The 57,372-nt window shown below is 35.3% G+C and overlaps 1 protein-coding gene across 4 annotated transcripts; it reads right to left on the bottom strand.

Annotated features, from left to right (window-relative positions):
* Nucleotides 1-6,649: 6,649 nt before the first annotated feature.
* LOC110128571 (platelet glycoprotein 4-like) lies at nt 6,650-56,633 on the bottom strand. Of its 4 annotated transcripts, none has more exons than XM_070469882.1 (15): nt 56,540-56,633; nt 48,429-48,490; nt 46,645-46,808; nt 39,706-39,866; nt 36,614-36,761; nt 35,866-36,045; nt 32,765-32,856; nt 30,693-30,739; nt 26,990-27,059; nt 24,098-24,285; nt 22,981-23,099; nt 21,667-21,740; nt 21,014-21,068; nt 20,022-20,186; nt 6,650-8,072 (listed from the first exon to the last, which is right to left on the bottom strand). In XM_070469882.1, the coding sequence occupies exons 3-14, from the start codon at nt 46,768-46,770 to the stop codon at nt 20,022-20,024; spliced, it is 1,425 nt and encodes a 474-aa protein (XP_070325983.1). In that variant the 5' UTR covers nt 46,771-46,808; nt 48,429-48,490; nt 56,540-56,633; the 3' UTR covers nt 6,650-8,072. The 4 variants fall into 4 exon arrangements, with proteins under 4 accessions (XP_070325983.1, XP_070325976.1, XP_070325996.1 ...); XM_070469875.1 differs by lacking the exon at nt 6,650-8,072 and adding an exon at nt 16,969-17,596; XM_070469895.1 differs by lacking the exon at nt 6,650-8,072 and adding an exon at nt 16,969-17,596 and having other exon boundaries at nt 46,651-46,808.
* Between the last annotated feature and the right edge of the window lie 739 nt (nt 56,634-57,372).

Below are 57,372 nucleotides of genomic sequence, written 5' to 3'. Positions count from 1 at the left end.
TCAGTTACATCATTTGCAGATATATTCTCCCACTCATAGGTTGTCTTTTTGCTTTGTTTATGGTTTCTTTCACTGTGCAAAAGCTTTACATTAAATAAGATCCCACTTGTTATTTTTGTTTTTATTTCCATAACTAGGAAATGTATCTAGAAGGTGTTGCTGTGATTTATGTCACAATAATATGCCTATGTTTTCCTGTAGGAGTTCCATAGAATCCAGTATTATATGTAGGTCTTAAGCCATTTTGACTTTATTTTTGTATATGATGTTAAAAACTGTTCTAATTTCATTATTTTATACATAGCTGTCCAGTTTTCCCAGTACCATTTGTTATAGAGATTATCTTTTCTTCATTGTGTATTCTTACTGCCTTTTTTGTAGATTAATTTGTCATTAATTGGATGGGTTTCTTACTGGACTTTCTGTTCTATTTCGTCGATTTCAGTATCTGTTTTTGTGCTGGTACCATATGGTTTTGATAACTGTAGCTTTTTACTATCATCTCAATCAGGGAGTCTGACTGTTCCATCTCTAATCTTCTTTCTCAAGAGTGCTTTTGCTATTTTAGGGTCTTTTTGTATTTCCATACAGTTTTTTTTTTAATTACTTTTTTTGTGGAAATTACCATTGATAATTTGATAGGGGTTGTACTGAATCTCTAGACTCGCTTGGATAGTACAGTCATTTTAACAATTTTAATTCTTCCAATTTAAGAACAAGGTATATCTTTCTGGTTGTGTCATCTTCAGTTTGTTTCATCAGAGTCGTATTGTTTTCCAAGTGCAGGTCTTTTGCCTCTTTAGCTACATTTGTTTGTAGATTTTGTTCTTTGTGATCTTATGGTAAATAGGACTATTTCCTTAATTTACCTTTCTGTTATTTTGTGGTTACTGTAGAGAAATGCAACAAATTTCTGTATATTAATTTTGTAAACTGTAATTTTACCAAATTCATTGATTCAGATGGACATGATACTGTAGATAGAAAATCCTAAAGTTGCCACGAGAAAAATACTAGACCAAGGGATATTATATTCATGGGTAGATTAAGTGTATTACAGTGATTTTTGTTAAAAGGCCAGTAAACAGAGACAAGCAAAATAGCAGCAGCCAACAGTCCTTTTGAAAAACTGCAATTGGTATTTTTAAGTAAAAGAAACTCATGGTCATACAACTTAGGGAAATACTGAACAGTAAATTTTTCTTCTTGAAGGTTTATAGCACATTAAGAACCTGAAAAACATTCCAAGAAGAAATCAGTTTAATATCATTAACCAGAAGTTTATCAAATTTTTTATCATAGAGCTAAAAAGAGTAAAAATAATAATAACCTGTCACACACGGCTGGGTAGGGTATACAGCTAAAGGAAATAGTTGTTGTTGGGCTTAGGTCTGCTGCATATTCTGCTGGTGTGCCAAAAGGAAAGGCCCTCATTGCTCATACATGGGCCTTTTCTTGGGCTTATGTTTCCAGTGGTGAACCTGCAAGAATGAGATGATGTCTTACTCCTGCCCCCAAACCATGGGAGGCATTGCTTACTGCTTGCTGTGAAAGTGCTGCGTCCTTCAAAGTTAGGTTTCATGAGCTGCAGTGCAGTCTCACTATGTGCACTGCATCCGTTTGACCTTGTTGTGTCTCCCCTGTGACACATAAGGTCCAAGGATATGACAGCAAGTAGGCTGATACTTATGGTTTTTACAGCAGTAAGAAAACTTTTTGTCTTTGTCCCAGGAGTATCATGTTTGTCAACATCCATATACAGTTTAGACCAATTTATTAGCTTGTAACTAGGATAACTTCAAATCCAGGAAGTAATATATATAAGAATAAGGCAGTAATAATAAACTTTCAACTCTTTGCATAAGTCAGTTAATTTGAGTCATTTTTCCAGGGCTAAAATTTTGACAGAAGAGAAATATGAGTTACCTGACAATCAGCTCACATTTACTACCTACCAATGTTACAGCTTTCCAGGGTGTGCAGTGGTAAAGAATCTGCCTGCCAGTGCATGAGATGCAATAGACACAGGTTTGATCCCTGGGTTGGGAAGATCCCCGGGAGTAGGAAATGGCAACCCACTCCAGTATTCTTGCCTGGTCAAATTCCATGGACAGTGGAGCCCGGCAGCTACAGTCCATGGGGTCACAAAGAGTCAAACACGACTGAGCAAGTAGGCACCAAAGTTACAGGGTCTTAATTAACATTTCTTACTCTGTTTCATTCACTTTGGAAAACACTCGACATACATTATTTATTAAATTAATCAAAGATACTCCATGCTTTAGGTATCAGTATTTTCATTTTACATGTAAGGGGACTAGCACACAGGGCTTAATTTTCATGAGGTCATGAAAGTGGTAGGCCTTACCTCCCAAAGTAAATGGTAGGCCTTGAATTCAAATCCCAGGCACCAAAACCAAATTTCTATCCATCACATTTAGAGAAAGAAGGTTATAGGAGTTTTAAATTTATTCACAATAGAAAAAAATGTTTTCACAAAAATAATAAAAACTAAATTGAAGATTTTTTTAAATATTAAAAGCCCAAGTTTGAAGATATTTGCCATAAAAAGAAAAGCAAAATAAAATGCTATTGTCCAATAAATATAAATAATATCTGAGAAGAGAGCAAAGGAGTTTTGAAGTCACTTTAGTCATGTCTGACTCTTTACAACCCTACAGACTATACGGGATTCTCCAGGCAGGAATACTGGAGTGAGTTACCATTTCCTCCTCCAGAGGATCTTCCCAACCCAGGGATCAAACCCACGCCTCTTACACCTCCTGCATTGACAGGCGGGTTCGTAACTAGTAGCACCACCTGGGAGGTCCTAACAAGTGCTCTACCTGATATCTAATGAGTCACTTTAACTTCCACACTTGGTTTCATATGTCCTTGTTATTTATTCTATATTAGCTGAGGTAATGGAGAAGGAAATGGCAACCCACTCCAGTGTTCTTGCCTGGAGGATCCCAGGGACAGAGGAGCCTGGTGGGCTGCCGTCTATGGGGTCGCACAGAGTTGGACACGACTAGAGTGACTTGGCAGCAGCGGCTGAGGTAAATACACTTAATATTGTGTAGTTGACCCATAGCCGTGTCTTCATATCCTTGGGTTCCCTAACCGCAGGTTTTACCAGACTTGGAATTCAGTTTGTGCTTGGTTGAATCTGGAGATAGCAAGGGCAGATGCTTGGTTGAATCTGAGGATATGAATGGCAGATATGGAGGGTCCATTGCACTATGCCACTTTATGTAAGGAACCTGAGCCTCCCTGGATCTTGGTATTCATGGAGGTCCTGGACCAATCCTTTGCAGATACCTAGGGCTGACAGTGTAACATTACCTTAGTTTCAGATGTACAGCAAAGATTTGGTTTATATGCACTGTGAAATAATCACTAAAATAAGTCTAGGTACCAACTATCACTGTAAATAGTTACAGTTCTTTATTCTTGTGATAAACACTTAAGGTTTACTGTCTTAGCAGCTTTCTAATGTGCAATACAAGATTATTTACTGAGTTGTCATATTGTACAATATATCCCAAGGATTTAATTACTAGAAGTTTGTATCATTTTGACACATTTTGCTGACTCATCTACCCCCACTCCTTGCCTCTGGCAACCACCAATTTGTTTTCTGTATCTGAGCTTGACTTTTTTTTCTTTTTTCTTTTGGATTCCACATATAAATGAAATCATACTGGGTTTGTCTTTTTCTGTTTGACTTATTTTACTTAATATAATGCCCTCAAGGACCATCCATGGTGTCACGAAGGTCAAGATTTTACTTTTATGGTTGCGTGATGGTCTATTCTGCTGCTGCTGCTGGGAAGTCGCCTGAGTCGTGTCCAACTCTGTGTGACCCCATAGATGGCAGCCCACCAGGCTCCAGTGGGCTCCAGCTCTTCAGGCAAGAACACTGGAGTGAGTTGCCGTTTCCTTCTCCAATGCATGAAAGTGAAAGTGAAGTCTCTCAGAAGCCATTGCCTTCTCCGAGTCTATTCTAGATAGACAGAAAAATCAATCGATCAATTGATTGATTGATCTTGGTTATTGTTAGTAATGCTGCAGCCATATCGGGAATGTAGAAATCTTTCAAAATCAGTGTTTTTGTTTTCTTCTAATAAATACCCAGGGATGGAATTGCTTGATCGTATAGCATTTTTAATTTTTTGAGAAACTTCCACCTGTTTTCCATGATGGCTGTTGTTCAGTTGCTCATTCATGTCCAACTCTTTGTGACCACATGGACTGTAGCATGTCAGGCTTCCCTGTCTTTCACTATCTCCTGGAGTTTGCTCAAACTTAAGTCCATTGAGTTATGATACCATTCAGTCATTTCATCCTCTGTTGCCCCCTTCTCCTCCTGCCATCAATCTTTCCCAGTATCAGGTCCTTTTCCAGTGAGTCAGCTCTTCATGTCAGGTGGCCAAAAAAACTGGAACTTCAGCTTCAGCATCAGTCCTTCCAATGATTATTCACAGTTAATTTCTTTTAGGATCGACTGGTTTGATCTCCTTGCTGTCCAAGGGACTCTCAAGAGTCTTTTCTAGCACCACAGTTCAAAAGCATCAATTCTTGGGTGCTCAGCCATCCTTATGGTCCAACTCTCACATTCATACACAACTCCTGAAAAGCCATAGCTTTGACTATACAGACCTTTATTGACAAAGTGAGTTCTCTGCTGTCTAGGTTTGTCATAACTTTTCAACCAAGAAGCAAGTGCCTTTTAAATTCGTGGCTGCAGTCACTGTCCACAGTGATTTTGGAGCCCAAGAAAATAAAATCTGTCACTGCTTGTGTTTTCTCCCCCTCTGTTTGCCATGAAGTGATGGGACCATATGTCATGATCTTAATTTTTTGACTGTTGAGTTTTAAGCTAGCTTTTTCACTCCTCTTTTCACCTCCATCAAGAGGCCCTTTAGTTCCTCTTTGCTTTCTGCCATTAGGGTGGTGTCATCTGCATATTTGAGGTATTGATATTTCTCCAGGAAGTCTTGATTCCAGCTTGAGCTTCATCTAGCCCGGCGTTTCACATGATGTAGTCTGCATGTAATTTAAATAAGCAGGGTGAAAATATACAGCCTTGACATACTCCTTTCCCAATTTTGAACCAGGCTGTTATTCCATGTTGTTCCATGGTAGGTATGCCAACATATATTCTCAACAACAGTACATGAGAGTTTCCTTTTCTCCATGTCTTTGCCAGAAGTTGTTATTACTTTACTTTTGATGACAGTCATTCTAACAAAGTGTGCAGCAGTGAGATCCCATTGTGGTTTTGATTTACTTTCACCTGATGATTAGTGATATTGAATATCTTTGCACGTACCTGGTAGGCCATTCATATGTCTTCTTTGAAAATGTTTGTTCAGATCTGTGAAAATTTTAATCAGATTTTTTAAGCTATTCAGTTTGAGTTCTATATTCTTTATATATTTTTCATATTAATCCCTTGCATATATGATTTACATGTATTTTCTTCTATGTTGCATTTTGCCTTTTTATTGTTTTCTTTTGCTCTTCAGAAGCTTTCAAATTTAATGCAGTTCTATATATTTGTTTTTGCTTTTGTTGTAAAACTTAAAAAATTATCACCAAGGTTAATATCAAGAAACTTACTGAATATGTTTTATTCCAAAAGTTGTATGTTTTGAAGCTTAATGTTCAAGGCTTTAATGCCTTTTGAGTTAATTTTTGTGTATAGTGTAAGATTGTGGTCTGGTTTTATTCATTTGCATGTGACTCTTCAGTTTTTGCAGCAACATTTATTGAAGAGACTGTTCTTTTGCTGTTATATATTCTCCACTACTTTGTTGTAATTTAATTGGTCATATACACATAGGTTTATTGCTCCTGTCTCTATTCTTTTCCATTAATATGTGTCTTTTTATGCTAATAACATCCTGTTTTGTTTACGGTATAATACAGTTTGGAATCAGTGAGTATGATGCCTCCAGCATTATTCTGCCTCCTCAAAATTCCTTTAGCTATTTCAGAGTCTTTTATAGTTTGGTAGAGGTTTTAGGATGATTTGCTCTATTTATGTGAAAAATGCCTTTGGAATTTTGATAGAGACTGCATTGAATCTGTAGTTTGCTGAGTAGTATGAACATTTTAACAATATTAATTCTTTCAATTCATGATCATGGAAGATATTTGTGACTTACTTATTTCATCAATGTTTCATATTTTTTAGTGTGCAGAATTTAGGAGAAAGAATTTCTTTCACCACCTCAGTTAAGTTATTCCTATGTACATGGTTCATCTTGAACCAATTGCAAATGGGATTGTTTTCTTAGTTTTTGTGTCTGAGAGTTTATTATTAGTGTATAGAAAGGCAATATTTTTGTACTTTGGTTTTGTATCATGCTACTTGATGAATTTGTTTACTAGTTCTATTTTTTTTTTTCTTTTTTGGTAGAATCTTTAGGACTTTTTGCATATAATATCAAGTCATTTGCAGAGACAGTTTTACCTCTTCCTTTCCATTTTAGATATCTTTCATTTCTTTTTCTTATCTGATGGATGCAGACTTCCAGTACCATGTGGAATAAAAATTGTGAGTGGTTAGCCTTGTCTTGTTACTGATCTTAGAAGAAAGTTTTTCAGCTTTTCACCATGGAAAATGATGTTAGGCTGTGGGTTTGTCATAAATGGCCTTTATTATGTTGAGGTACATTTCCTATAATTCTGTTGGAAGCTTTTATCATAAATAAGTGTTGAATTTTGTCAAATGCTTTTTGTGTATCTATTGAGATAATCATTATTTTTATTTTTCATTTTGTTAATGTGGTGTATACCATGGAATGATTTGTACATGTTGAACCATCCTTGTGTCCTTGGAATAAGTTCCACATGATCACAGTGTATAATCATTTTAACATGTTGTTGAATTTGCCTTGTTAATATTTTGTTGAGAATTTTGCATCTGTGTCTACCAGGGATATTGATCTGTAATTTTCTTGTGCCTTTCTTATGTGGTGTTGGTACGATGATTTTGCTGGGCTTGTAATATGAGTTTGGCGTGTTTCCTCTTCTGTTTTTGGGAAGAGTTGAGAAGAATTTATATTAATTCTTGTTTCTTAGAAATCTCCAATGAAGTTGTCAGATCCTGAACTTTTGTTTGGTGAAAGGTTTTAGATTTCTTAATTCAAGCTGTTTAATAGTAATTGGTGTATTCAGTTTTTCTGTTTCTTTATGATTCAGTCTTGGTAGGTTGTATGTTCTAGGAATTTATCTCATTTCTTTTAGGTGATCAAATATATTGACATATAATTATCAATATTAGTATCTAATTAACCTTTGTTTTTCTATGGTATCAGTTGTATTATTTCCTTTTTCACTTGTGATTTTATCTGAATTCTTTCATATTTGAATTTGTTTTGGTGCGTGTAGCCAAGGTTTTTTGTTTTGTTTATATTTTCATAGAATCAGCTTTCAGTTTTGTTGATCTTATCTACTGTCTTTTAGTCCCCATTTATTTCTGCTCTATTTTTATTTCTTTCCTTCTGCTAACTTTGCACCTCATTTTTTTCATTTTCTAGTTCCTCGTGGATGACAGAAACATTGACTTTCAGATCTAGTTGTATTGTGTGCTCATCTCTCAAGTGCAGTTACTAGATGTGGAGTTTAGACTTTTTCCTCCTTAGGGGGATGCTCCAGGTTAAATTTACTCTTGACCATTTCTTGACAATGGCAGGATTGTTTTGCAGCCTCTCCTACCTGCCCTGATGTGTAGTTTTTCTCACTCGTTCTATTGTGTCAGAAAACTTGCTCAGCTAGTTTTTAGTTTTTTCGGAGAAAATTGTTCTTTACATTGCTGTAGATTTGAAGTGTCTGTGGGAGAAGGTGAGTTCAGGAATTTCCTGAATTGCCAGCTTCAGCTGGAACCAGAGTTAAATATTCTGATAACATAAATAACGAAGCAAAATGACAGATTTTGGCAAGAAATTATTTGTAGAAAAATTTCTGAACCCTTGTCACTCAGCTGTCCATTCAGTTGATTACTCCACTGGTTCCCCTCCTTGTACGTCTCTAAACATGCTGCTCATGTGCTGGTGGCAGGGCTAGGGTGGGAAGGAAATGGGGATAAACAAAAGAAAGTTAACTGCTAATACAGATAGGTTTCATAATCTTATGGAGCCTTTAATTTAAAAGGGTTGTTAAGATATCTGTGGAAAAATATACAACACAACAGGTGTTAATATTTCAAAAAAGTTTCAGAAATAAAAGTTTTAGAATCCTGCTCCCTAGTCTCTATCAGAAAGTGAAATATTTAATAATTTATCACAATCCAAATTTCCATTTTAAGAAGTCTTCTTAAAAGAAGATTCCTATGAAGGTTCCTATGAACCTTCCATAGAAGGTTCTATGAAGTCTCCAGCAATTAAATTCTCCTCTTTAATACTTAGGAAGTGGAGTTTATACCAACCACTTATTTCCAATCGTTCACATAGGCCTGTCTTTCCGTAACAAACGTAGTCCTCAGCTGTGTAGAATGAATGTAGTATTAGCAGTAGAACAGTAGCTGTAACCATGAGTCTGTGAGCCTAGGTAGGTCCAATCTCAGCTCTCTCCCCTGCACTGGCCTTATTGATGCTTCTGTTACTCTATAGATGCTCATTCTTCCCTAGAAATAAGCCCTTGTCTTTGTATTCTCCTCTCTTGCCCTTTATGTTTCTCCCTCTCTAGACGTCTTCCAGGCAGGCAATCCAGCCTATTGTTTTGCCCAGAGTAAAGCTCTGTTCAGTTCAGTTCAGTCACTCAGTAGTGTCTGACTCTTTGCGACCCCATGGACTGCAGCACGGCATGCCTCCCTGTCCATCGCCAACTCCTGGAGTTGACTCAGGCTCATGTCCATTGAGTCGGTGATGCAATCCAACCATCTCATCCCCTGTTGTCCCCTTCTCCTCCTGCCTTCAATGTTTCTGAGCATCAGAGTCTTTCCCAATGAGTCAATTCTTTGCATCAGGTGGCCTAAGTACTGGAGTTTCAGCTTCAGCATCAGTCCTTTCAATGAATATTTAGGATTAATTTCTTTTAGGATGGACTGGTTGGATCACCTTGCTGTCCAGGGAACTCTCAAGAGTCTTCTCCAATACCACAGTTCAAAAGCATCAATTCTTCAGCTCTCAGCTTTCTTTATAGTCCAACTCTCAGCTTTCTTTATAGTCCAACTCTCACAGCCATACATGACTACTGGAAAAACTGTAGCTTTGACTAGATGGACCTTTGTTGGCAAAGTGATGTCTCTACATTTTAATATGCTGGCTAGGTTGGTCATAACTTTCCTTCCAAGGGGTAAGCATCTTTTAATTTCATGACTGCACTTACCATCTGCAGTAATTTTGGAGCCCCCCAAAATAAAGTCTGTCACTGTCTCCACTGTTTCCCCATCTATTTGCCATGAAGTGATGGGACCAGGTGCCATGATCTTAGTTTTCTGAATGTTAAGCTTTAAGCCAACTTTTTCACTCTCCTCTTTCACTTTCATCAAGAGGCTGTTTAGTTCTTCACTTTCTGTCATTAGGGTGGTGTCATCTGTATATCTGAGGTCATTGCTATTTCTCTCGGCAATCTTGATTCCAGCTTGTGCCTGATCCAGCCTGACATTTTGCATGATGTACTCTGTGTATAATTTAAATAAGCAGGGTGACAATATACAGCCTTGACGTAATGCACTCCTTTCCCTATTTGGAACCAGTCCACTGTTCCATATCCAGTTCTAACTGTTGCTTCCTGACCTGCATACAGATTTCTTAAGAGGCAGAAAAGGTGGTCTGGTATTCCCATCTCTTGAAGAATTTTCCACAGTTTGTTGTGATCCACATAGTCAAAGGCTTTGGTGTAGTCAATAAAGCAGATGTTTTTCTGGAATTGTTTTACTTTTTCAATTATCCAACGGATGTTGGCAATTTGATCTTTGGTTCCTCTGCCTTTTCTAAATCGAGCTTGAACATCTGGAAGTTCATGGTTCACGTACTGTTGAAGCCTGGCTTGGAGAATTTTGAGCATTACTTTACTAGTGTGTGAGATGAGTGCAGTTGTGTGGTAGTTTGAGCATTCTTTGGCATTGCCTTTTTTTGGGACTGTAATGAAAACTGACCTTTTCCAGTTCTGTGGCCGCTGCTGAGTTTTCTAAATTTGCCGGCATATTGGGTGCAGCACTTTAACAGCATCATCTTTTAGGATTTGAAATAGCTCAACTGGAATTCCATCACCTGCAATAGCTTTGTTTGCAGAGATGCTTCCTAAGGCTCTCTTGACTTCACATTCCATGATGTCTGGCTCTGGGTGAGTGATCGTATGGTTGTGAAGATCTTTTTTGTAGATTTCTACTGTGTATTCTCTTTACCTCTTCTTAATATCTTTTGCTTCTGTTACTTTGCTTCTGTTAGATTTCTACTGTGTATTCTCTCTACCTCTTCTTAATATCTTTTGCTTCTGTTAGGTGAGTGATCATATGGTTGTGAAGATCTTTTTTGTAGATTTCTACTGTGTATTCTCTCCACCTCTTCTTAATATCTTTTGCTTCTGTTAGTACAATTTCTGTCCTTTATTGTGCCCATCTTTGCATGAAATATTCCCTTGGTATCTCTAATTTTCTTGAAGAAACCTCTAGTCTTTCCCATCCTATTGTTTTCCTCTATTTCTTTGTATTGATCCCTGAGGAAGGCTTTCTTATCTCTCCTTGCTATTCTTTGGAACTCTGCATTCAAATGGGTATATCTTTCCTTTTCTCCTTTGCCTTTCACTTCTCTTCTTTTCACAGCTATTTGTAAGCCTTCCTCAGACAACCATTTTGCCTTTTTGCACTTCTTTTCCTTGGGGATGGTCTTGATCCCTGCCTCCTGTACAGTGTCATAAACCTCCATCCATAGTTCTTCAGGCACTCTGTCTATCAGATCTAATCCACTGAATCTATTTCTCACTTCCGCTGTATAATTGTAAAGGATTCCGATTTAGGTCATACCTGAATGTTCTAGTGGTTTTCCCTACTTTCTTCAATTTAAGCCTGAATTTGGCAATCAGGAGTTCATGATCTGAGCCACAGTCACCTCCTGGTCTTGTTTTTGCTGGCTGTATAGAACTTCTCTATATTTGGCTGCAAAGAATATAATCACTCTAATTGCAGCATTGACTATCTGGTGATGTCCATGTTATAGAGTCATCTCTTGTGTTGTTGGAAGAGGATGTTTGTTATGACCAGTGCATTCTCTTGGAAAAATTCTATTAGCCTTTGCCCTGCTTCGTTCTGTACTCCAAGGCAAATTTTGCCTATTACTCAAGGTATTTCTTGACTTTATATTTTTGCATTCCAGGCCCCTATAATGAAAAGGACATCTTTTTTTGGTGTTAGTTCTAGAAGGTCTTGTAGGTCTTCATAGAGCCATTCAATTTCAGCTTCTTAAGCATTACTGGTCAGGGCATAGACTTGGATTACTATGATATTGAATGGTTTGCCTTGGAAGCAGACAAATCATTCTGTTGTTTTTGAAATTGCATCCAAGTACTGCATTTCAGACTCTTTTGTTGACTATGATGGCTAATCCATTTCTTCTAAAGGATTTTTGCCTACAGTAGTAGATATAATGGTCAAGGAGCTAAATTCACCCATTCCTGTCCATTTTAGTTCACTGATCCTAAGATGTTGACGTTCACTCCTGCCATCTCCTGTTTGACCACTTCCAATTTGCCTTGATTCATGGACCCAACATTCCAGGTTCCTATGCAATATTTCTCTTTACAGCATTGGAGTTTACTTCCATCACCAGTCATATCCACAACTGGCTGTTCTTTTTGCTTTGGCTCCATCTCTTCATTCTTTCTGGAGTTATTTGTCTTCTCTTCTCTAGTAGCATGTTGGGCACCTACTGACCTGTGGAGTTCATCTTTCAGTGTCCTATATTTTTGCCTTTTCCTACTTTTCATGGGTTCTCAAGGCAAGAATACTGAAGTGGTTTGCCAGTCCCTTCTCCAGTGGACCACATTTTTTCATAACTCTCCACTATGACCCGTCCATCTTGGGTGGCCCTACACAGCATGGCTTGTAGTTTCATTGAGTTAGACAAGTTGTGGTCCATGTGATCAGATTGGTTAGTTTTCTGTGATTGTGGTTTTCATTCTTTCTGCCCTCCAGTGGACAAGGATAAGAGGCTTATGGAAGCTTCCTGATGGGAGAAACTGACTGAGGGGGAAACTGGTTCTTGTTCCTATAGGGGGAACCATGCTCGGTAGATCTTTAATCCAATTTTCCTTTGATGGGTGTGCCTGCTTTCCCTCCCTGTTATTTATGGGGCCAAACTATGGTGGAGGTAATGAAGATAATGGGGACCTCCTTCGAAAGATCCCATGCATGCACTGCTACACTCAGTGCCCGCAACCGTGCAGCAGGCCACCGCCAACCCACACCTCCATCGGAGATTCCTGGACACTCACGGGCAAGTCTAGGTCAGGCTCTTGTGGGGTCACTGCTCCTTTCTCCTGGGTCCTGGTGTATGCAAGGTTCTGTTTGAGCCCTCCAAGAGTCTATTTCTCAGGTCTGTGTAAGTTCTGGCAGCTTTAGGGTGGGGCTAAAGCTCTGTAGCTGGAGAAGGAGCTGGCAACCCACTCCAGTATTGCCTGGAGAATCCCAGGGATGGGGGAGCCTGGTGGGCCACTGTCTATGGGGCTGCACGGAGTCGGAGATGACTGAAGCGACTTAGCAGCAGCAGCAGCAAAGCTCTGTGGCTGTTAATATATTTCTTATAGTTTATGTGATATATAAAACTCCAGGGCCCTGAAGAGTGCCTTTATTCCAATGCATAATTTCCATCTCAGATAAATTCTGGTGAGTATCTCCAGAGTTTAGTATTTCTTCCCTACCCGTGACCTATCTCCTACTTTACATACAGTAAACATGAATATTTGTCATGTATATTGTAAAGCAAAGCAAATAACACATTTCAAAAATCTTGAGAGTATAACACCCTCCTCTACCATATAGAACCTACAGATGCCTGTCACCATCTGAATATGCTCAAAGATTGCTCAAGCTACTGCACAATTGCACTCATCTCACATGCTAGTAAAGTAATGCTCAAAATTCTCCAAGCCAGGCTTCAGCAATACGTGAACCATGAACTTCCCCAGGTTCAAGCTGGTTTTAGAAAAGGAAGAGGAACTAGCGATCAAATTGCCAACATTTGCAGAATCATCAAAAAAGCAAGAGAGTTGCAGAAAAACATCTATTTCTGTTTTATTAACTGTGCCAAAGCCATTGACTATGTGGATCGCAATAAACTGTGGAAAATTCTTTAAGAGATAGGAATACCAGACCACATAACCTGCCTCTGAGAAATCTATGCAGGTCAGGAAGTAACAGAGCTGAACATGGAACAACAGGCAGGTTCCAAATAGGAAAAGGAGTACATTAAGACTGTATTTTGTCACCCTGCTTATTTAACTTATATGCAGAGTACATCATGAAAAATGCTGAGCTGGAGGAAGCACAAGCTGGAATCAAGAGTGCCGGGAGAAATATCAATAACCTCAGATATGCAGATGACACCACCCTTATGGCAGAAAGTGAAGAAGAACTAAAGAGCCTCTTAATGAAATTCAAAGAGGAGAGTGAAAAATTTGGCTTAATGCTCAACATTCAGAAAACTAAGGTCATGGCATCTGGTCCCATCACTTCATGGCAAGTAGATGGGAAAACAGTGGAGACAGTGACAGACATTATTTTTGGGGGCTCCAAAATCACTGCAGATGGTGACTGCAGCCATGAAATTAAAAGATGTTTACTCCTTGGAAGGAAAGTTATGACCACCCTAGCCAGCATATTAAAAAGCAGAGACGTTACTTTGCCAACAAAGGTCCGTCTCATCAAGGCTATGGTTCTTTCAGTAGTCATGTATAGATGTGAGAGTTGGACTATAAAGAAAGCTGAGCATCGAAGAATTGATGCTTTTGAACTGTGGTGTTGGAGAAGACTCTTGAGAGTTCCTTGAACTGCAAGGAGATCCAGCCAGTCCATACTAAAGGAGATCAGTCCTGAGTGTTCATTGGAAGGACTGATGCTGAATCTGCAGCTCCAATACTTTGAGCACCTGATGCAAAGAGCTGACTCATATGAAAAGACCCTAATGCTGGGAAGACTGAAGGCGGGAGGAGAAGGGGACGACAGAGGATGAGATGGTTGGAGGGCATCACTGACTCGATGGACATGAGTTTGGGTAAACTCCAGGAGTTGGTGACAGACAGGGAGGCGTGTTGTGTTGCAGTCCATGGGGTCGCAAAGAGTCAGACACAACTGAGCGACTGAACTGAACTGAACTGAGCCATCTGAAAATAGTGTTTACAAGCTCAACAGGCAATGAGCAAAACTTAGTGAAATATTTATAGCAAATTTTAAAGTCTGCTGGATTTCCACTCATCTTATACTTCTGTAGTTTTGCTCTCTTTATCTTTTTAGATAAGGTTTGAAACTACAGGTTCCTTTGAAACTACAGGTTCTGTTTCAGTGTGGTCTGAGTTGGCAACTGAGATTTTGCATTTTTAGCAAGTTTATAGGTGATGCTAATACACCTGACTCAGATTTCACACAGTTAAAGAAACAAGACTTTAAAACATTTATGTCTGTCCTAACTATGTCACAGTTCTCTTCTTGAGAGTGTAGAATGGAGCATTTCTGAAATTTGTGCACATAAACTTACTAGCATCTGAGAACAGTTGGGAAAAGAAAATAGGAGTTAGTATGTCAAAACTGATACATAGACAGAAAAGCAAATATACAATTATAGTAGCATATCAAACAGTATTGAAGTAAAGCACATTTAAAATTATGAGTGGAAAGAAAGTCACTTCCTAATAAAGGGAGTTTTTTATTTTCACAAATATTTGAAACTGCAGCTGCCTTTGAAACAGGAAAGGAAAAAGCAGAGTATGCCTATATGTTGATACCAGTATTCAACACCAACTCCTTATTAGTTCTTTAGCTAAGCTTGCTGCAAATAATTCAGAAAAGCAGTCATAGGTAATCCCATTTATATATGCAGAAATATGTAGTGGACAATGATTATTGAAGTGGAGTGGTTAGAGTTGCAGATGGACCTGAAGAGGCAGACAAAGAGAAAGCAGCCACAGTGTATCTGATACACTGAACATCAACCAGAAACGCTGAACTGACAGTTGAAACACATCTGCAACAAACTCCAGCTGTAAATATGGTCAGTGTGTAGTTCAGATGTTGATAATGGGTTAAGGTAGACAGATTATTGCATGTGTAAAATTCCAAATGCAAATATCCAGCATGTTCACAAGAACAAATTTTCATGGATAACCAGTTTTCCTTATTACTACACCTTTTTTTCCCCTGAAATTATACTTCTTTTCCTGAAAACTGTAAGTTGTAAAGATTGTTCTCTTTCTTCACATTATTTTCAGCACAAATCCATTTTAAGATGCTATAGATTCCTAACTTAGTTTAACTCCTTTGCACATGCTATTCATTTTCAAACTTCAGTTTTGAACAACTGTAGTCTAATAGAGATTAAGCATACTTTAGAATGAAAATGTGCCACTTTACCAAATAATACAGATTTTCTATGGAACAGAGAATTAAGATCCATCCATGTGTACGATTACACTTTGCCTTGGTCAAACAAGTCACATGCTTAATACGTTTTCAAAAATGCCACTCCCGACTCAGCACATGCACATTCACACAGAAACATATACACATCCAAATCCATTCTTCATGTAAAATGACTATGTCTCATGTATTAAAGGAAGTATATTTTCTATTGGGTATTTTTTTTTCTTTTTTTTCCATTTATTTTTAATTAGTTGGAGGCTAATTACAACATTGCAGTGGTTTTTGTCATACATTGAAATGAATTAGCCATGGATTTACATGTATCTATTGGGTATTTTTTATGTATTTTACTAATGTTTGAGTATGAGTTGTTGTTCCTTTTATAAATAATATATAGAATTTAGAAAAAACATGGTGAGAAATGATAGAATTTAGAATATGCATGTATTTACCTATAGACACGTAAGTCAAAATCATTTTCCTGATACCTACGTACAATGGGATACATTTCTGTATGAAAATTTAAAAGTGAATCGTTGATTGGTTATGCAGTTCTGCCATGAGGTAGATATGTAATTTTCATACACTTCTTTTGAGGAGTTTCTACTTTACAGCATCCAGTCCTACTTAGTTTAAGAAGTAAAGTTTCCTTTGTATTTCTCTTAGACTAGGATGTCCACAGATATCCTAATGCAAAGAGAGTAGACCTTTTTTTCCCACTTATTTTTATTAGAGTAGACATTTAAGTATCTGAAGAGAATGTCTCAGATCGTACATTTCCATACATTGGGAGGTTACTTTTTCCTTCCCAATTAAATGCAAGGACATTACATCAATATGTTTTGAGTATCTTTAGATTTTCAAAATATCATTCTGAATTGGTGGTAACTCAGTGTGAGGTTTTCAGGATTTAGCCTGGCAGCTAACATGAGTGAACTAAATTATTCTGGATCTTATTATCCAAGTGAACTAGTTACCAACAGTTTATGCTATAAACCTGTGTGTAAAACACAGAGAAGAATGTGGTCTATCTTCCTTTCTATGGGGAGCCTTTTTAGGAGGACTAGTGGTGTCAACCAGTAGTGAGCCCCTGCTGAGGAAAGCAGGGTTTCCTATCAACATGTCATCTAATGAAAAGGAAAGATCCTTCATAATCTAGATTTTAAGTCCTGCAACTCTAAAGCATGGCCAAGTATCTTTTTATTTCCTTTTCCCCCAACTGGCTCAAAATTAGCTAAGGAAAAATCTTGATAAGGTAGAATTTAGAAATAATGTTTCAGAAGGAAATAGAGATTCATAAAGAGATAAAAATTCAGATAGAATAATCAGATAGAAAACTAGAGTAAATGTTTTGTGACACAACAAGAATTGGATAAAGCACAGGATTTTGAGGACAGCATGTTTTAATGTTTGAAACCAGTCTTTCTGAGGTGACTATGAAAGCAAGAAATACTGCAACAAATAACTATGGATGCACATTATATACTTGATGATCTCCCACATGATAATATGTGCGTTATCATTTACACCTCTTAGTGCTAACGCAGCATTCTGAAGTTTCCAAGCATAAGTTGTATGCAACTGAGTAGAAAGATGAAAATTAGCTCAGATTTCCAGAAGAGCTGGTTTTTCCTGGTGGCTCAGCTTGTAAAGAATCCACCTGCAATGCAGGAGACCTGAGTTTGATCCCTGGGTTGGGAAGATCCCATGGAGAAATAAAAATACTGGATCGTACCGAAGCCACATCTGCAGAAACTGAAATCCATTCCCTTGTGAACATGTTCAATTTTAAAAGGTGCTTTTATTGTTGTTCAAAGTTTGGATTTTAATGGCATTTTAATAATCCTTTGAAATGTGCTACTGCTCAGTGCAAAAAAAAAAAAAAAGTGAGTGATACCAGTTCTTCAACTATAAGGTGTATTTTGCAAAAATAAGACATATTATATCTTCATTTTGTAGGTCGATATTAATAATGGTCCTGATGTAACTGGTGCATAAAGACTCATTTGCTTCCTGGAAAGGAAAAGAAAAGTAAGTACTTACCAGAAAGCCATGGAAAAATGAAACAGGTAATGTTTAAATTCTGTATACTGAAGGTGTCATTTTTTCTAGTAATTAGCCCAATTTTTCAAGCTGGAGAGAAAAATTCCGTGATGTACTTCATGGATAAAGCAATTATTTTCCCATTCCAGGGAACATGGAAGGTTCCTTTCCAGCTCTTAAGAGCTGCACACAATCAGATAAGGCGGGTCACTCATTAAGTCCACTCTGCATGAGCGTTTCCACTCCTTGCTGTCTCTTCAGAGCATCCTCCGTTTAGTGTGTATGTACTACTGCTTTAGAATAGACTGTTGGCTTATTCTGTTTGTGATCCATTGAGTAAAACCACACCTTCACTCTGCCATCTTTGCTCTATTCCCTCTAGTACATCTATCTCCTTATTTTTCAATTCTCTATAAATCTTCCAAAAGGCATAATTATTGTGATATTCAAAACTGAGCCTTGTTTAAGAAAATCTATTATCTGTGATTCTTCTAAATCTAGTAAATAAATTAATCTACATAGAAAAATTTTCTTCTCTATCTGTAAAGAAAAAAATATGTTATTGTGTAAAGAGCAGTAATTTTTCCTTGTTACAATCAGATGTTAAGGGAAACCAGTATATTAATACATGTTGAGAAAGGAACTCTGGGAAGTTTTCAGCCTTCCTTCATATAGCCAGGTACAGACCATGATAACTGATGTTCAGGGCTAAGCACTGATGTAATTGCTCATGTAATTTCAATAGAGAACAATATAGAAAAAAATTGGCCACTATTGCACTATATTTTGAAAAGCATGTTTTTCCACTTGAACAAACTTTTATTATGTTTTAATTTTTCAGTGGATGATGTTTTTGTTTATTATATAAATTTTCTGGGTTACTTTGTTTAATCATAACTCATTTGTTATTAGACTGATGACAGGTCTTAAAGGTGATGCAATATATCCTTTATGTGTTATGATGTGAGTGTATTAGTTTAGCATTTTGAATACATTCTTATCAAATGGATTGTAGGCAGAATTGTTCCATCTTCTTACTACTTCAGTAAGTAGTGACAGAAATCAGAAGAAAGATTGAGGTGCCTTCTTAGGCTCAAACTCAAAATCTCAATCCCCCAAAAAAATATTGGTCCAAATTTTCCACTTCATTTTTTTTTGACATTCACTTTGACTGATATCACACTTTGAAAATGGAAAGTTTTGCTCTGTTTAAATTTCTGACTTTCTGAAATGACTCCATAATTTACAATGGATGCTAATGAATCCTTGCTTATTGGAAACTCATAAAATATTATTAGGGAATAGCTGTGATAATTTGTGTAAAATAGTTACCATGACTTTGGCACATACTAAAAGCTCAGTAATTATCAGTAGCAGCTACAGAATTTCTACATAAGACAGCTTAAAATCCACAGTTGGATTGGAAGCATATAGCAAGAAGACTTGTTTTAAGTTATAGTTTTTTATAGCAAGTATATTGCTTTAACTTTGATTGTATATATTTTTTGATGTTCCTGGAAAGATGGCAGATAGAAACTATGGGTCATACCTATGCCATGTACGATTATTAAAGAAAGGTTTAGGGAAGATACATTCAGGCATTTATTCCTCTATGTACAAGAGGGCATGTGCAGTAGTATCTAACACACAGAAGCTTAAAACACCTCTACAGTTTTTGCCAAAACTCAAATCTGTCTGTATTTATCTGATTTTTCTTGTAAACTCTGAGTAACTTAATTTTACTGTGTCAAACATTGTTTGTCTTTTGTTTACTTGTACTGTTATATTCAATTTAAGCTCATGTATTGTAATCATTCATTAGGGCTTCCACATTACATATTTGTGTTGCACATTGTGATTTTGGATAGCATGTATATATGCAACAATCCTGTTTATATTAATATGCTATTTTCATTTTAAAGTGGCATATTTTATCTTATTTTATCTCTATCATTTATTGAGTTTTCATTTCTCATTAATTTTTAGCTTATTTACTTTTCCTTTTTATTTTCTTTTCCATTATAAATACCAGTCTCCCCAAATATCTACCATTTTCAATTTTACATAAATTTCCTTAGTTATCTGTTAATTAGCTGTAATTTTAATATAATCAACTAGCTAGAAATAAGAAAAAGTACATATATAGCTTTTGTGCAGTATTCTTTGTCACACATCGTGTGACAATTTCCTATTTTAGCCCATTCCCCCCAGATTCATTGATGTTTTAATTTTCATTAAGCATCAAAACTTCAAGAATGTATCAGAAATGATAGTTGGCCAGATATGTGCAATAATATTTACAACCTAACTTGTAACCCATTTTTGATGAAATAGCGAGTAATATATAAATGAATGTTACTAAAGCCATATATATATTGTTATATATTTTACTTACTTATTTTGCAGTCTTCAATCTACATGCACAGTATGATATTGTAAAAGTGATAAACATCACTGCACCAACACTCATTAAGATCATTTCTACCAGGCCAAGGAGGTTTATTTTTCCAGTCACTTGATTTCTGAACTTTTCTGCCTTCTCATCACCAATAGTGGCAGTCTGCAATCAAGATAACTATTAGCATTATTTCATTTCATTAGCTTATTAACAAGTTACTCAAAACTCTCCACTTTTATATCAGTCCTTTTTCAAAATACTGTGTTAGTTATCTATAAGACAAGCCAATGAAAGTCCTTTGCATATCAAAGAAGGCAATAAATGTCAAGATTGAATATTTAGAAAGAGAAATACAATTTTCCTCCCTTGAACTTGTTATATGCACTGACTTTATTGATCTATACAACAGTCTCATGGAAATATCTTTGTTTTCCAAAGGATGTTTGCTAGTGACAGAGGGAAATGGCAAAGGTCAACAATTTCTTTCCTCTAAAGATTTCTGCAGTGCTTTTCCTAATTCTGTGATTAATGGACTCCATGATTTGTACTAAAAATATCTTGTCAGGCACTTGGATAGACTGCTGACTATCTACTCTTACTTGGTCATTATAAGCTTGACTTGCTTTTATTAGCACCGCAGGATTCACAGTGAGTTCTTGGAGTTGCATATATCTGTGCCTCTTTCCTAGCACAAGCAGTATACAAGAAAAATGTTTTCTAGTCATATTATGAAAATAATATAAAATTATAGGAAGTACTTCATTTTTCCAGAAATAAAAGCACTGGAAATTAATGTAAACCTTGATATTTCTGTGTAGCCTGGTTCCTGAAAATATTTATATTTAATAATATATAAACTCTCTCATATAAGTCATGGAAGCATATACAACTTCAAATTCTATACATGTATATTCTGTTTTCAAACATTGAAAGCTTTTTCTATGTAGGAAGTTTATCATTTTTGGTGACTAATAGATAAAAATACTAACCTCATTAAGCCAAAGAATAGGCACCAAATAGTTGTGCTTCAGACCCTTTAATGCTCTGTAATAAACATTGAAAATAATTATGAAAATATATACTAATATAATAAAAATATTTAATACAAATGTTAGTAACTGCTAGTGTAAATAAGTGTTCAGAAATTTCTGAACATTTTTAAAAATTCTAAAAAATTGCATTCTAAAAAATTACAAATTACTAAGTTTCTTGACTTTTTGTTCCCTGTAATGAATCATTTAAATTTTAATATGTCTGTTTCTCAGATATCTTTCATTCTTATAAATCTTTCTAATACAGGTTTCTAACTAGATTGACTTTTTGTAAGTGTATATTTTCCCTTTTGACAATTTATACCCAGTAAACTTGAATTGTAAAAACAATTGTTATGGAAATATTTGGACAGCTAGCAAGATGAGCAGTGTCACCAAATACTAATTCCAGAATATGTATAAATGCCATTTCAATATGTACTAGATATAATTCTAAATTACAGATAAAAATTATAAGCATTTAGTAATGATTTCATGATACTAAGCCAAGGAGAAGTTTTAATTTTATACTATTTCCATTTAATTTCATACATGTACTCACTTTCTGACAAGAAAATTCTAAAAATTGAATGAACCTGTTTGAGACTCACACAATATTTTTTGCTGGCTTAACTAGTATGTTGATCTGCAGCCGTTGTGCAAATTGTAAAGTGAATCCAGTTATCTAAAAAAAGAGAAACTAAAATAATCACCAACTTCTTTTAAGTAATTCATTTATAATATGCAAAACTTTGTTACAGAAACTAAGGTGAAACTGTAGTACTTAAAACTTATGAAATTAATTAATTAAGGGAACATATTAAATATTATGTACATAAACGTTTATAATTGCATTTTATGTATATATGCATGAGTATATATACACACATGTGTATATATGCACGCACGCACACACACACACACACACACAATTTCTTTGCCCAGAGTACTGTCAAGGTTTTAGTTAGATTCGTGATATTTATCTGAGTTGGTTTTGGGAAATTAACAATAGTAGTGAAATCTAGAACTCATATAGTCAGTTTAAATCCTGAACTATATATGGTCTAAAATATATTCAGTCAGAACCCATGTATCATCAGTATAATTACAGCATTACTTCTAGTATTATTTAAAATGAAATGTGGCTATTAAAATTCTGGCATACCATTTAACTTTTGAAAAGGAGAGTATTTGAAATAAATTAAAAATTGAAACTGTTACAGTATAGGAAACTTAATAGATTTTTCTTAATGCTAAGTATAACATATCTTGCTTTAAATGCACATATACCCAAGAAATCTTTTGGTTCCTTGTAATCTGCAGTGCCCTTCATATAAGTAATATTCACAGTTAAGTATAAAATGAGCATGAAATTGTAATTTATACTAAATTGTTTTAATTCAGTTAGAATCATATCTATCATTTCTATTCATGCATTATGAACAATTAAAAATGCTTATAAAACTTTATATGTTGCAAAACTAAAATAGAATTACTTTGGCATTTCATAAGCAACAATAGGAAAACAACCAACATTATTTTCCTTGAAGCAAAAGTTAAGTAAATATACACATGTCACTCTATGTAGAATAGATAACCAATAAGAGCCTACTATATACCACAGGGAATTACACTCAGTATTTTTTAATAAGGGAAAAGAATCTGAAATATATATCTATATATATATATGTAATATATATATATAAGTATATATACATATATGTATAAATATGACTAAACCACTTTGCTATACACCTGCAATTATATGGCATTGTAAATCAACTATAATTCACTAAAAAATCAATTTATCTAGATTGTGATGTAATAAATATGATCAATAAATGTGATTAACAGAAAGAAGAGAATTTAATTTTTCTTTCAGTAAAATGTAATAAACCAATCAGATCAATAATATATTTGCTTACAGGTTCAACATCTAAGTATGTGCTATGTTCCTCTTCATTTGGACTTAAGCCTTCAATAGGTTCTGCAATTTCAGGACTTGCATGTAGAAAATGAGGACGTGAAATGTACACAGGTTTTCCTGAAAACAGTGTTCAAGAAACATTTGGGATAAGTTGTTTTCCTCATTTCACATAGCACTCAGAAAAGATTTCCTTGAAAATAAAGCTTTTTAACTTAAAAAGAAAAAGAGAAAAAAACACAGAGTTGCTTTGAATAGAAATTGAGGGATAAGAGTGAGGGAAAAGTATCACATCTGATCACTTTTGATCAAAAATAAAACATAAACTTCTGTTGTTCATCCCTTAAGTGTTTATTTTCAATATATAAAGCTTAGCTACTGAACACAAAGTTATTAATACAACCATATACCTTCATGTTTCAGACAGTAGTATGTCTTTGAGAATTTATTTAAGAGGCTTTCTTTATTATCACCTACTCGCTTTTCTTTTATTCTCACCTACTCCGACATGAAGAAGGTGAGCAAAATGAGAGAGACTCCCAATTTATTGATTGAATAAACTTTTGTTTCAGAGACATCTTGAAATATGCTTACTTTTATTTACCATTTCCTAGGGTAAATAAAGTTAGAAAAATGTCAGATAAATTAGGATGCTCAGAGTATTCTGGGAATTATTTTAATTTTGCTCTATATCTGAAAGGAGCAGAGATTCTGCACAGAAAAGGAAACCATCAAAAATGAAAGGCTGCCTATGGAATGGGAGAAAATATTTGCAAAACACATGATTAACATCCAAAATACACAAGGAATTCACACAACTGAAAAAATAACACAATTAAAAAATGAGCATAGGACCTAAAGAGACATTTTCCAAAGTAGTTCAGGGAAGTATCAGTGTGGTTTTATCTAAACAAAGTTTTGCAACATGGAAACAACTGGGACCTTGAAAGTGGGACAAAATTAAAAGAAAAAAAAAAACCCTACTATTATACTTACTTTCTGCCCTTACTCCTTTCTCACTTTAGATTTCTGGTAGAAAAGGAATCCTGAGTGAAGTTTACATTTTAAAGAATATTGCAGATTAGGCCATGAATTGTGACATGAGAACTTTTGCATACCTTCTTTGCATTTGCTAATATCTAGCACACCATATAAGGTGCAATCCTTGGAGATAATTTTTTCTGTGCAGAAACAATGGTTGTCTGGATTTTGAAGTGGAGATGCAAAAACCCTGGATGGAAGAACAAATCTATACACAGGGATTCCTTTTAGATTAATTTCGGCTCCAAACACAGCATAAAATGACCTAAACACAGATAAGAAAGAGCTTCATTTGGGGAACCTCAACTTCATTCTGGAGATTCTTCTTTTTTTTTTTTTCCTTATTTTAAAATTTATATTATTGCTTTAAATTAGAAAAACTGGATATAATCTTGTTAGAATTCTTGCTTAATTCCCTAGAAAAAAAGTTCTTGTGATCCTCTGTCCATGGAATTCTTTCAGGCAAGAATACTGTGGTGGGTAGCCCTTCCTTTCTCCAGGGCATCTTCCCACCCCAGGGATCAAACCCAAGTCTCCTGCATCGCAGGCAGATTCGTCACTGTCTGAGCCACAGGGAAGCCCATTGTAAGACACACCAGGGCTCACTACCTGAGTATGAACTATTTTTACCTTTGTTTTCAGACTCTCCTGAGAATAATTGTTGTTTCAGAATTACTATGGAGTAGTTATATTGAAGGTATTTTCAGAGCTAGTTTCTAATATTTATGTGACTGGGCTTCCCTTGTGGCTCAGATGGTAAAAAGTCTGCCTGCAGTGCAGGAGACCTGGGTTTGATCCCTGGGTGGGGAAGATCCCCTGGAGGAAGAAATGGTGATCTACTCCAGTTTTCTTGCCTGAAGAATTCCCTGGACAGAGGGCGACAATCCATGAGGTTGCAAAAAAGTTTCACATTCTTTTTCAGATTCTTTTCCATTATAGGTTATTACAAGATATTGAGTATCGTTGCCTGTGGTTTACACTAGGACCTTGTTGTTTATTTTATATAGAATAGTATGTCTATGTTAACTCCAGACTCCTAGTTTATCCCTCTTCCACTTTCACCTTTGGCAACTGTCAGTTGATTTTAAATGTTTGTGAAACTATTTCCGTTTTGTAAATGAGTTTATTTGTACCATTTTTTAAGATTCCACATATAAGTGAAATAATATTTGTCTTTCTCTGACTTACTTCACTTACTATGGTAATCTGTAGATTCATCCATGTTCTTGTAAATGGCATTGTTTCATTCTTTTTATGACTTGAGTAATGATCCATTGTATATATATACCAGGTCTTCTTTATCCATTCATCTGTTAATAGGCATTTAGGTTGCTTGCATATCTCGCCTGTTATAAATAGTGCTGCTAAGAAATTGGGGTGCATATACCTTTTCTAATTAGAGTTTTTGTCTTTCTGGGTATATGTTCAGGAGTAAGATTGCTGGCAACTCTATTTTTTTTTTTTTTTTCAGGAACCTCCATTCTGTTTTCCGTGATTGCTGCACCAGTTAACAGTCTCATCAACAGTATAGAAGGGTTCCTTTTCCTCCACATCCTCTCCAGAATTTATTATTTATAGATGCTTTGATGATGGTCATTCTGACTGGTGTGAAGTGATACCTCACTGCAGTTTTGATTTGCATTTCTCCGATAATTAGCAATGTAGAATATTTTTTTCACATGCCTGTTAGTCATCTGTATGTCTTCTTTGGAGAAATGTCTATTTAGGTCTTCGGCCCATTTTTTGATTGGGTGGTGGTTGTTTTGATATTGAGCTGTGTCAGCTGTTTGTATCTCTTGGAGACTAAGCCCTTTTGAGTTTGTTTCTGAATAATTTTTCCCAGTCTGTAAGTCCTTTTTAGATTTTGTTTATGGTTTCCTTTGCTATGCAAAAGCTTGTGAGTTTTATTAGGTCCTATCTGTTTGTTTTTGCTTTTACTTCTATTGCCCTGGGACAGTAACCTGAGAAAACATTGCTACTATTTATGTCTGAGAATATTTTGCCTCGGTCCTTTTCTAGGAGTTTTACAGTGTTGTTTCTTATATTTAGGTTTTTAGGCCATTTTGCATTTATTTTTGTGTATATTGTGTGTGTGTGTGTGTTCTAGATAAGTTAGTTTGTTTCAGATTTTTCTTATTTTTGAGGAAGATCTGTATTGCTATAAACATCCCTCTTATGACTGCAGTTGCTGCGTCTCATAGATTTTGTTTGGTTATATTTTCATTGTCATTAGTCTCAAGGTATTTCTAATTTCCTCTTTGATTTTGTCATAGATTTTTTTTTCTTTTTTTATTAGCATATTGTTTAGTCTCCATGTAATCATTTTTTCTCATTTCTCTTTTTGTGGTTGATTTCTAGTTTTATGCCATTGTGGTCATAAAAGATACTTAAAGTAATTTCTAAGCATCTTAGAAATTGTTACATTTGTTTGGGCTTATTATATGTCTTAGTATGTGGTCTAACTTTAGAATGTTCCATGTGCACTTGAAAGGAATACACAGTAGTCTGGTTATCTTAGGATGTAATGTTCTAAAAATATCAATTAAGTCTAATTGCACTGTTGTGTCATTTAGTATCTCTGTTGCCTTATTGATTTTCTGTAAGATCAGTCTGTTTCTTGATGTCTATAAGGATGCTGTGAACACACTGAGAATGAGGCTGCTCTGGTGGAGCCATGCCCTACCTTTTACTAGTTTAGCAAAAGAAAGAGAATGCCTTGCTTAGAAATGAAAAAGTAGAAAATGATTTGCATTATGCAAAATATTCTTCTACAACTTTCAATTTTTTAAAAAGCTTAATAACATATTATGAATTCTATATTTATTTTTTAATACATCAAGAAAAACTTCCTAGAGAATGTATTTTATTTTTCTCCAATACTATGATTATTAAATATGAACTGGGTCTGTGTTTTGTAATTTGTTGAAGGAATTCTGACTTACAGAACTATATCAGTGACTTTGTCTTACCTGCAAATGTCAGAGGAAAAGAATTGTAGTACCCGATTCTTCTCAATGAAAGGTGGAAATGTGGCTCCGTCTATTTAGAAATCAAGCCAATTGCAAGGGATTAGGTGGAGTATGTGTCCTAGAAAAATCTAGAAATCTTGATTTCAGCTTGGTTAAGAGAAATATAATGCAAACTGTACATATAACATTGATATTCTCCAGTAGTCACATTTTAAAAATAAAGCAAGTATCAGGTATATTTTATCTCACCCACCATATCCAAAATATAATTTTAACTTGTAATCAACATAATAATTAACAAAACTCCAGATCTAATATTTACTTACAGCCTATCTCCATTTGTAATGGCTGCTTAAGTGTGAATATGGCTAGTAGCTACCATATTCAGCAAGTCTGTATACTATACACATTCACTGGTATCCATTCATATTAACTTTTCCTACTCCTTAAAAATAAAGTTTAAAATGTGTACAATGGCAAAACCGCATGTTGCTAAAACTGTGAATGTGTTTATTTTTTGAAATCCCCACCATATATGTAGAGTAGCACTTTTCTTACCTTGAGGTTCATTTGGAACCCCTGTTTGGTAAATGTTGTTCTTACTTTAGTGATTCATTCATCTGCCCTAACAGCAGATTAATATTTTTAAGTCATGTATTGAATTCTCTCACTAAATAGAATTTCCTGAATGTGGTTGAGGAAAGCACACATGAAACTAAAAAGGACATTTGCTGAGTTTATTGTATCTCTGCTGTGGTTTTGAGGACTTCCCAGGTGGCTCAGTGGTAAAGAATCTGTCTGCCAACTAAGATATGTGAATCCAATCCCTAAGTCAGGAAGACCCCGTGGAGAAGGAAATGGTAACCCACTCCTGGGAAATCCCATGGACAGAGGAGCCTGGCAGGCTACAGTTCATAGGATTGCAAAGAGTTGGACACAACTTAGCAAGTGAACACTATAGTTATAATCCATGGCATACAGTGGATATAAGAAGAAATAGCTAGATAATTCCTCCATTTATTCCACAAATGCATATCAGCAAAATGAGCCACCACTGAATGTGTTTGTTCAAAACAGCAGAACCAATCCTTCAGTTATGAATACATGCTCTTTTTTGGCACCTGTGCTAACCTTGTGATCTTATTTCATTACCCTTACACTCTTATGATAAGTGAAATACAACAGATGATCACAGTGAATTAGATCATGGTATTGAGAGAATGAAATATTGAAAATTAGCTTAAATTCCCAAGATTGTTCCTGAATGGGCATTGTCTATGACTGCCTTCCTAACACCTTAGTCATAAAAGGAAAGAATGCATTGAAAATCTTTTAAAAAATCATATGAAATATCATTGAAGATTATGTCATAGAGACCAGCAGTTACAGGTGGGTCATGATCATAAGATGACTGATGTTAGCCCGGCTCTCTTTCTTTAATACATGTAAATCAGATGTAAATCAATATAATCAGTTTATGTCTCTTTAAGTTTGTTAAAGAAGGTCGAGGAAGTACTTTAAAATCATGATTAAAACTCCTTAGAGCCTTTTCATTTGTCTCTTTTCCTAGTGCTATAACCAAGAATCTCTTTCACAGGGTTTCATCAAAGACCCTGGCCTGTACAATCAACCTTTGCTACTAGTTTATTTTACTGCTATTTTCTTCTTACTTTTTAACTTTGTGCCTGGTGCTCATGTATTTATGTTATTATCATTAATAAGTCCTCTACCTCCTTTTTAAAAAAATGTCTTTGTTTCTTAGTTTTGGACAAAAAATGTTTTAATATTTTTTTTTAAATCCATGAAGACCCCTTTGCTATTTAAGAGAAGCACAGTATATTTCAACTTCCCAGGTGGCTCAGTGGTAAAGAATCTGCCTGCAATCCAGGAGATACAGGTTTGATCCCTGGGTCAGGAAGATACCCTGGAGAAGGAAATGGCAACCCACTCCAGTATTCTAGCCTGGGAAATCCCATAGACTGAACCTGGTGGGCTACAGTCCATGGGGTCATAAGAGAGTCAGATAGAATTTAATGACTAAACAACAGTATATTTCTGTCTGTACCTGAGGGTACAGTATGAAGTTTGTGCTTATGAAATTATTAGAGTTAGTGGTATTGGTACACTTGACAATTTATTGGCAGAAAGAACTACTTAGAAAGGAATTCTTCATATACTTCCTGACTCAAAGTGCACTACAAAGCAAAGTTAATAATGGTTTGCTGTTTTTTTTTTATGAAAGTTAAAAATTAAGGAAAGTAGAAAATTAAGTAAACATGCAAAACTCATCAGCACATTTGGAAAAGTAAACATTTCCCATGTTTGCTTTTTATTCCCTACCTTCTATCTAATTTTGTATTTAACATTTTTCATCTTTATTATATTACTTTCCTATAAAGTATTGCCTAACTGACTTTATAAACATTATATTGTTCTTCGGGTCTTCCCTAATAGCTCAGTTGGTAAAGAATCCGCCTGCAATGCCGGAGACCCCCGTTCGATTCTTGGGTTGGGAGAATCCCCCAGAGAAGGGATAGGCTACCCACTGCAGTAGTCTTGGGCTTGCCTGGTGACTCAGCTGGCAAAGAATGTGCCTGCAATACGGGAGACCTGGGTTCAATCCCTGGGTTGGGAAGATCCCCTGGAGAAGGGAACAGCTACCCATTCCAGTATTCCGGCCTGGAGAATTCCATGGACTGTATAGTCCATGGGGTCACAAAGAGTCAGGCTTGACTGACTCTCACTTTCTACTTCTTAGCAACTGAAAGTTCACTTCATGGCATATGATTCACCTAGCTTTTTATAATTGTACTTCTTCAACTAGTAGGCATATATTTGCTTTACTTCAAGGAGAATAATAAACTGGATCTAACCATACTCTAATCTAAGTACATAGTACTTTTCCTAACTCTAATTCCGAATCTTCATTTTTGCATACATTTCTCATGGTCAGGGTACAGGTAACCTTATTTTTGTTGCCGTTGTCCTTTTCTCTGTCTTTCTGACCATCTTATTCAAAATAGAGCTCTGCTTGAAAGGTCACTGATTCTACTTCAGCTTGAAGGCTTTGGAGGCATAACTTACCTTTTGTAATTATGTTGAGATTTTAATTCTTTCCATTTTAAATGATTATCTATACAGTATTTACAAGAGGTGTAACCACTACTCTAAACTTCTCTAATGTTTTATTTCTGTGGTCAGGAAGGAGTTTATTACATGTGTACAAAGCAAATGTTTCCCCAGAATGAAGTAAAGGCTCATCCTTGATGGCTAATTTTGAGAAATTTCATCACATTACACATGCATTTACTAAGCCTACTGAAAAATAGAGACTGAATTACGTTGTAGGGATACAGAGATATGTAAACGCATAACCTCAACTCCCAGAACATTGTAGATATGGAAGTGGATTTTTGGGAGAAAGTGGTTGGTTTCACTGTGAGTATTACCACAAACCATATGCTCTTTTGGGCTTCCCTGGTGGCTAAAGAATCTGTAAAGACGGTAAAGAATCTGCCTGCGATGTAGGTGACTCGGATTCGATCCCTGAGTCAGGGAAATCCCCTGTAGAAGGGAATGGTTACCCATTCCAGTATTCTTGCCTGGACAGTTCTTTGGACAGAGGTTGCTGTCCATGGGGTTGCAAAGAGTTGGACCGGACTAAGTGACTAACACTTTCTTTTTCACTTTCATATACTCTTACCTGTACCATTAATCATGCCGCAATAACTTGGCCAATAGGAGAGATGCCTTAGGAATAAAAAGAAAAAAAGAAAATGATCATTTGAAGACCACCTTTCTCACACCACTTTTTCTATTATGATTCAGTAAGTCTGATAAAATAATAACTATTGATTAGCCTAGATGTGACAAATTTTAAGTTTAAGAAATGTTTTAAGCCATTTCGCCTATGTTTTGCTTGAAGTCTGCATCTTGTTGAGATAAAGGAAGTGCCTGAAACCACTAAGTGACCAGATTATAAAAGAAAAACTGCCAAATGTTGTTAATTAGAAACAACATGGAACAGAAACAGTTCTGCAAAAAGAAACTTGAGAAATATTTGTCCGAAATTTTGACCTTTCAGGAGAAAGTTCCCCACCTAGGGAGAAATGGATTATTTGATAGTATGTTTTATTCACACTGAATAGGATGAAGATATTAAATGGTTAACTGATATAAACTCAGTATGAAGGATAAGAAGGGAGTTTGGAGGAGGAAAGAAAGAGAAGCATATGTTGGATCAATAGAAATTAGAAACATGGATAATCAATTTATACGTTCCACTTCTTTTAACTCTTGTGTGTACTGGCATTTAAATAGGACAAAGTTTATTAATTTATACTCTGGTACCTACATAAATTTTATGTGTGTGTGTGTGTGTGTATATATATATATATATATTTATATATGGAAACAATGAAAACAATAGTGGTGATAGTTTCTCTGCACACTCAGACACTTTTTGGTGATGGAAAATGAGTTTTTCACACTCCTAACATATCATCCAGTAAGATACCAAGGCACGTTGTTGCTTCTTTTTTAAACAGAATAAGCTGCTCAGCCTGCCATGTTTAGTCTTGCCATAGTCAGTTAAATTAACTTGTCCTAATCTCAAACTCTTGTGAAATTCTTACTCTAATTAGGAGCACTTAGTAATTCTCCTCAAAACTTCTCTCTAATATTGAAATGGAAGCAATGCTCACTGTCCTCCATATGCAAACACCGATGTGATTCCCCTAAAATGAGCATTTAGAAGTGTTTCTTTTTTTCTCCATTAGACTTTTCTATTAAAAAAAAATGTGATTATGGTCTCTGTAGAAGAAAAAGGATTACATAAGTATTTAACTGTTTTATGCAATTTTTTAGATAAGAACTCAGTGTCACATAATGGTTAATCTATAAAAATATTTCATCTCTTTTGATTTTGATTACTTTATTCTTTGTCAGGAAATCACTGATCTAAAACTCATTTTAACTTTGAAAAGAAAATTCTGTCTCCCTTGATGTTTATTGAAGTTCTTCCTATTTTAGACATATGATGAATTAGGTGTACTCCAGATAAATAGGCAGGAGTTAGGGAAAAGTAGGAAATCATGGCTGTATGAACATCTCATTGTAGTACTGCTTCGCAGGAGGTGTGCTTTTTATTTTTCAAGTTTAATATGTCAGTTTTAGAACAGGAAATAATAATTCCATTTTGTGTTGATAAATATTTTAAAAAACTAAGTTATCAATAAAATCATTTCAAGAAAATTTTGAAAGGGAAAGTCATGAAAGCATTGGCATGGATTCATTAAGCTGCCATATTTATAGACATACTTTGTCATGTCCTGGGAATGAGCAGTTTTTATATTTCATGCTCAGTAAAAAATAAAACATCAGTAAGATATACTGGATGCTAAAATGATGAGTTGACATATTGAGTTTCTTCCTTTTCATTTGCAGTTATGTAATTTTAGGGTGTATGATAATACCAGTTATGCAGCAGAGATGGAAGTAGTCCCTTTAGATTTCTTTATGTAAGAAAACTTATTCATCAAGATCAATCCTCCAGTGGGGCTGATTCTCAGCAGCTATGCACTAGTGTGATGAGTTGTCACAACTAAAGGGTTAGTGCCTGATAGACCAGGAGTTTCTAGGACTGAGATACAGGCAGCTCTGTTCCATAGGTTCATGCCTGTGCCTTACCAGTTAGTAAATAAGTTTCTTGTCTGCCTTAGAGTAGCCTAGTCACACACACACACACAGACACACACACATTGCTTGAATACTTACTTTTTGCCTTTGTATGTGTCAATTCTGGCAACTTTGCTTATGTCGTCTTTTCCACTGAAAACTTTATAAACTCCATCTGCAGTGTTGTTGTACTGAAGAGATTCATACAAGAAAAAATTACTTCTAAAACAAGTCATGCTTTCCAAATTATAAAATATGTAATTGACTCACTTTTGCATTTCTCAGACACTGGTTGTTCACAACTATTTAATGTGATTTGAAATATATAAGCAAATAAATTTTTACAATTACTGATTTTTAGTATTTTTATAAAAACAAGATATAAAAGGTGCCTAGAAACAAGTGCTAGATGCTGAGCCAAAGGAAGAAAACATATCAGAAGCTGACATGATCCAACTCCACTACTCTTTGTTGTAATTAAGCCAGAAGGTCATTTTGATTACTAGTCCTGTTATATTGAGGTGAGAGGATAGGGAACAAATCCTATGAGACCATGTCATATTTCTAGAAATTTTCTCTATGTTATGATCTTTAAAAGTGGTTACTAAAGATTAGATGGGCTTCCCAGGTGGTACTAGTGGTAAAGAACCTGCCTGCCAATGCAGGAGATGTAAGGAGAGGCAGGTTTGATCCCTGGGTCAGGAAGATCCCCTGGAGAAGGGAATGGCAACCCACTCCAGTAGTCTTGTCTGGAGAATCCCATGAACAGAGGAGCCTGGTGGGCTACAGTCCATGGGTCACAGTCAAACATGACAGAAGTGACTTAGCACGCATGCAAGCACACAAAGATAAAATTGTTGTTGTTGTTCAGTCACCCAGTTGTGTCCAACCCTTTGTGACACCATGGACTACAGCACACCAGGCCTCCTTGTCACTCACTCATCTCCCGAAGTTTGCCCAAGTTCATGTCCATTGCATTGGTCATGCCATCCAGCCATCTCATCCTCTAATACCCTCTTCTCCACCTGCCCTCAACTGTTCCCAGCATCAGGGACTTTTCCAGTGAGTCAGCTGTTTGCATCAGATGACCAAAATATTGGAGTTTCAGCTTTAGCATCCATCCTTCTAAAGAGTATTCAGGGTTGATTTCCCTTAAGGTTGACTAGTTTGATCTCTTTGCTGTTCAAAGGACTTACAGGAGTCTTCTCCAGCACCATAGTTCAAAGGTATCAATTCTTCGGCATTCTGCCTTCTTTACAATCCAGCTCTCACAACTGTACATGACTACTGGGAAGATCATAGCCTTGACTATACAGACTCTCGTAGCAGAGTAATGTCTCTGCTTTTCTACACACTATGTTTGTCATAGCGTTCCTGCCAGGAAGCAATCACCTTCTGATTTCATGGTTGCAGTCACTGTCTGCCTTGATTTTAGAGTCCAAGAAGAGGAAATCTGTCACTACTTCCACTTTTCCCCCTTATATTGCCATGGAGGAATGGGGCTGGATGTCATGATCTTGTTTTTTTTTTTTTAATATTTAGTTTTAAGCCAGCTCTTTTACTCTTTCACCCTCATCGAAAGGGTCTTAGTTCCTCTTCACTTTCTGCCATTTAGAGTGGTATCATCCACATATCTAAGATTGTTGATATTTCTCCCTCCTATCTTGATTCCAGCTTGTGGAATCCAGCCTGGCATTTCTCATGATGTGCTCAGTGTATAGGTTAAACAAACAGGGTGACAGCAGACAGCCCCATCATACTCCTTTTTCGATCTTGAACTGGTTCATCAGTTGTTCTATACAGGGTTCTAACTGTGGCTTCTTGACCCCCATCCAGGTTTCTCAGGACAGGTAAGATGGTCTGGTATTGCCATCTGTTTAAGAATTTTCCACGGTTTATTGTGATCCACACAGTCAAAGGCTAGAGCACAGTCAGTGAAGCAGAAGATGTTTTTCTGGAATTCCCTAGCTTTCTCTAGGTTCCAGTGAATATTGGCCATTTGATCTCTGGTTCCCTTCCTTTTCTAAACCAGCTTGGGCATCTGGAAGTTCTTGGTTCACATAATGCTGAAGCCTAGCATGCAAGATTTCAAGCGTGACCTTACCAGCACGGGAGATGAGCGCTATCGTCTGACAGTTAGCATGTTCTTTAGTTAGCTCCTTCTTGGGAACTGGGATGAGGATTGACCTGTTCCAGCCCTTTGGCCACCGCTAGGTCTTCCAGATTTGCTGACATATTGAATGCAACACCTTGATGGCATCATCCTTTAGGGTTTTGAATAGTTCTGCTGGCATCCATCACATCCACTAGCTTTGTTAACATCAGTGCTTCCTAAGGCCCACTTGACTTAAAGATTGGATACACAGGATTAAAAATAGGATTAGCCAAGGAAAGAATTAAAAGTATTTGAGTTAAATACTAGTAACTGAATTTATTATCTCTTAATGCTTTCTTAATATATAACCTTGCATTTCTAAAAACTGTAGTAAAATAGCAACAATGAACTGGAGACTATAACTATTTTGTATAGTGACAAGGACCATCATAGTCAAAATTTCAATTCAGTAGTCAGATTAGCCCATTTGTAGCTCAAAACATTAAGGAACAACTAAGTTCATCACCAAATTCACATTTTTTTTCTTAATTTCCATACTGTCATTTCATCACTTCAGTAGATTACTAATCAGCAATTAATAATTCTATGAAAATATAACATTGCTGATGTATCAGGCTAATTGTGCTCAATTTTGGCTAAGTTTTAAATATTCATTTAAACAAATTTGTAAGAAGTCTAGAGGAGGAAGAATGACATGATGAATATATTCAACAGAAATAAAAATGCGGCATTACACTTGATTTTTTTAAGATGGGAAGTTGAAACTGAAAGATTGCTCAAAGCCTTGGAAGCTTACACTATAATTTTAGACAGCTGTATATTTATTGGAGTAGAAACTTGATTAAATGTAGGTTTCTTAATTTTAAATTTAATTGTTAAAAATTAACTTGTTTCATACAGATAAGTTAATTTTCCTGACTAGGAAAGCTAAATCCATGTGAATAGAGATTTTAAAAACTTACAGTTATGTATTCCCAGATCATAAATAGGGTTAACATACTAAATGATAAGATTATGAATTGCCAGTGCCATTATATTTATACAGTTAGAGTCTAGCAATATCGATGTTCAATTTGTTACTCACAGGATAAAACACACCAACTGTGGTAGGAATAGAGTATGGAACCGAACTCAAGAATGGATCCTTATAGCCCCACAATAGTTCTTTCAGAGTTCTCTTTTGAAACATAAAAGAGTTTGAGTTTTTGATAAATACATTGAGTATTATCTGAACAAATGTGCTTGGATAGAGATGGGGTGTAGCCTATAAAAAAAAAAAAAGCACTGTATAAGACACCAGTTACAGTATTTATTTTTTACAAGAGATGGATAAATAGTACATCTAAGTTTAATAAAACTTTTAATTGTATCTCTAAAATTACTGCCAAATCTTTGGAAGATTAAAAGTGTAATGTTTCTTTTACATTTCTGTCTTGGTGTGAGCCACAGGAAGAAGACTTTCAGTTAAATCCTACTTTTTAAAATGATACACTTTTTTTTTCTTTTTTTAAAATTTATTTTTATTAGTTGGAGGCTAATTACTTTACAATATTGTAGTGTCAAGTGTGAAACAGATCTCCAGCCCAGGTTGGATGCATGAGACAAGTGCTCAGGGCTGGTGCACTGGTAAAATGATACACTTTAAATGGTCTTCTCAATTCAGTTGATTACTCTATGACCTTGTCATATTTCCAAATGATTATAATTCAGAAAGTCATGAGAATACATTTTCATCAAAATTGCAAATGCTATCTGATGATCATTCTAATCATGAAATTAATTACAGAGGATTCTAAAGTATTACACAATCAATAATTTTGTTGTCTACTCACTGCCACAGCCAGGTTGAGAACAGTGAATGTGTCATTCTCTGTTCCAACTGATAGCGAGGGTTCAAAGATGGCACCTTTGGGCCGTAGGAAAGAGATTGTGTGGGTCTTAGAGTCTTGGGTTATAATATCCTTGGCTAGATAGCGGACTCTGAAAAACAGAAGTAAAAAAAGTTCAGAAAAAACATTGTCACAAATGCCATTCATTGATGCAGTAAATAATTTTTTTGAGTATGTAGATGCTCAGAAATTAGGCTAAACAAGTAAGTTAAAAAGATATATATACCAAATGCTGAGTCTTGCAAATTAGAGAAGGTCAGGGAGAGCTGTCTTAGTTGTGCATAGCAGGGAAGAAAGAATGTGTGTTATCATAGGAATTTACATAGATTTTGTGGGAAAACACAGAACAGGCACAAGGCCAGGCTAGTGGTGGTTATGGTGGGGATAACGGACAGGATACGACTCCACACAAGTAGGCTGAGGGACAAACAGAAGTGTAGTTAAGCAAAATAGTGTTAAAAATAGCATGTATGAGAATTAAGAACATGATGTAATTTTGCATATGCAGATGTTTCAATATATTTGGTTTACAGAGTCAGAGTAAGGAGAGTGGTGGAAATAAAATTAACTAAAGTAAACAAGATCTCAAACATAAAAGGTTGTACCTCATACTCAAATGTTTAGTTTTTTATCCTGAGGTTCAGGAGGAGACAGTAGAGAAGTTGAAGGAAGGGACAGTAAGAGCACATTTCCTTATTAGATAGTCTGTTCACTATGAACAGACTTTCCTGTACCGACTTTTTCATAATTTCCAGCACTTTAATGAAAATTAAAGATGCCTAATGGAATATAATTTCCACTTTACAGGTCAGTTTCCCTCCATCCCTTCCTCATATTGTGTATACTTATTTGTTCTGAGCTCCTGGTCTCACATCCCTAGGCAAAGTACTAACCAGTTTTTTAGGAATGTGGTGAAGGGTTATTATGGAAACAAAATCTTTTGCAATTACAAGGTGTTTACTGAGATGAAATAAGGTATACATTGCACTATCCTATATTTGATTGTCTATTATTTGAGGTTAAAATAGGTATCTATTATTATCTAAGATAAAGACTGAAAAAAAAATCATGGGAAAGAAATGTTTAAAATACAACAAATAAAAAAATCACACATTTCAATCAGGTATAATAAAAATGTAAAATTCATGTAGGGTAGGTATTATGAGTGTTTTTTATCCCCAGCCGCAGTGCCTGGTACTTGATAAGTTTTCAACAAAAACTTTTTGAACAAATAATTAATGTTTCACATTATCTCAAAAAAGAATTCAGAAAAGATAGAAATATATTTTATGTTAATATAATTTCTTCAAGGTTTTATCATTTACTTTTCTCTGAGTCCTGCAGACATGCAAAGAATATAAAAATCTGAAACAGCATCCAGGACAATCTATTATCAGTCAATTACTGTTTTCTCTTAGATAGTTGTATTTTAAACTTAGATTATCTATTATTAACATTTAAAGTTAAAGTGCTCTAATTTTCAGGAATATTTATGTGTTTATAATAATTGACACTAAAACAACTGTGACCAAATTCTAATTTTACTTAGTTGTACTTACAACACTGTACCAGTATATGGCACTCACTAAGAGAAAAATCCTTTAAACTGAGGCCTGTGTTTAGAATGTACTTTTAGAAAGAGAACATAATCGCTCAATTTTTGGTTTAAAAATTAGAATACAGGGAATTCCCTGAAAGTCCTTTGGTTAGCACTTAGCAATTCTACTGCAGGGGAGCAAAGGTTTGATCCCTGGTCAGGGAACTAAAATCCTAATCCTTGGCTAAGTTTAGACTCTTTTCTTACTTTCATAGTTAGAAAAGTCATAGTCTTGTAATTTAGATAGGAGAAAATGTACACAGAAATGTTAGAATTACCAGTTCCTAGGTCTGTGTGAACATAGTAAATTATTTCACAGCTCTTGGAATGAGTTTTTTAAATTTACAGGATGAAACTTTCTGGCAAATTCTTTCCCAGTAGTGCTGATACCTAAGATTCTTTTCAAAAGTGTGTTAACTGTTAAGGCATGCAAAATAAAGGTACAGCTTAGTCAGTCTCAGTACTGGACAAAATGAGACTACTAACTGAATAAAAGTACCTTTAAGACCTGGAAAATAGTTTGAATAGAAATCCTTAGCAAGTATTGTAGTTATGTAAAATCAGTTTAATGCTGTGATTCTCAAATTTGAGTATGTATTGAAATCCCCAGAATTTTTGTCAAACTCATTACTAGGCTCAAAACCAAGTATATCTGATACATTTGGTCTAAGGTGAGGCCTGAGAATTTGCATTTCTATCTAGTTCCCAGATGATGTTGATATTGCTGGTCCAGAAACCACATTTTGAGAACCACTTATATAACTTACATTTTAAGTTTTAGGATTTTAAAATACTCTGGTTTTTTAATTTTCAATAGTTTTTTTAAATTTAGCTTGCATATTTTAGAGCTGTTTTTTAATTTTCTATTTTATTTTTTAATATTTATTTTATATAGGAGTATAATTGATTAACAATGTGCTAGTTTCAGTTTTACAGCAGTGATTCAGTTATATATGTACACACGCTCACACACACATATATATAATATATACACGTCTATACGTATCTATTCTTTTTTCAAATTCCTTCCCCATGTAGGTTATTACATAATGTTGAGCCAAGTTACCTGTGCTATGTGGTAGGTCATTGTTTGTTATCTATTTTAAATATAGCAATGTGGATAGATTGGGAGTTTTAATTGACCTGCAGACACTGCTAGAGTTGAGAACAAAAGCCACAAGGGTAAAACACTAGTAACTTCTTAAATATAAATATGTTAATTGATGTGGGTAAATTCATAATAAAATCTGTATTTCTTATACTCATTAAATCCTTAGATTAGGATTTTATTAGTACATTGGCAGAAACAAATATTTCAGTGTATGTTAGTGGCAAGAAAGTAATAAATACATTTCAATACAGTGACATTTGTCAAGTGGAAGCTTTTTCAGAAATACATGTATTCAAGGAAAGAGTGCCACATATTCGGGGGACTCACCTGTACGTGTAAGGACCTCTTTGCTTAACTTTAATTTTGCTGCTGTTAACTGCCACTTCCTCTGGATTCTGCACATCAAATATCCAAAATTGTCTGTAAACGTTTGCACCTGCTTTGACCCAATTTTTAAAAGCAACTGTACCTTCTTCAAGGACAGATTCCTGTGAAAAAGAAAACAAGTTTGGGTTACTTCTTTGCAGGCAATAAGGGCACTTGTGGGAGTTGCAGACCTTTATCAGTCAGTGAAAGGACTAAGCTCAAACACCTTGCATATGAGAACCTCTGCGACCTGCCACATGAAACAGAAATGTTTTCAACACACTATGGTTGGCAGTCTCTTTTAGTCGATCTTTTACAAAGAATCAGTGTGTAATATTATACACATGTCTGATGATTGTAAGGCCAACCACTGGCAAGGTTTAGAGTGATCTTATTTCAATACTGCAATAGTTTGTAACAATTTATTAAGCAAATTTTATTAAACCTTTTCCAAAAAGTTCTTACCAGGTTGAACATTAACTTTTCTGCCCTCAGCAAGTTGAACCGAGGAGGCAAAACAGAACAGAGAGAAAAATCTAGTGTTACTGGAAGTATTTTCATTTTTCATGCCGTCACAATCGTTTTACATTGTGTACATTGGAGCTGCTACAGCAAGTGAGACCCTGTTATGTTTTACAACCAATTTTCCTTGAAAAATGCTCAATTGTATCTTGACATCTTATTTCTATAGTAAGCCCAAAATAAAGACAAAAATTTTTTTATTTTTTTAAGACAAAATTATGTATAGAAAAAGTATTATGGCTTGTTTAATAAATAAAGGTGTTGTGAGGATGTTGAAGATGAAATCAGTCCCAAAGAAGAATTAGATGTTACTTCCCATTTCAAGGAAGTACATGGACATATACATTATTATTTTCACATTGTAAGAACCTTAAAGACTAATAACAGTTGTTTGTCATGTAACCCCAAGGCACATATCTTATTAGATGTTCTTAATTAAAGGAACTTCTAAGTAGTTATAGAATTGAAAAAGAATTCTGATAGAATATACCTGGCAGGACAGAAAATTTATTCATTCTAATACTTATACATTTAGTATCAAAACACAGTATAAGCATATCATGTTTTTCTTCTAAAGGCTATAAATCATTTTGCCTTAATAGTTCATTTGTAGATTGTTTTTCAACTGGGAAAGTAGAAATACAAAACTGAAATGAATGCATTGAATTATCAGATGTTAGAGTTAGGGTCACCTAATCCCATCCATTTTTTTAGGGTTCTATAGAAAACATATGTCTGATTCAATGCTGTATGACAACTTAGTAGTAGATAATGGAGAATGCAAAGAATGGAGGAAAACAATAGAGTGGAAAAGGCTAGTGATGTCTTAAAGAAAACAAGAAATACCAAGGGAACATTTCATGCAATGATGGGCACAATAAAGGACAGATTTGGTATGGATCTAACAGAAGCAGAAGATATTAACAAGAAGTGGCAAGAATACACAGAAAAACTATTCAATAAAGATCTTAATGACCCAGATAACCACGATGATTATCTAGAGCCAGACATCCTGGAGTGCTAAATCAAGTGGGCCTTAAGAAACACCACTACGAAAAAAGCTAGTGAAGGTGATGGAATTTCAGTTGAGCTATTTCAGATTCTAAAAGATGATTCTGTGAAAGTGCTGCACTCAATATACCAGCAAATTTGGAAAGCTCAGCAGCGGCCACAGGACATAAAAAGTTACATTTTCATTCCAATCCCAAAGAAAGGCAATGCCAAAAAATGTTCAAACTACTGCACAGTTGCACTCATCTCACATGCTAGCAAAATAATGCTCAATTCTCCAAGCTAGGCTTCAACAGTACATGAACTGAGAATTTCCAGATGTTCAAGCTGGATTTAGGAAAGGCAGAGGAACTAGAGATCAAATTGCCAACATCTGTTGGATCATCGAAAAAGCAAGAGTTCAAAAAAAGACATCTACTTTATTGGTCTTTATCTTTCTGTCTTACTTCACTCTGTATAATGGGCTCCAGTTTATTGACTATACCAAAGCCTTTGACTGTGTGGATCACAACAAACTGTGGAAAATCCTTAAAGAGATGAGAATACCAGACCACCTTCTGTGCCTCCTGAGAAATCTGTGTGCGTGTCAAGAAGCAACAGTTAGAACCAGACATGGAGCAACAGAATTGTTCCAAATTGAGAAAGGAAAGGAGTACGTCAAGACTGTGTATTGTCACCCTGCTTATATAACTTCTATGCAGAGTACATTATGTGAAGTGCCAGGCTGGATGAAGCACAAGCTGGAATTAAGATTTCCAGGAGAAATAATAATCTCAGATATTAGATAACACTGACCCTTATCACAGAAAGTAAAGAGGAATCAAAGAGCTTCTTGATGAAAGTGAAAGAGGAGAGTGAAAAAGCTGGCTTAAAATTCAACATTCAAGAAACTAAAATCAGGGCATCTGGTCCCATCACTTCATGGCAAATAGATGGGGAGACAGTGAAAACAGTGAGAGATTTTATTTTCTTGGGCTCCAAAATCACTTCAAATGTTGACTGCAGCCATGAAATTTAATGATGCTCGCTCCTTGGAAGAAAAGCTATGACAAACATAGACAACATATTAAGAAGCAGAGACATTACTTTGGCAGCAAAGGTCTGTCTAGTCAAAGCTGTGGTTTTTCCAGTAGTCATGTATGGATGTGAGAATCGGACCATAAAGAAGGTTGAATGTGAAAGAATTGATGCTTTTGAACTGCGGTGTTGGAGAAGACTCTTGAGAGTCCTTTGGACCTCAAGGACATCAAACCAGTCAATCCTAAAAGAAATCAGTCCTGAAGATTCATTGGAAGGACTGATGCTGAAGCTCCAATACTTTGGCCATTGATGCGAAGAACGGACCCCTTGGAAAAGACCCTGATGCTGGGAATGATTGAAGGCATGAGGAGAAGGGGATGACAGAAGACGAGATGGTTAGAGGGCATCACCGACTCAATGGAAGTGAGTCTGAGCAAGCTCCGGGAGTTGGTGATGAACAGGGAAGCCTGGAGTGCTGCAGTTGATGAGGTCCCAAAGAGACAGACACGACTGAGTGATTGAACTAGATGGAGAATCAGATCTTCCACTCCAGTGTTGAGTTGTTTCCACCAGTAAACTTTGACTACTATTATTATACAAATCCTGTCCACCCTTTAAAGGGGAGACCTCTAATCTTATTTACTTTTTTAGATTGCTTTAACTACTTTGTTCTTAGCATTACTGTATAAACCAATTATGTGGCAATAACCGTGTAAAATTATAACAGTTCTTTCCTTGCTGTTCTATCATTTTTATGTTTATTCTCCATCCAGTGAAATTAAAGCTTCTTAAAAAGGAGAAATATACTGATAATACTTTTCATCTCCTCTCCTCAGTACCAAAATATTCTGTTTGCGGTCACTTGCAAGCAGTTTCCATGTTCAGAAAATTTTCTTACATGTGTATGCATTATGAACATGTATGTGTGTTCATGCTGAGAGAAAGAAATCCTTAATTCCTTTCTTTGTGTTCTGTAATTAATATCATAGGGAAATTTAAAAATTATGTAAAGTTACTTTTGTTATACAATAGTCACTAAACATCTATCAAATGATATGAACAATGTTAAGGTAATGAATTATCCTTCATAAAAACTGGCAAATTTTCTTTTTTTCTAAAGTCTTTGACAGTTTCTGCTTCACATTCATGGCAGCTCTTACCATTGACTTTTAGTTTATCTGACAAGATTATATAAGCCTGCTGTCTCCACATAAATTTGCTAGGAATCATAGTATAAAATATTGTTAGAAAAAAGTTTCTACCATGCAGTCCTTAAAAAGTTGCTTAGAAGTAAAGAGTATATACATATACACGTGTGTATATATAAAATATTTATATATAAATTAATCAATTGTTTTAGGCCATTTCAAATGCTAGAGTCAGGGTGTCATCTTTTAGAATTGAAAGGTATCATAGAGTCTCAGATCTATACTTTAAAAGTTAGATAACATCACAAGATGATTTTCTGATCTGTTAAAATTAGGTACTTTAATTCTACTTCCTTTTTTTAAAATGCTGTTTGTACGCAGACAATAACTTTCCAATTTGATATTAGTCCATTAAATGAAGCTAGTAATGGTAATGATTTCAGTGGTAAACAAAAACTGACCAGCACTAAAACTTGTATATATTTGTAAAATAAACAGCATTAAACTCAGCGCCCTTGAGGCAGCGGTAAGGCACTCGGCTCACAGTGGTGGTGATGGTTTAGTTGCCAAGTCATGTCCAGCCCTTGTGACCCCACTGGCTCTGTCCTCCAGACTCCTCTGTGCATGGGATTTCTCAGACAAGAATACTGGAGAAGGTAGCCATTTCCTTCTTCAGGGATCTTCCTGACCCAGGGATCAAGCCCATGTCTCCAGAATTACAGGTGGATTCTTTACTGCTGGGTTTACATAAAATTCAGAAATGCAACTCCTACTGTTGGCCAGTTTCTCTGACCTTTTGTTTCTACGTTCAGACTCTCTAGAGAGCAAACCTACTGTTCAGTTTTATATGTAATCTCTATAGTAATGATAAAATCTGTCTGAGCACCGACCTTTGAAATACATACTGATGTTCATATCAAATTACTTGTAAAACCTCTGTCTTTTATTCTTCCAGGGAATACATTTCCTTCAGTAACTCAACTGGATATCTTACAGTTTGCATTTTTTACTCCTCTCTCTCCCTATTTAATCCTTTTATCCCAGTGCATCCCATCACCCATCAGTTCTGTGTATTCTACCACACTAGACCAGAGTGCCTTATGTTAATACAGACTGAGCAGTAATCTTTCTAAAAGGGAGTCTTAAATGGCATGAAAAAGAGCCACAAAAACAAGCCATGTGTAGGCTAAATAATATGCTTCTTAACGACTAATGGATCTCAGGAAATATAAAGTCACCTGAAGACAAATGAAAATGAAAACATGACAATTCAAAACTTAAAGGATGCAGCAAAGCAGTTCTAACAGAAATGTATGGCTATACAGGTTTACATCAGGAAACAAACAAACAAAAAAATCTGTTAAGCAACCTAACCAGACACCTAAAGGAATTAGAAAGAGAGGAAAAAACAAAACCCAAAGATAGCAGAAGGAAAGATATCATAAAGATAAGAGCAGAAATAAATGAAATAGATGCTAAAAAAATCCCAATGAAACTAAAAACTAGCTCTTGAAAACAATAATTAAAAATGATAAGCCTTTAGCTAGACTCATCAGAAAAAAAGAGAAATGACCCAAATTAATAAAATCAGAAATGAAAAAGAAGTTACAACCAACACCACAGAAATACCCAAAATCATGAGAGACTACTATGAAAAACTATATACCAATAAAATGGATAATCTAGACTAAAAAATGGAAACATTCTTAGAAAGATACATTCTCCCAAGACTGAGCCAGGAAGAAATAGGAAATATGAACAGACCAATTACCAATAATGAAATTAAATCAGTAATTAAAAAACTCGCAACAAAATTTGAGGATCAGATGCCTTTACAGGTGAACTCTACTAAACATTTAGAAAATAATTGAAACCTATCCTTCTCATACTATTCCAAAAAATTGCAGAGGAAGGAATACTTCCAAACTCATTCTATGAGGCCAGCATCACCCTAATCCCAGAACTAGACAAATATATTATGGAAAAAGGAAATTGAAGGCTGGTATCTCTGATGAACACAAATAATAAATGTTGGTGAGGATGTAGAGAAAAGGGAACCCTCATACATTGTTGGTGAGAATGTAAATTGATTCAGCAAGGGTGGAGGTGTCCACAAAATCTAAATAAAGAACTCTATATGACCCAGCATTTCCATTCCTGGATATGCATTCAAGAAAAACAAAAACACTAATTTGAAAAGATGCATGCTCCCCTATGGTCATAGTTGCATTATTTACAGTTGCCAAAGTGTGGAAGCATCCTACATGTCCACCAATAGATGAATGGATAAAGAAGATTTGGTATATATACACAGTGGAATATTACTCAGACATAGAGAAAGAATGAAATTTTGCCAATTGAAGCAACATGGATGAATGTGGATGGCATTATGCTAAGTGAAAATAATCAGACAGAGAAAAACAAATACTGTACAGTATTAGGAAAAGTAAAAGCGTTTGTCACAAGTCATGTCTGACTCTTTGCAACTCTATGGACTGTCGCCCACAAGGCTCCTCTGTCCATAGAATTTTCCAGGCAAGAATACTAGAGTGGGTTGCCATTCCCTTCTCCAGGGTGTCTTCCCAACCCAGGGATCAAACCCCGGTCTCCTGCATTGCAGCCAAATTCTTTACCATCTGACCACCATGGAAGCTCATGATAGTGCTTATAGTGGAATCTAAAAAAATACAGCAAACTAATGAGTAAAACAGAAAAGAAACAGATTCGTGGATATAGAGAACAGAGTGGTTACCAGTGAGGAGAGAAGTTGGGGCAACATAAAAATAGGAGAAAATGTTTATTATGGAATTATATGAGGTCATGTATGTGAAACTTTTGAACATTTTAAAGTACTGTAGAATTTAAAGAATATTCCTTTCAATAAAAATGGTATATATGTGTACAAAAAAGCATATGAACATAATCTTTGAACATAATTAAAAGCTGCTAGTTCTACTTACCTGCATACCTATAATAGTTTTTTTAATCAGAAATTGGATATTTAGATTTAAGATGACAGTGCATTAGTATAGAATATAAATCATACTATGACCATTTCTCTATAACAAAGAGTTTCAGTGGTTTATTATGTTGGAGACCAAAAATTGCCAGTTAAAGTGAAATACAAAAGAGTCACCCTAAGCAAAATGGGCATAAAAATGGAATGAATCAAAATGACAAGAAATATTCTTGATAGTACCTGTACCTTTTTAACTGTTTTCTCAATAAGCATGTCTCCAACTGGCATTAGAATCCCTCCGAACAAAGCCACAACTGCACCAATGACAGCACCAGCGATGAGCCCACAGTTTCGATTGCAGCCCATTTTTCTTACAGGGGAATTCTAAGTAGAATGAGTAGATTCTGTTGTAACAAAGAATATATTATTTTAATATTTGAAAACATGTTCATCTGAGATGTTTCGGTTGCAACAGCGTTTTTCAAAATGGGGTTGACCTAACATTGATAAATGGAATGTGTTTTGTAGCTTATAAACAAAATTTCCCTACTTCAAAATGCCCTGACAAAGGAAAATAAAAATGCCAACAGAATGAATGCTACAGACAAAAAAAACAAAAAAATTTTTTTTTCAATCTTGTGAGGATAATAAAAATTATAATGTGTTATGATCTCAGGTTTTCCCTCCCTAGCTTTGTTGTGGTAGAAATACCACTATGATGATTTTATTACTATTTCTGTCCACTTGAAGAACCATTTAGTTTTTTTAAAGAATTAATTGCATAGGTAAGGAAATAAGAAAAATTAGACTCTCCCAAAAATGTAGAAAGACAAAATTATAAGCAATTTTTCATGGCAATTTATTTATTTTTTATCCATTATGATTTCCCTCACCTGTGGCTAATACCTAAGATTCTTCCACTGTATATTAGGATGAACAAACAGATTCACATTAAGGTCCTGATGAAATGTATATCATCATTAGTGTCACATGATTTTTCCAATGTAAACAAACACCACACAAGGTTAAACAAATGATTCATTTTTCCTGTGGAATTTTATGTGTTCCTAGGCAAGTAGAGTGGGGTTTTTTATTAATTTCTTGGCGATGGAGTGTTACCTTTTATGGCTTTGGCCAGGGTGGTCATAATGCAATGAAACAAGTTATGTAAACCTGATAATAATGACTAGATAATTCTCAGGTAGAATCCCCTTTGCTAAGTATAATTGTACATCCCCTCACAGTTTTCATGGAACCATAAAATTAGTCAATATTAATGTCCTTTGCGACTCTGACAGATGGAACATGAATTGTTTTAAACATTACTGAACTACTGTTTCTAAAACGGTATATATGTGAATATTTTCCTGTTTTGGGGCTATATCTGTCCTAGTCGAGAATATACAAGACCTATCCCTGGATCATTTCCCTTTATTCAAGCAGCCCCATGGACTACAGGGAAGGGTCCCAAGAACGTCCACTGGGTGATCCAGGGAGCACCGGGGTCTTCAGTGTCTTCCTCTCAAAACCTGAAAACTCATTATTATGACTTTCAAGGACCCTGAGCCCAGAGATAGCAAGTCATGGGCAGACTGGGTGCTGCCTCGGTTCTGTCTGCTTTGACCTAAAATTGAAGTGAAATAGTTCACACAGCCCACTGCTGATGAGTCAAGTGCAAGAAAACAGTCAGCAATTTATTCTGTTGAGTTTCATGGTTAGACAGTTACTAGTCTAACACTGGTCTCGATCATATAAACAAAGAAAGAAGTTTTGCTGTAACATTCCTGCATGCATGTACTGAAAGGTGAGATTGAATTTATCTACTTTTTCAAATTTTGAGCTCCCTCACTCACTTTTGTTACCTTGATATAAATTTACATTTTTTTTAAGAGTAGACAAGATATTTCGCATGAGTTTTGTCCTGCTCTATCAGCAGCTTTGCTCTCTATGGTTTCACTTACCCACAGTCAAACAAGGTCAACTGAGTGTGATGAAACCACAGAATAAGGGGGAGTTCTACTTACGGCTTGGTGCTATCTGTGATTTCAGCCACACGGTGAAGGTTTTAGAAGATATCTGCCCACACCTGTGGAGAAAAGAGGGACTGCGGTACCTGTGTTCATTTATTATGCTTCAGTATCTTGTCACCATGAGGGAATGTTGCCATTCTAATTGTACTTTAACCTTATACTTCATACAACAAAATTCCAAATAGAGTTGACCCTTGAACAACACAGAAGGGTTACAGACATGGACCCTGTACACAGTGGAAAATCCCTGTCTAACAAACACTGTAGCCCTTCTTATCTGTGGCTCTGCATCCATGGATCCAGCCAGCTACATATTGTGGATCAGGTAGTACTGTGATATTTACTGGAAAAATTCTGTGTAAAAGTACACCCACAAAGTTTAAACCTGCTATGTTCAAGGGTTACCTGTAGTTTTATTCACCTGCAGCAAAAGAGGGACAAACACATTATGCAAGACATACACCGGGTACATAAGAGAAAAGTTCAGGTTACTCAGCACATTCTACTCGGCTGCCTTCCACTAATGTTTATGTTCAAAAAGCAGTGTTGTTTCTATCCACTCTTCTCTCAGATGCAGCTATGTAGAGCATACAATATTTCTGCCTTACACGATTGGTTGTCTTAATAATGTAGCTTCTTACATATTGAAATTTGTTTTACCTGCTAACTTTAAGTTTTGTTCATCATTGTTATTTCTTTGTCATAAGAAACAGGAAGATATAGACACCTGTAGCAATTTATTGCTTGCTTAAAGTGCTTAAATTTAGGAAATGAAGAATAATCACAGGTTTAGGAAAGAAAACTAATTATTGGGACTTAGGTCAGGAAGGAAATGGCAACACACTCCAGTATTCTCCCTTGGAGAATCCATGGACAGTGGAGCCTGGCGGGTTACAGCCCATGGGGTCGCAGAAGTCGGACACGACTTAGCGACTGAACCACCACCGCCAGGTCAAGAAGAGAAAAGAAAAAGGCAGGTTTGATTTATAGGGTATCACTATCTTATACCTTTCTTGAGTCTGTAGGGAGATTAGCTCTACCATTCCAGAGATTATACGTTTTATTCCTTTTGTAGAATTCACAAGTATATCTACATGAGCACTATCTTTGAAAGAACTAAGAGTTTCTCTGGTTTTTCTTTTCTATCAAATCAGTGGAGTGTTTCTGGAATGAACTTACGAGCATTATGCCTTTCCTCTATGTTAGAAATCTGGTGGCAGAAACTGAGACTGAGCTATAAGAAGCTTCTCCAATGAATAGGTCAGAATATTAGAGAAAGTTGCCTGAAAATCTGTAATAACTCAGATATGTGGATAGTGCTTTGTTCCCTGGGAAATGCCACCAAGGAAAACCTTGAAGTGAGTGTTAGTCGCTCAGTCATGTCCAACTCTTTGTGACCCAATGGTCTGTTCATGGGCTTCTCCAGGCAAGGATACTGGAAGATCCCCTTCTCCAGGGATCTTTCCAACCCAGAGATCAAACCCGGGTCTCCTGCATTGCAGGCAGATTCTTTACCATCTGAGCTACCAGGGAAGCCCAAGAAAAGTCTTGGCCAGAGGTAAAATTTCCTGAGTTGTGAACTACAGTACTTTAAAACAATTTTGGGTTACAAAAGTCATACTTGTGCCATCAATGAATGCCAGGACCTAGATGACCCAGTTTTAGAGTTTTGGTTATGATTACTGCAACAGCAAGTGGAATATGAATGATGAAAGTTGCTTTTCACACTTACATGATTTCTAGGTGTGTTTACAAAGCTGTGATTCCCTAGCCATGAATAAGATGTAGATAGATTCACATCCAGCTAGTTAAATCAGTCATTTTAATCTTGTGTTTCATCATGTGGAAACACAAAGTCTTTAGACTAATACTTATTTTACACACAATCCCAGTATACAAAGATAATTAAAAGAAAAGCTATTCTGGTCAAAGTATGGACTCTGAGTCATCCCCAAAGAACCGAAGGGCTCTGTGGAAAATGTTTAAATATTTAGGTTAGGGGATCTCCAACACCTTTTCTCACTGAAATTACCAAAAACCTTCCAATTTACTTGTGCATTTTCATCCTATCAGAATATATAGAGCTAAAATATATAATAGAAAAAAAAACATAGACATAATACACTTCACTAAATGATACCTCTCACATATTAGAACTTACAACTGTTTTGGTGACAGTCTTTAAAAATTAAAACAATAAATGCATTGGACTTCATGTAGTATACTAAAGATTCTTCTAGAAACAATCTTTTAGAGTACTTTTGGAATACTTGATTACTAGGACTGCTATAAACTTGAAATGATTCACTTAGATTCATATTGGTTTAAACAGAACTGTCTGAAGCCATTTTTGATGTATCCAAGATGAAAATACTATTATCTTTTTTTTTCTACCTCAAGTTTTACTGTAAGTTGTAAGATACTGTACAGTCTGCAGGAATTATACTGATTCTGGGTTTTGAAGTCAAGTAACTTAGGTCAATTCTGAGTTTTAATATTATATAGTTTCTCTGTGGCTCAGTTTTCTCTAACTGGATATGATATAGATCATGTAAGCTTTCAAATGTCAGTTTAGCTCAGTTGTGTCCGACTCTTTGTAACCCCATGGATTGCAGCATGCCAGGCTTCCCTGTCCATCACCAACTCCTGGAGCTTACTCAAACTCATGTCCATTGAGCCAATGATACCATCCAAACATCTTAGCCTCTGCCATCCCCTTTTCCTCCCACCTTCAGTCTTTCCCAGCATCAGGGTCTTTTCAAATTTCAAATGTCAAATCAGATTAAATGAGATAAAAATTCCTATCACACCATGTTATTTTTATTTCAAATGTTATTATGATGTATTATTTTAAACAATCATAACAGTAAAATATTATTGCATATTGACCAAGTATTATTTTTTTTAATCTAATAAACATAGTTTACACAAGTAGGAATGATTATTTGCAAAACACTTGAGACTACCATAAAATCTGATGAGATGATTTGTCCTTTATATATACAGAAACTAAGACTATCATGCAAATAAAATTGCAGCTTCTAGTTTAGAACAGTGCTCTTTTAAACTTTCAGGTATGACTTGGGCCAGTGAACCAAAAAAAAGAAAAACACCTTGTGATTAAATCAGAAAATAGAGAACCAATTCCTTCAGGACCAAAGAATCCACGATTCAAATATATTTGAATAAACTTCAAGGTAAATAACAAATTTTTCAGTACACTCTGTCCTAGTTACCTCTAACTATACCTCTTTAGTTATAATTTTGAGATCCTCCCAGGTTAATCTTGGAGAAGGCAACGGCACCTCACTCCAGTACTCTTGCCTGGAAAATCCCATGAACGGAGGAGCCTGGTAGGCTGCAGTCCATGGGGTCGCTAAGAGTCGGACACGACTGGGCAACTTCACTTTCACTTTTCACTTTAATGCATTGGAGAAGGACATGGCAACCCTCTCCAATGTTCTTGCCTGGAGAATCCCAGGGACGGGGGAGCCTGGTGGGCTGCCGTCTATGGGGTCGCTCAGAGTCGGACACGACTGAAGGGACTTAGCAGCAGCAGCAGCAGCAGCAGGTTTATCTGCTCTCTGGTGATTATGTATTGGATTTATCTTTCTGGTCTTATAATGATTCTGGTAAATGAAAAAAAAGTCTATGTATTTTTCTTCTCAAAATCCACTTGACCACTGGACCTTCCACATGACAAAATTTTTGCAATTTTTTGAACTGATATTAAAAGCAGTGTTTCTTTTACTATTTTAATACCACATAGTGAAGAAAAGACTGAAAAGTACTTGCAAAGTAGTTGCAAAAGTACTTGCAAAAGTACTTGCAAATACCTTTCAATATATAACTTGATAATTCCAGAAACTGAGATACAGAAAATGTATGCCATTACAGTTATGTATGAATTCCATTACTAATTAAATTATAACTTTAAATTTCTTCAAAATAATTTATTCTTATTTAAATTTGGTATCATCACTCAGGAAAATAATGCACTGATATTTGTCATAAGCTTCCTAAATAGCTAAAATCATTCATTCTGATTTGTTTTTATTATGTTACCAAGTTTTATATAATTTATACAAAATTATTAAGTTTAGAATCATTATTTGAAATTAATATAATTTACCATTCCCAGTAGCAATTATAATAGCTTTGTTCACTTAAAAATAACATGTTCAAAAACACATTGCATTTCGCCATGTAGACAAATGTCAAATTCACCAAAAATTGGGTAATTCAGATAGAAAGTTAAACTAATAACTCTAATAAGTAGTTAATAATTGCATAGAAGAAAGCATGTTGCTATAGGGTAACAAATCACTTGTAAGAAATAATTCTATATTTATTTTCATTAATGCTGATTTTCATTCATAATTTAAATGAAAAATCATGTATAAATAGCTTAAGTAGACAATGAAAGTCCTGCAGTTAATCACATTGGATAGTACATTATTTTAAATATTCACAAATATGTACAGATAAACATAAGATTTTAAACAAGAAGCAAAATGCCATAGACTAGTGGGCAAAGTTTAATATTTTTTTTACAAATAAAAGTTAAGAAGATTGATAAATTATAAAACAACACAAACCTAATTTTTTTCAAAAAGCTTGATGACCTCAAGAAAATTCCTTCTTGCTATTGTTGTTCTGTAACATCTTAACAGTTTTTATATAGTAGTGTCATCTCCTACCATTTGGAAGATAGAAATCTTTTATTAAAAAATGAAAAAAAACATTGACTCACCTTTAAAAAAGGTTAAAAAGGATTTTTCAGTCAAATGCTCCAACATTTGAACAGTTAATTCTTAGTAAGATCAAATGATATTCCCTAGAAAACCTCACACTGCAATCCTGATTTCAGTTTACGATTACATAAAGTTTGAAAGTTTAAATATGCTTTAAGGAAAAAAAAGAGAGAAATAGACAATGCCACATCTCAGTGAGTGTTTCATTGCAAGAGAAATTTAAAAGAAGAGAAAGAAACCCACATTCATCTTAATACTGATGTGGATCCTTAGAGTCTATTTTTTGTATTCTGGTGAAGATCCATTGCCCATAGAGATCCTCTGAAGCTCTTTGTGTGCTTGTGTGTGTGTGTGTGTGTGTGTGTGTGTGCGCGCGCGCGCACACGCGCACTGTTTTCCATCCAAGCATATCAGCTACCAGAGAAACAAAAGGAACTAACTTGCTGAGTGGCCTTTAATACACTCAGTTTTACTACACGATCTTTATTTCAGATGATAAAACTAAGACCTGGGGATGGATAGGAAGTGCAGATCAGAGAATTATCAGTCTGACTTTCCTGCACGATATAACTTGAAAAACTCATTTCATGAAGTTTAAATAAAGTACACTTTCCCATACAGCATTAATCTAAAGGGTGTTGAGGCTAATAACTGCAAAACAAAACTGGAGACTGTCAGTCAACAAGGATGACAGACAAACTTTAAAAAAGGAAATAGCCTATTGTTCTAACTGGAAGCTCTTCACTATCATTTTCTGTTTGTTTTACAAAAGTTTCATGACCACCAAAAAGTTCTATGCAAACTAAAAATCATTAAATTTATCTTCAATCTCTTCAGATAAAAAGATAACCATCACATAACACTTAAATAATTCTACTATTTAGGATGAACTTTTAATGTAAAAAAAGTGTATACATAAGTTACTTTATAATAGTCATTATTTTAAAATCTAACCAAATAAAAGGCCTTGCACTTTGAGAGAAAGACCCTCCCAGGTGGTGATAGTGGTAAAGAACCTGCCTGCAAGTACAGGAACCGTAAGAGATGAGGGTTCGATCCCCTAGAGGAGGAAATGGCAACCCATTCCAGTATTCTTGCCTGGAGAATCCTATGGATGTAGGAGCCTAGCAAGCTACAGTCCTTGGGATTGCAAAGAGTCGGATGTGACTGAAGCGACTTAGCTTGCCCACAAACTTATATCCATATGTATATGGACTAGTGCATACAGTGAATCATAACTTCTGCTACTTGCCTCTTTTAATATTAGGTACCTTGGAGATATTCTCGTATTATGAATAGTAGTAACTGTTTTTTTTCAATTATTGAAAAATAGTCCATAATAAAAGTGTATTGTGTTTTAAATAACCCATATCATATTTAATGGAACTTTTGAGTTTTCCTGTTTACTGATGTTACAAAAACAATGCTAAAAATTCATATGTGTGGTTTTATTTACGTACTTGGGCCTAGTAAACAGCAAAAGTGAAATTTCTGGATCAATAATACATACTTTCTTTTGGTAGAAAGAGTATTAGCAAATTTCTTTTTATACATGTACCCAGCAGTGTTTGCAAATGCCTGTCTCAATATATCACACACACTGGTTCATACTGAACTTTATTTTTAACAAGTGCTTATTTTATTGGTAAATAATTTAGTGAAGTTTAACCTATTAATTATATTGGCGTTTTTATTTTAAAGTAATTCTGCTAATATACTTGCTTATCTTTTTTTTTCCCTTGGGGTTTGTTTGTCCTTATTAATTAATAATGAAATAGCTATGCTTTTAACATTTGACCCTTTAAAAAAGATTTTTTTATTTTAAACTTTATTTTTAAGATTACTTAAAATTTCAATTTTTATAAAATTTAATAAATAAACTTTCTTTTATAAACTTTAATAAATAAACTTTCTTGTAGCTTTTGTATGGTTTCAGAAAATCCTTTAGGACAGTATTTCTCAATCAGCTGAATCATGGACTTTATCTCTTGTGAAGTGAAAGAGGAAGAGTAAAGTACATTGTGTAATTGTAAATATTACAACATATTTAGGAAGCAGATGACAGATGCCTAATAAAGAGCTCTAGATGGGGGATCACAGAGTCCAATTTCTGACCACAGCACTATTAATAATAATAGGTTTTGTGAACTGAGCCTCATATAGTCATCATATTCCTGATTTTCTTTCTTGTTAAAGAAACTAACTCTAGAGCCTACATACAGTCTCAAGCTGAAGATTAAATCATATGGTAGATTTAGATTTAAGATGTAAAGATGAATGCAGATTTTATATAGGAGATAAAAATGTTTAAGTGATTCATTCTTTTTTTGTAGTCTAACAAATGAAAAGAGTTTTATTATATGCTTTGTATTTCTAGATTGTATGGGCAGTAAAAGACCTATACATTTTAATAATGATGTGGTCACAGAGTTAACATGTATTGGGAGCTTATTATCTGTCAGTTATTGAAAAAAGTGTTTCACATATGTTATCTCATTGACCTTGTATGTTCTTTAGACAACTAGTTGAGGTCATACAACTAATATATGCCAAAACAAGGATTAAAACCCCAATCATCTGACTGAAGAGCCCATATACTTTTCTGAAAGAAAAAATATATATACATATATAAATGAGTTCTTGGTCAATACCTAACTTTACATATTCTTTTTAAGACATTTGTACAAACTGAAAAAGTTTTAAATAACCTGATGTTAGAAAGTTATATCTAAATTCAACAGACAAGAAATGAAAATGAGTATATTCTGTATGTGGCTAGTAATAAAACTACTTTGAGATTAAATAAATTGTATCCTAAAGACCTGTACACAGTACACATACACTGTAAAGTATTTCACAGTATTAGTTACCAGGATAAAACAATAAGGTAAACTTTGTGTCATCACTTTAATCCTTGGGGTAACTAATCATGGATATTTACACACACATATTTGTGCATATGTGTGTATCTATATATACATGAACACCTATATTTTCAATCACTGCCTTGTTCATTTACAGAAGTATTAAGCCAGTGGTAGGCTCTACCTGATTTATATGGTGAGTAGGGTCTTCACATGCAGGGATAAAAATAAATATATGTGTACACAGTTTAAAAAGAGAATATTAAATACACAAAGCATATTAAGTACACAATAATGCCAATAAAAGCTTGAGAGATTAAAATTGAGGTTTCTATACAACTTTTAAAAGAAAATTTCAAGGACATTGCTAAAGATCAAGTCCATAATATCAAGGCCATTAAAGTTTAGACTCCAGCCATGTAGTCTAATGAATAAAAACACAGGATGAAAGTAAACCTACTTCATCAAAGACATAAAATAAACTTACCCATATATTTCATAGAAGCTGTGGTAGGAGCTGTGTGTAAAAGACAGATTAAAGCGAGAGCGCCTCAGTATATGTGGATAGCTCTCATGTGGGCAGAGCTAGATCAATATGTAATTTCAAAGGCTACCTAAAAATCTTGGCAGACATCATCTTTACTTGTTTGCACAGCTGACTCAACTCTCTAAGGAGAGGGAAAAAATCATTTTTATGTTCTTATCTATACATACATACATATGTATGTGCACACATATATGCACATGTGTGCACACACATTCATGCTTATGTGTGTGTATACCTTGTACTTCCCTGTGTTTATCTGCCTCAAAATTTTATGTGTAACAGGAAATTTTTTTGCCTTTTAGGCTTTTTATTTTGTATTGGGATGTAGACCATTAAGAAATAATGTTAATTGTTTGATAGTTTCAGGTGAATGGGGAAGGAACTCAGCCATACAGGTACATGTATCTATTCTCCCCCAAACTCACCTCCCATCCAGCCTGTCACATAACACTGAGTGGAGTTTCATGTGCCTTACACTAGGTCCTTGTTGGTTATCTATTTTAAATATAGCAGTGTGTATATGTGTACATGTCCATCCCAAACTCCCTAGCTATCCCTTCCCCCCATCCTTCCCCTAGTTTCTCTGTTGGTCTCTTTCTGTTTTATAAGTACATTCATTTGTATAATTTATTTTTATGTTCCACATATAAGGAATGTCATATGATATTTATCCTTCTCTGTCTGACTTACTTCACCTATTATGACAATCTTTAGGTCCATCCATGTTGCTGGAAATGACATTATTTCATTCTTTTTAATGGCTGAGTAATATT

This window comes from Odocoileus virginianus, chromosome 1 (genome assembly GCF_023699985.2).
Source record: "Odocoileus virginianus isolate 20LAN1187 ecotype Illinois chromosome 1, Ovbor_1.2, whole genome shotgun sequence".
Lineage (NCBI taxonomy): Eukaryota > Metazoa > Chordata > Mammalia > Artiodactyla > Cervidae > Odocoileus > Odocoileus virginianus.
Note: the sequence above shows the minus strand (reverse complement) of the source record. Positions and strands in the feature narration are given on the sequence as shown.

Bases quoted from the DNA above. Each gene is read 5' to 3' on its own strand.
- LOC110128571 (XM_070469882.1), bottom strand. From the start codon at position 46,770: ATGGGCTGCAATCGAAACTGTGGGCTCATCGCTGGTGCTGTCATTGGT. The intron at 32,857-35,865 runs GTGAGTAACAAA...GAATCTCTTCAG, and splicing joins CAGTTGGTGTGTTTTATCCT to TACAACAACACTGCAGATGG. The intron at 30,740-32,764 runs GTAAGTATTCAA...TTTATTCCTAAG, and splicing joins GACACATACAAAGGCAAAAA to GCATCTCTCCTATTGGCCAA.